The sequence below is a fragment of the Cupressus sempervirens genome, chromosome 4, assembly GCF_028749045.1.
Source record: "Cupressus sempervirens isolate cs-2001-9-10 chromosome 4, ASM2874904v1, whole genome shotgun sequence".
In the NCBI taxonomy this organism is placed as follows: domain Eukaryota; kingdom Viridiplantae; phylum Streptophyta; class Pinopsida; order Cupressales; family Cupressaceae; genus Cupressus; species Cupressus sempervirens.
Genome location: NC_143121.1, coordinates 89,268,505 through 89,340,593, shown reverse-complemented (window position 1 = coordinate 89,340,593; position 72,089 = coordinate 89,268,505). Strand labels below are relative to the sequence as shown.

At 35.3% G+C, this 72,089-nt stretch overlaps 1 protein-coding gene across 4 annotated transcripts; it reads right to left on the bottom strand.

Annotated features, from left to right (window-relative positions):
* Nucleotides 1-24,487: 24,487 nt before the first annotated feature.
* LOC149560050 (microtubule-associated protein 70-1-like) lies at nt 24,488-57,720 on the bottom strand. Of its 4 annotated transcripts, none has more exons than XM_089824436.1 (13): nt 56,809-57,671; nt 56,239-56,556; nt 55,702-56,127; nt 52,995-53,080; nt 52,845-52,910; nt 52,521-52,691; nt 52,240-52,410; nt 51,923-52,078; nt 51,646-51,792; nt 51,466-51,537; nt 50,813-51,370; nt 50,482-50,672; nt 24,488-25,280 (listed from the first exon to the last, which is right to left on the bottom strand). In XM_089824436.1, the coding sequence occupies exons 3-13, from the start codon at nt 55,958-55,960 to the stop codon at nt 25,262-25,264; spliced, it is 1,896 nt and encodes a 631-aa protein (XP_089680562.1). In that variant the 5' UTR covers nt 55,961-56,127; nt 56,239-56,556; nt 56,809-57,671; the 3' UTR covers nt 24,488-25,261. The 4 variants fall into 4 exon arrangements, with proteins under 4 accessions (XP_089680562.1, XP_089680563.1, XP_089680561.1 ...); XM_089824437.1 differs by having other exon boundaries at nt 57,316-57,671; XM_089824435.1 differs by having other exon boundaries at nt 56,239-57,720.
* Between the last annotated feature and the right edge of the window lie 14,369 nt (nt 57,721-72,089).

Here is a 72,089-nt window from a genome sequence, read left to right as displayed (position 1 = left end):
TCTTTGGATACTTCATAACACATTTCCTCAATAATGGGTTTAGGAAGCCATATTTTCTTTGATTTAGCTTTTTTAATAGTGGACCTTTATGGTCTCTTGAATTTCTTCTTTGCATTCACATATCGATTAGATGGGACATAGTGATCTTCATTTTTCAATGGATTCTTATGTTTATTCTCCCTTTCAAAAGACTTGGGATTTGTGGATGAATAAGGCTGATATGACTGGTTTAGATGGATAGATGGGTGGAAATTCATCAAGGATGAGTTTCTTTGTTGATCTTGAGGTATGATGGGAGAGCTAGGAGTGGAAAATGTAGGAGATGAAGGAACATAAGGTCCCAATATAGATGGAAGGTTTGAAGGCTTTAGTTTTGATGGATAAGGACCAAGGATAGACTTTGGATATGAAAATTGATAATGAAAAGGGATATCAACATCTTTAGAGTGAGAAATATAGTCAAATCCATTAATAAACTCATGAGTACCTTTGATAGTAACAACATTTTTAATAGGAGCACTTGAAGCTTGAGCACAATTTTGAAGTGGATATGGAGAAGTAGAACATGAGGGGGTGCTTTGATCTTGACAAGTAGGTTTGGATAACATAGGAAGAGAACTTTTATCATAATTTTTAGTAAGCTAAAGGGAAATGGAAGTGATATCTTCATCATTCTTGGGGGATGGAAAAGACATAGGATACATAGGGGTAAAATTTTGAAGGAGATGAGAGGATGCCTGATCTTGATCTTTCTTGACATTTATAGTTTTTTCTTTTTGAGTCCTCTTGACATGGACTCACTTCTAAGGACAAGGGATAATGAAAAGTAAATGGAATAGTGCTTGGATCTTTAGGCTTAGTATCATGGAAAAGGTTTGCAGCCAAGTGAAGGTTAGCTTGAGTTTCTTTTAGAGGTAGCCCTTGAGGGTACACATAGTCCATATGGAATGTACTAAGTTCTTTGTTTGATGGAGTCATGTTGGAAAGCTTTGAAGTGTTGGGAGGTGCATGAGTGTTGGAAGAAGTGGAGGTATCAAGGAAACCATCACTAGACATAGGTTCATTAATATGATCTTTCTCAAGAAAAGTATCCTCATCACATGAGTCATTAGAGGTATCAATAATTTTATTATCAATAAGATCTTGGATTTTATGTTTCAGCTCAATGCAGTATGAGGTACTATGTTCACTATGTCAATGATAAGCACAATAGATATCCAAGAATGGGTTTCCATATGAGCTAGACTTAGGTAACGTGATGAGATTGGTGCCAAGAAGTGTTTGAAAAGTGTCATCATAAGAATCTTCCAAGGGAGAAAAAGTTCTATCAAAAGTATGTCTGGATTCCTTTTGTTGTTTCTCAAGTGTATGGTATGCATCCATGTCTTCATCATTTTCTTGGTCAAAGATAGGTCCATCGTGATAGCTTGGAATAGGCTCAAAAAAGGTATCACTTTCTTTCTCTCTAAGGAGGTCTTTAGATCTAGAAGATGAAGACATTTTATGTCTTGGAGTAGAATATGTAGACCTTGAAGAAGATGAACCATGTGTATGTAAAGGTCTTAAAGGAGATACATTTAAGAATGAAATCTTCTCCTCTAATCTTTTCTCAAGTGTAGACTTCATTTCTATCATACACTTAGATAAATGAAGGTAAGAAAGATCATTTGTTTCTTCTAGTTCTTTGTATTGAACGTATAGATCTTGAAACTATTTAGTGGCATGGAGGATATCATGATCATCTAGATTTGGTTGAGGTTTGGTAGCACAAGGTTTGAATTCCATAGTGGTAGATAGATAATCAAGCATGAAGGAGACTAGAGGAAGCTAAGAAGGTGACACAAGATAACTTGATGTCCAAACTAGAGAGGTAGAGTGTTCACTTGTCAAATAGTAAAGACAGAGTAAAATGAATTGTCAAGAAAGTGTCCAAGAAACTTACAACACTAGTGACTCAAGTGAAGATCTAAGAAAGAAGCCAAATAGCCAAGTAGATAGAGCAAGCGGGGTGAAAAGTGAACAAATTTCCCCAACATAAGAGTGTAGTCAAGAAATCAAGGTAACCATTTCAGCAAAAAGATAATTAGCAAGTGGAGATAGACCATGAAGATAGAAAAACCAAGAGCGTTAAGACCAAAGAGACATTTTAATCATGTTCAAGCACTAGAGACATACAAAAGAAAAGTCAAATGATGAGACTCCTCTTAGCAAGAAACACAAGAAAATATGTGAACTTGATGTTTTGACTTGTTTGACAGAGTTTGACAATAGTTGATAACATAGAAAGTTTGATGTTCAAAAACAATTTCTTTCCAAGCAAGATACCACATGGAGTATTCTTCAAACAATCAAGCAAGGGACAAAGCAACCTTTCATGATAAAAGCATATGTGAGGTCTTAAAAGAAATCTCTAGAACTATCGTCATGTGTATGTTCAAAATATTTTCATAGGTCTAGCACATTTGACAACACACCAAACAATATCTACCTAAAAGTCGTAGTTCATTACTCAACAACTTGGCCCACGCTTGATGCTCTTTCGCCTCACACCAAGTGATTTCCCACAAGAGATATTAAATTTGTCATGGAAGTTTCATAAGCACAACCAAGGGAACACATATGGTGAGTTTAAATCTTGGGGTGATCTAGGTAGTCCACTAGGATCGATCCTTGCACCAAGAAGTTGAGCAGAAAAATAGGGTAGATACTAACATCGGGTGTTGAGAAGGGGCTTCCATTCATAATTTTCCTCTTGCACCTAATTAAGGGACACCCCACCTTGCGGTGGGTAACAAACCTTGTGGCCACAAGAGCACTTTAAGCATTCTTGCTTAGTGATCTCCTTATGATTGAAATTCCATAAGAGATCACACTAAGCGAAGAAAAATACTACATCTACCAAGGTTTTGTGTCCTTAATAGCCTTGAGTTTATAGTGGGTTGAAAGAGCCAAAAAAAAATTCATGTTCCCACTTGGGTTGTTCCTTTTAGGTTGTCCGAGAGTAGGCCCTCTAAAGGATTCTAACTACTACAAAATGGATGCACTCTCAAGGGTCAAGATTTTTGATTCACCTCAAGGGTGAAGAACATAGTGTCCTATCTTGATTGCTTCCCCCAAACATGCCAAGAAGATTCAATTAACCACTTGCCTTTGAAATCCAAAGGTGGGTCAAGATTTCTAATTCACTGTAAGGGTGAAGAGCATACTCTCCTATCACTAAAGAATCTCAATTGCAAGTTTAGTGTGCCTAAAAAATGAAAGAAACTAGTAGAATGCCACACATGGAATAAAATAAATACAAGAAAGTTTGATTTTTATGCATTGGGGCAGCCTTGCAAACAATTGTTAGTAGCCCTTGTGCATTTGAAACTTTGACATGCATTCTTTTTAGCAATGAAAATGAGAAACTTTCTACAAAGAAACCAAGGTTAGGGCACAATAACCAAGTAAGACCTACCAAAAAAAGTGGTTAGTTGCCTCAAAGATCCAAGTTATATTCCAACCAAGTGTATGCAAAGAAAGTGCAAGTTAATCACAAATGCTCTCATTTTTACTCTTTGCTTTTGACTTAGTCAACAAGATTGGACTTCTTTTCTATGATTTCAAATCCAAAAATAGAAATGAAAAGAAGAGACCCCTACTAAAAAATAGAGAGCTTTCCAAAAATGCAAAAAATTCAAAAAAATCTCTTCATTTGTGCCCTAGGGACCCATTTTGTCAAAATAGACAAATTTATCAAATCAAGTTTTTGAGGCCTAATATGAGTTCAAAAGTCAAAACACAAAGAACTAACCCCCTTTATAATTTAGACACCTTTCTAAAAATATAAGTTTTTCCAAAAAAAGTTGCTGATTTGTGACCAAAAATGACTTTATAATAAACAAAGAAAAATCTATAACTAATGCAAATCAAGTCAAAATGATTTGAAAATCAGACTGAGACATCTCAGACCCATAGTCAAGTTGAAAAAAAAAAAAAAAAATCAGAACCAAACTCCAAGTGCTTTAGGAGATGTGATCAAATTTTTAAAAACGTAGGGTTTTGACCTTCAAACCAATCTACATATGGGTTAGCCTTAAAACCAAAGTGAGAATTCTACAAAACCATTTGATTAGATCCAATATGCTACTATAAAAAATCAGAAATGAGAAATGAAAGCAAATGGAGAAACTTAATTCAAGCCCCACGGTGGGTGCCAAAAATGTGTGTATAAAATGCTTACACACTTCTATAAACCATTATTCATGAGAAAACCCATGGAAGAGCGAGTCTCAAGAGCTGGCTTATAGTTCTCTATCTATGACATGCAAAGGCTATAAGATGATGGCTCTCAAATGAATCAAACTATGCAACCCTTGCAAGGTGCACCATAAAATGAGAGATTCAAAGAGTAGAGGCAAGAGTGCCAATATCCAAGAATCTACAATAAAATGCAATGCAAATGCAAGCTATTCTAAATGAAATGCAAGATAACAAAGAGAACTAAGCTAAAGCATAAATGAAACTAAGCTAATAAAAAGTATGCCATAATATAAGTAGAATGAGAGCTAAGCTAAAATGCAAAAATGCAAGAATGCTCTGAGTCTTCAAAATCACCAAGAAAACCTATAGCATAACAATAGAATGAGAGACTAAAATTTTTTGAATGAGGAGAGAGCCCTCCCTTTTAAAGAAAAATGGATGGTAGAGATTAAGAGGCAAAAGAGGAATAATCAAGGGAGGAGAATACATCTTGAGTGATCCATGTGCACAAGCATCTCAACCAATCACAATTAATGGTTGACTTTTGAGAGCATTTGAAATGTGTGGAGGAGAATTAAAAGTTATTTTAAAAATAGAAGATTCCTCTCACATAGGAAATTGTGCATTCATGTGTAGACAAAAATGCCCTTTCTTTTATTTCTAAAATAGGAATAATGTTTTATGTGTGGACATTTGGGATAAGAGATGAGTGGGAAATTTTATTTAATTAAAAAGGGGACATGTACTTTTAATTAAATATGAACTTGGGATAAAGTGTTCATACCATAGGTTATAATCGAATAAATTAATTTTTGAGGATTTGATCAAAAATAACCATTAGATAAATTATGCAAAAATGTTAGAAAGGGGGTTCATAGTCTAGATGACCATTTTTAGTTGATTACATGACCCAAATAAGAGAATGTGCAATTAGCATTTAATTAAGAGATGTGGAGTGTAAAACTCCATAAAAATTATGAGATAAGGGGTGTTTTTATTTAATTTAAATGTAAAATAATCATTTTTCTTATAAAATAAAGTGTGTGACATTTATTTAATTATTTCTTTTAAAATAATAATTTTTGTACATAAAATTAAGTGAGGAGGGGTTTTATTTAATTAAAAGGGATCAAATTGCTTTAAATTAATAATAAAGAAATTAAGATGATCCAACCATTTATTTAAAATTAATTAAATAAATTAACTTCAATTTAATCAAGGAAGTTGATGTAAAATAATAATGATTAATCAAATAATTCAAATAAATTGAATAATTCAAATAATTTAATTTGATCAAAGGAAATGGTGATGTAAATATCGATTCAAGCTTGAGATAAATTATGAAACTGGGGCACATAGTCAAGGTGACCATTTTAGGGTGCCTACATTATTAACAATTTCTTCCTCATGCTAACAGTCCCATAATGATGTTAGGAATAAGGTGTCTCAACCTTGTATAATTCCTATTCTTATTATTTGTTTTGTAAAATGTATTTCTTGTAAATAATGTTGATGTGTTGACATCTTGAATTGTGTGTAAGGAGATCATGGCTAAAACGGTTATGATGGATTCCTATGACACGTAAGAGCTATGTTAGGAAGATTCAATGACAGGTGAAGACATGTGGCAACTAAGATACTTGAGTATTGTACACTCTACCCCAATAGTGGGGTTCGAGGCATCACCCCGAAAAAAAATTTGGGGTTCCTATTTTCTCAAAGAATGGTAAAACCCTAATACGGTTTACCTTTGGGAGTAGCCCTAAAGTGAAGTGCATGTTATAAGCATTTTTAGGGTTGCGAAGAGAAGTGATGCAAAAAAGGTGTATTGTTGGTACTGTGAGTTGCTACTGGAGTCTTTTGTTGTCGATGTTGAACTTGCATTGCAAGGGTATTGTAACCTTGTGTTGAAAATAATACATTGTGCAAGTTTTGAAGGGGTGGGGTTGTTTTACCGAAAGGTTTTTCCCCACCGGCAAATCTATGTTATGTGTTTCTTTCTTTGTCTATTTTCTGTATGTATGGTTGGATGCAATATTGTTGTTTACATGATATTGAATCTGTAAGTGTAGAAGATTTTAATAAGATTTGCATCATACTTTCCTTATGAGATTAGTGTAGGAAGCTGTTTCCGCACCTGAGTTTCCTTACAAATGAGATTTCCACTTTTATGGGGAGGTGACCTTACTGGTAGTATTAGTTAGATAGTTGTTCACTAACCAAGGAAGAATCATTCTTCTTCCTTGTTATGACTGTATTGGCTTTTGACTCTTGGTGTGTGTTAGTATTTATGTTGTTAGTGTGTTGTTAATGGTCTACTCTTGACCTTGCTATAGTCCTTCACTTTTAGTATCCAGATCCTCTAACATTGTATATTTTATTCCTTGATGCATATTTGTTTTTCTAGGTAAGGTTATCCCCCTTGCTAGACTACTAAACTTAACCAAATACAATAAATCCAAGAGTGCCTTATATTCTACAGTCTTAATGTGTACTCAAACTTCAAAAGAAAAGATAATTTAAAGGATTTATCACTGCATGCAATAAATAAAACACCTACTTTAAACCTTCTCTTGATAAATCACCATCAAAATACATAGACCACAAATCATTAACACCTTTTAATGTCTAAATCTCATGCACTTTTACATATTTCCAAGATCTTATGGTACAACTTAAAAGTTGTCACAATCAACATCCACAAAAATACCTAATCTAAAAATTGCATCCCTTCAATTAAAGTAGGAGATCTAATGTCTCTATATAATCTAATAGTCATGTCATTAATAGGGATTGTAGCATAGCATAGATCTCATTGTATTCTTCAACTAACCTACACCATCCATTTTCTTGATATTAACATTTCATGCTACAATGGGATATCAATGAAAATGGCATTCATGGTGTGTGTGTGTGTGTGTGTGTGTGTGTGTGTGTGTGTGTGTACATACATACATACATACATATACATATACATATACATGTGTGTGTGTGTGTGTGTGTGTGTGTGTGTGTGTGCGTGCATGTGTGTGTGTGTACATACATACATACATACATATACATATACATATACATGTGTGTGTGTGTGTGTGTGTGTGTGTGTGTGTGTGTTCTCTAGGAAAGATGTAATCATGAATTCAACATATTTCATAATACTTGTTGATCCCTAAGAGACTTAAGCCAAAGTAAGGAGAGTCTAAATCTCTACATATGGGTGACTTGATGTGTTATATAAAGAAACCTCTAGGATTTTTGAATTCAACTCTTCTTTTTTTTTCTTATGGTAAAAGGGAGAGACAGACAGAGAGACACACACAAAGAGAGAGAGAGAGAGAGAGAGAGAGAGAGAGAGAGAGAGAGAGAGAGAGAGAGAGAGAGAGAATAGATAATCTAAGGTCATTCGCCAAAGCTTTCACAACCTTTTCAACTTCCTTTTAGAGATATTGAGAATAAGGAACCCCGTATATAGGGCACAAAACATCATAGACTCATCATTTTTGGATAGAGAACAAGATGAAAAATCCAAATAGATGTATTATACAATATTCAAAATCTCTCTATTAGAAGCACTCTTTAAGACACAAAGGGTATTAGTCCTACTATCTTAGCATGCAAGAATTTTAGTGTGAATCTTGTTCATAAAGTATCATAGTATAGTTCTAGAGCATAATCATCATAGGTGGTTGAAAGAGTGTAAAATATGGTTCAGCATGCAATAATTTTGTAATGAATTATAAGTGCAAAATAATAAATGATAGTTGTGTCCCTCTAAAATGATGCAAAGCTTAAGATTATTCACAAAGCCATACCAAACATGCAGCAAAAGAAAATCTAAGTATATATCAATGTATGTTGTATATTAATCATATGAATACAAGCTAAGGTTTGAGAATGATAGTACAATAGTTATTTTTTGAATGTTCTAAGTGTGGTGATCAAAACTCCTAAGAATTTCCTCTAGGAAAGAAACCCTGACACTAACTCTACATTTTAATCTATTTGGAATTGTTTATTACAATGTTCCCTTAGGCTTATTTATGGAAAAATAACCTCAAACTAAATTTCATGAATGCAGTGTAAAAAGGGCCTCTACAAATTTGGCACATGCAGAAAAAGAGGTCCTCTAGAAAGGTTCCTTTAAGTGCAAACTAGAAAATTAGCACATCTTTTTAGTGGCCGAATATGCCTCAAAATGATTCATTGATGAAGAAGAAGCATTTTCCCTTGAAATATGTGGGTCCCATGATTTTTTTACCAACACACTCATAGTTTGGACACTTGTTGCATGGGCAAGAGCTTTTGGAGCTTCTTTTCTTAAGTTCACAACAAACTCGTGTAGTGATGACTCATGGCACACTAGAAAGATTTCTTGAAGATTTTTTTTTACCACCTCTAAGATTCAATTTATATTGACATGTGCTACATCATTATGTATGAGGAGGAGGAGGTGCACACTTATTAGAAATTGCACTAATTTGATACTTGGTTACTCGATTTCATGAGGTCATAACTTTTAGTTTACTTTTTGCGATTTAAAACAACATACACCATTGGAAATATCCTTGGATGGTCTAATTTTAATCCCTCAACATGATTCCTTTGGAAAGGTGTTAAGGGACACGTGATAGTTTTAAGTGATGCAAGGTACGTAGGAGGAAAGGAACCAATTCCAGTCTCCTAACATCTTGTCAAGAGTACAAATGGAAGAAAATAGATATTCAATAGCAAAGAACCAACTTAATTCATAAACAAATATTGATTGATTAGACAACTCGCACGATAAAATATTTATGTCAAGTTGTAAGGCCTTCCTAGTTGCACAACAAGTACAATGAATTACATCATTAGAGATCAAAGCTTGCTATCTTGAGACTTTCTTATGCTTCTCTATCTTCTTATACCGAAGAACTTACTTCCTTAAATCTAATCAAGGTTCTTATATAGCGAAAAAGACCACAAGTTGGCATGTTAGGCATTTAATTATAAAAGAGATGCTTTCTTGGAGGAGAAAACAAATAACTAACAAACTAACCAAAAGAGAATCTACACTCTTAAGAATAGGTCCACACATGATCCTAGAGACATTCCTCAACTGCACAAGATACCACGTCATCATATAAAATCGCACAAAAAGAAACTCCATGATATGTTGGATGAAACAAGCAGTGAAAAGTGAGCAAAGAAAGAGGCACAAAATGCCAAGCACAAAGAATATTAGATTTTGTGCACTTAGGGTAAGGATCAACAATGAGTCCAGATTTATATTCCAACCATGCACAACTTGAAACCATGAGCACCAACAACTACTACTCAAATAGCAATTGGTACAAGAAAAAAAAGCAATATTTTTGGTTGATGCAAGATTGCTCATGTACCTAATATGCTCCTACATTAGACATCTAGGGTAAATAAAGAACTAATGTCTACATCAGGAAACCTTGATGCTCTAACCTGAATCATAAAGATCCAATTCGACTTGTGTTATCCATGAATTGTCTTCAACTAGTTTATCCTTCCATTGAACATGGTATTCCATGTAGTATTTTCCTCTAGAGATCTTACTTTCTCTAATTTCCAAAACCTTCTTAATGATGTCAGTCTTCCTATTGGGATAGTCTACTTTATCTTTTAATTTGTCTTTTAATTCAAAATACTAAAAGATGTCTACAATATTGAATATTGGTGAAATATCCATCTTCTGAAAATTCAACTTTAAAAGCATTTCCATTATCAAATTTCTTCAAGATCTTACAATGACAAAATTTCTTCATCTTCAACTTAGTATAGCACCAATTCGAGATCTATTTTTCTTCAAGTGAACGATAACTTCATCTCCAACCTCAAAAGATTTATATTTTCTTCCTTAGTATGCCCTATTTTCATACTCTTGATTACTAGTCTCTAGATTCTTCTTTACTTCTTCATGCAAATTCTTTATGAAATCCACAAATTTCTCAACTTTAACACTCCGCTTTAGTTCAATTTTTAAATTCCTCAACTTAGTAGTTCCTTTAGGATGAATTACATTTACTATCCCAAAAAGTGTCTTCATAGAATTCATGTTTATAGAATTATTATAGGAAAACTTTGCTTGTTCCAAAACCAAGCCCCAATTAGTAGGCTTATCTCCAATCAAACATCTTGATAAGTTACCCAGACTCATATTCACAACTTTTTTTTGTCCATCTACTTGCAGATGAAATGTAGAACTAAACTTAAGCTCAGTATCCAACTTCTTCCAAAGAGTCCTCTAGAAATAACCACTAAACTTAGTATCCCTATCAGAAATAATTGTCTTTGGCAACCCATGCAACTTACCACTTCCTTTAAGAATAATTCATCCACATGTACTGCATAAGATGTTTACATAAAAGGTATAGAATGAGCCATTTTAGAAAATTTGTAAATCACTGCTAGAATAGAATCATTACCTCTCTGAGTTCTAGGTAAGTTGAGCACAAAGTCCATACTAATATGTTCCCAAGGTTTGTTTGGAACAATCAATGGTGAATACAAACCCAAATTCTGACTAGTTACTTTTATTGTTTGACAAATTATGCAACTCTTAACAATCTTTTGAACATCTTTGTATATTTAAGGCTAGTAATATCTGCCAAATCTCATCTTCACTATTATTTCAATTCCAAAATGTCTAGCAAGTCCATCATTATTTTCTTCTTCACGATGTTATACCTCATAGATCCTCTAGGTATGCACAATTGAATTCCCTTAAACATGTCTTCCTAAATGAAATACTAAGTCCACTTATCGTGTTCACTTGTCATGTGATTCTTACAAGCCTTCCAAGGTTCTCTAAAATTAGGATTAGTTTCATACAAATGTTTCAAATCATCAAAAACAAGCACCTCAACTCTCATTTCTATCGACAAATTCCTTCTTCTTCTCAAAGCATCAACTACTTTATTTGAGTGTCCACTTTTATGTTTCAACACAAGAAACATTTTGCAAATACTCTACACGCTTCATGTGTCTTTGATTCAATGTATTTTGACTTCTCAAATATTGTAAAGCTTTGTGACCAGTGTACAACACAAAATCCTTATGCATCAAATAATGTCTCCATTTCCTCAAAGCTTGAACAACATAGTAGAATTCTTTATCATAAATTGAACACCTTTTCTTAGCATCATTCAACCTCTCACTAAAGAAAGCTACAGGTCTTCTCTCTTGACTCAAAATAGCTCCAATGGCAGTTTCCAATAACATCACAATCAACTTGAAAAACCTTAGTAAAATCAGGCAAAGCAAGTGTATGTAAATATCGCCACCTTTTATTTCAATGTTTCAAAACTCTTATGTGCTCTATATGTCCATTTAAAATCCTATTTATCCCCTCTCATAGTTTTTTTCATGGAAATACATGTTGAACTAAAATTTTGAATGAACTTCCTATAGAAACTTTCCAATCCATGAAATGGTCTAACTTCCCCAACACTCTCTAGTGTAGGCCAATCAAGAATATCTTTTATCTTTTCAAGATCCATCAGGGAGAAATCACTAAACCAAGGTACACAATTTCTTCCTTCATGAATGAAAATTTCTTCGAACTAATCAGTAACTTCTCTTCCTTCAAATTTTGTAACACTTGTATAATATGCTCAAGGTGTTCTTCTTTACTCTTGTTGAATATCAGGATGTCATCAAGATATACAATTACAAACTTACCCAAGAATTTATTTCAAACCTCATTCATCAACCTCATAAAAGTAATAGGTGCATTAGTTAAACCAAAAGGCATAACCAACCATTCATACAAACCTTCATTTTTCTTGAAAGAATTTTTCCATTCATCTCCTTCTCTGATTCCAATCTGATGATACCCACTTTTCAGATCAATCTTTGTGAAATATCTTTCTCCACTCAAACAATGCATTATGTCATCCATCCTAGGAAATGGATATCTATACTTTGCTTTGATCTTGTTTATAGTTGTAGAATTAGTGCACATTTTCCATTCTCCATTCTTTTTTAGGTGCCAATACAATAGGTACAACAAAAGGACTCAAACTTTCTTCAATTAGACCCTTATCAAGCAATTCTTGCACTTGTCTATTCAATTCTTCATTTTTAGCAGGTGTTAGCCTATATGGTGCATTATTAAGCAAACTATCTCCAAATATCAAATCCATACAATGATTGATACTTCTTATAGGAGGCAAACCATCAAGTACATTTATGGAAATAATATCTTGAAATTCAGTCGACAAGGGTTCAATCTTAAGTGCATGCTCAAGTTCATCTTGTTTCTCAATCTTTCTCAGAATCAAGGAAAAATAAACATTTTGTTCTTTCACATCCTTAACAAATTGATTTCCTTCAACCAAACATAATCTTATTGTGGTACAATGATTCTCACAAGGTTTCTCTACCAAAGGCAACAATGCTTGTTTCTTCTCATCAACCCAAATACTATATTGATCTAATCTACTATCGTGCAAATCTTGTCTATCATACTACCAAGGTCTACCCAACAAAATATGACAACAATCCATAGGCATAATATCACACAAAACCTGATTTCCTTCAACCAAACATACTCTCATTATGGTACAATGATTCTCACAAGGTTTCTCTACCAAAGGCAACAATGTTTGTTTCTTCCCATCAACCCAAATACTATATTGATTTAATCTACTATCATGCAAATCTTGTCTATCATACTACCAAGGTCTACCCAACAAAATATGACAACAATCCATAGGCACAATATCAAACAAAACCTCATCATAATAATTTCCAATCTTGAATTTTACAAGGCATTGTTCACTTAGTAGCAACTTATGTTCCTTTTGGATCCAACCAACATCATAAGGCTTAGGATATCTCAATCTCTGCAACTACAACTTTTTATTTATCTCTTCTAATGCTAAATTATCTAAACTACCATTGTCTATCACCACTTTGCAACGTTTTCCTGCAACCTTACATCTAGTCTTGAATAAGCTTTTTCTCAAAATAGGTTCTTCATCAATTTTCTCATTCCACAAGATTCTTCTTATCATTAGGTTCTCACACTGCTCAAGCTCATTGGGTGATTCAACAACTTCTTCACATGCTAAAACATTTAAGTTGCCACCTCCAATCTTCTTGCTAGAATTAGTACATTCAAAGGCCTTATTTCCTTCTTCTCCATACTTGAAACAAGTTCCCTTAAACCAAGATCTCTCTTTTATTTTACCATTATTATTATCCCTAGAGTAACCAATATAGTTACCTCTAGTGTAATTATCTCTCTTACCAACAAGTTCCTCTTTTTGTTTTGTTTTATCTTTTTTTTAAATTGTATTGTCGGGTTTGTTAATTTCTCCATAGGTTCTACCTAAGCTTCTTTGAAATATGCTACATCTTCCTCTTTGTCTTTGGTCATGTTTCTTTGCCAACAATTCATCAACTTTTAAGGCATAGTTATATGTTTCTTCCACACTATCCAACTTAAAAAAGTTAATCTCATCCTAAATTGATGTCCTCAAACCATTCAGGTATCTAGGCACTTTCTCAACCTCATCATCCACATGTCCAGATCTGATGTCCAATTTGTAAAATTCCTCAATATATTCTTTCACAGTCATATCCTTTTATCTCAATTTTTGTATTATTCTCGACAAATTAACTTGGTAATCTATAGAAGGGAACTTCTTCTTCATCTTTGACCATGTCTTGATCTTTTCTTTTCCTCCTTTTTGTCTTTCAATCTACAAATGATCCCACCAAAGTGAAGCGTGACCCTTCAATTTGGTGACTTGTATCTTTACCTTTCTATTCTCATGGGTACTTTCATTATCAAAGAATTTATCCATTTTTGAGATCCAATCCGACACTATGTTGGTCTCAAGCCTTCCATCATAACAAGCAACTTCAACAGCAAGTCAAGATTTTTCTCTAGACAAAACTCTCAAAAGCCTATCCTCATCTTATTCCACTTTAGGTTGAAGATTAGGATTACATACTACTTCTTCATAATCACTAACATCCTCAAGATGTACACTTCTTCTCTAGGTTGTCTCAAAAACTTCAAGTCTTACTACAATATGCCTCAACATATCGATAATAGCATTATCTATATTTCCTCTACCTTGAACCATCTTGTCAATAGTTCCTACAAGAATTGTAACCTTCTACAAGTTATAGGACATAATCCATATCTATCACCCTACAACCAATCCAGTTAAGGTTCTCCATGATCCCAAAATCACAAGGAAAGAAAACTTGGATCTGATACCACTTGTCGCAAGGTAGGTAGGAGGAAAGAAACCAATTCTAGTCTCCTAACACCATGTCAAGATGTTCAGGAGCATCCTATTATAGCTAAAAATCCTGCATGTTGGAGTGGTTTGACCTTGAGGTTGGAGAGCTCAGTCGAAGAAGAGGTGTCCTCGGTCATCATTGAGTTATGTTGGCTGAGGAACTTAATCACTAAAGGAGCTTGGTGTATACTAATACTCGGCATATACTATGTTGCTTGGTTTTTACTCCATTGCTCGGCTTATGCTATGTTACTCAACATCTATTGTCACTCAACAATACTTGGTGATTTTGGTGATGCTCGATAGTATGGCGCATCAAATGGAGTTCTTGCAGATTGGATTGGCCAACTTGGTGTATTTAATGCATGTCAAGTGTGATCATGACATGGACCAATCCTAGGGATGTGTGAGGATCTATTTGGATTTTGGTGATCTATCCTATGTATATTTAAAGATTGATGTAAACCAGTTAAGGTCATTTATGTTTATTGTGTTCTAATTGCATCAAGTCGATTTACGGTTGGAGTGTTTATGTATTATAAGGGTTTATTTAATTTGTAACTTGCTAGGTTGACCTATGGCTTAGTTGGGTATAAGTAGGGGTTCTCTTGGAGTCTTGAATCAATATCATTCAGCATGGAGAAGATGGAATAACTAAGAGGAGTAAAGTTTGAGAAAAGCTAGTAGCTAAGTGTGAGCTTGGGAAACAAGAAGGTTGCTTGGTGGCTTGCAAGCACAAGTTGAGATTCTTCTTGGAGTTCTCTACCAGATTGTAGGTCTAGGCTAGCAAGTGATTAGATCTTATGAGATCTTGCAAAATTGTTATTGTAATTATTAATGTATATGGTTGTAACTCGAAAGGCCTTACAACCAAGCATGTTGAATAAAAATATTATGATTCTATTGTGAGAATTGGCATTATTGTGGATCTAAATCTTTGTATTATTATTTATATTTATTTTTGTGGTTATTGTTGGGAGCTAGGACATCTCCATTGGGGATTCTCCTTCCCTACATTGCATCAAGTGGCATTAGAGGGAAGGTTAGATCTAGTTGATATTGTGGATTTGTTTCTTTGGGTTTGTGAGAATCTTGGAAGATACCTCCAAGAAGATTGGACCCTAAGGCGATTGATGATCTCTATGATGTTGTGGAGAATAGGATTTCAAAGAAGGATAGATCATATTTCAAAACTGAGATGGAGTTAATGAAGAATGAGATCATGAGAGCTATTTCTAGTGTACATAGAAATGTGGATACTAAAGATGATTATAAGGAAGTTGTTGAAAACTTTGAGATTATTGGATGTAGTGGTGAAGATAAAATTGATCACATGGAGAGATCTATGGAAGATAGAGTTGGTCGGTTGGATAGATCTAACGCTCAGCTCAAGCTGAAGCACAAGATGGATGTTTCTAGTTTTTCAGGTACTTTGAATCCTAAAGACCTGATTGGTTGGATTGGTGAGATGGAAGACTACTTTGAGTTAGAGGATATTGGTGATCTACTTAGAGTGAGGTTGGCACAAACTAATTTGAAAGGACATGTTGCTCTTTGGTGGAAAGAACTAGAAAGAGATGGAGAAGAAGGTGACATGAAGATAACTTGGTGGAGATTGATGGTGACAAAATTGAAGGCTAAGTTCATTCCTATGGAGTATGAACTTGAATTGTTTAAGAGACAATAAAATCTAAAGTAGAAGGATATGTCTGTGAAAGATTATACCAAGCAGTTTTACAAGTTGATTATTTGGTCTGGGCATAGAGAGTTTTCTAAGGAAAAGATGGCTCAATACATTAATGGTTTGAGATTTAATATTCAAGATGAGGTTGGTATCTGAAGATTGATTCATTTGAGGATGCTTATCAGTATGCCCTAAAGGCAGAAGATAAGTTGAAAAGAAGACATCAACGTAGATCCCGAGGAAAAAAGAAATAGGATCACTTGGAAAAGAATAAATCAAGAGCAAAAGATGAACCAAAACTTGTTGAGTTGAGGAAGAGGACAAGTAAGGTTACCTTTAAGGGTACTTGTTTTAGTTGTGGTGAAGGACATAGAGCTTATGAATGTTCCTAGAAGTTTGGTGATAGAAGAGTTGTTGTTGTGAATAAGGCTAAAGACTCAGTTAATGAACCTAAGAGGGAAGGAGAGAACTTGTCAGCTCGGCGAGTATTGTTTGGTGAAAGGGTATTGGAACCTTGTCAAAGGAGTAATTTGTTCAGGACTCGTTGTAAGTCTATTGGTAAAATTTGCAATGTAAATGTGGATGGCGGCAGTACTAATAACCTAGTTACTGAGCAAATGGTTTAGAAACTTGGTTTGAAGAGTGGGATATCCTTGTCCTTACAAGATCAGTTGGTTAGAAGATAAGCATGCTTCAAAAGTAAAGGAGCAGTGTCTTATTTATTTTCAGATTGGACAGTTTGTTGAACAAGTGTTGTGTGATATTGTGGACATGAGTAGTTGTCACATATTGCTTGGTAGACCTTGGTAGTATGATTGCAAGGCTACACATGATTGTGTCAAGAATGTATTTACAGTTGAGAAAGGTGGCAAGAATTTTTTATTGATTCCTTTGCAGAATGAACAACTTTGTAGGAGGAAGTTGAGCTTTGGGAGTCAAGTTGAGTTGAAGGATTCTAAGAGGGTTAGAGAATGTCGTGGAAAAAAGACTTGTGCTACATCGATAAAGGATGTGCAAAAGAAAAGCAATCATGTGATTGTTGCTAGAAAGGATTGGCACAAGTGGAATAAAGGGAAGATTGTACAAGTTGATAACTTGGAGGATATGTATACGAAGAACTAGTTTAGGATTTATGTATTGAATCTCGCAAGATGTTCTTCTAGGTGTTAAGAACATCTTTTCACACCTAGGGTATCTGATGTACGAGCATCCTAAGGTAGTTGGCAATCCTACATGTTGGAGTGGTTTGACCTTGAGGTTGGAGAGCTCAATTGAAGAAGAGGTGTGCTAGGTCATCATTGAGTTTTCGTGTTGGCCAAGGAGCTTGGTCACTAAAGGAGCTCATTTTATACTATATTGCTTATCTTATGCTATGTTATTAGGCATGTATTGTTGCTCGTGGATGCTTGGTGATTTTGCTAATGCTTGGCAATATGGCGCATTGAATGGAGTTCTTGCAGATTGGATCGTCCAACTTGGTGCATTTAATGTGTGTGGAGTGTGATCATGACTGGAGTAATCCTAAGGATGTGTGGCGACCTATTTAGGTCTTGGTGATCTTTCCTATGTGTATTTGTAAGACGACTAAGGTAATTTATGTTTATTATGTTCTAATTGCATTAGGTTGACTTGTGGTTAGAGTGTTTTTTAATATAAGGGTTTATTTAATTTGTAACTTGCTAGGCCGACATGTGGCTCAGTTGGGTATAAGTAGTGGGTCTTGTAGAGTCTTGAATCATTATCATTCAGCATGGAGAAGATGGAGTAGCTGAGAGGAGCGAAGTTTGAGTAGAGCTAGTAGCTAAGTTTGGGCTTGAGAAAAAAGAAGGTTGCTTGGTGGCTTGCGAGCACAAGTTGAGATTCTTCTTGGAGTTCTCTACTAGATTGTGGGTTTGGGCTAGCTAATGGTTGGATCTTGCGAGATATTGCAGAGTTGTTATTGTAATTACTAATGTATTTGACCATAACTCAGAAGGCCTTACAACCAGGCATGTTGAATGAAAATCTTATGATTTTATTGTGAGAATTGGCATTATTTTGGATCTAAATCTTTGTGTTATTGTTTATATTTTGTTGTGTGGTTATTGTTGGGGGCTAAGACATCTCCATTAGGGATTCTCCTTCCTTGTACTACGTCACAAGAGTACACATAGAAGAAAACACACATTCAGCAGCAAAGAGCCAACTTTATTCATGAACACATACTAACTGATTAAACAACTCGCATGATAAAATATTAATGTCATGTTGTTAGGCCTTACTGGTTGCAGCTAATACAATGAATTGCATCATTAGAGCTCAAAGCTCACAATCTTGAGACTTTCTTTTGCTTCTATATCTTCTTCTACCTACTTACTTACCTAAATCTAATCCAAGTTCTAATATAGCCAACAAGACCACAAGTCAGATGGTTGAGCATTTAACTAAACAATTGGTCCTTCTTTAGAGGAGAAAACGAATAACGAGCACAATGACCTAAAGAGAATTTGCACTCTAAAGGATAGGTCCACGCATAATCCAAGAGACATTCCTCAACTACGCAAGATGCCACATCATCATAGGCAATTGCACAGCAATAAACTCTATGGTACACTGGATGAAACAAGCAATGAAAAGTGAGGGGAGAAAGAGGAATTAAACTCCAAGAAAAAAGAACATTAGATTCCATGCACTTAGGGTAAGGATCAACAATGGGTCCAGATTAAGATTCCAACCTCGCAAAACTTGAAACCACGAGCAACAACGACTACTCCTCGAACAACAAACTGGTATAGAAAACAAGCAATATTTTTTGTTGATGCAGGTTGCCCATTGACCTAAGATGCTCTTGCATCATTAAGTTTTGTTCCAAAGGCTTCCAAAATGCAAATTACTAAGACAAAAAATTACTAAACATTTTTTTTCATTTTTTTTCATTTTTGCTCACTTTGTTGCTTATCACCACTTCAAACTTCTTTAGACTACTCATACAGTTGTGATATATAACATCTACAATACCTATGACAAGAACCTCTTTTGCATCAATGAAGAAATACCTACAACATGCCTTGTTTATGTGCTTGTCCAACTGTTTCATGATAGCTCAAGGCATAATTTTAGTGTAAGCACCTAAATTTTAGGTGCAACTTTTAACCTACATATCATTCATGAGCAAAGTAACATAGAATGGATCTATTTGAGATGGATAGTTAAAGGAGTTCCCAAATAGACTTCTAGGAATTTCATGTAATTCCTCTTCAACATCATTCACCTATTCTTTATCCATATCCAAATAATGACCAATTTTCTAACATCTACAATACCTATAACAAACACCTCTTTTGCATTTGTGAAAAAACACCTACAAAATGCCTTTGTTTATGTGTGTTCGACTGCTTCACAATAACTAAAGTCATAATATTAGTGTAAGAACTTCAATCTAACATGCAACTTTTAACCAACATATCATTCATGAACAATGTAACATAGAAAGGATGTATTTAAGATGGACAATTAAAGGAGTTCCCAAATAGATTTCTAAGATTTCATATAATTCCTCTTCAACATCATTCACCTATTCTTTACACATATCCAACTGATGAGCACTTTTCTAACCTATTGCACTTGTTAGTACATAAATAAAAGTCAATGTGTTATCCCTATGCTCTTCGATCCTCATCATTCCTAGCACTTGCACTGAAATTTTAACTTGAGGTAAAACTTGTCTTATCAAATGGAACATAATTTTGCACATGAATAAGAATACGATTTATGCCTAGACAACGACATTTTTCACCTTTAACATAATCCTAGGTAGCCTTAGCACTTCTTCCAAATTGTTCATTTGTGATTGTTGATGAATCACTCACTTCATCTTCGCTATAATACGTTTGTATCTTCTAAATTCTGGAAGTCTTGCCCTTCTCTGCTCTAGGTTTGGTTGCAACGCCATTTTGAAATTGATTCATAAAAAGACTTGCAAAGTTTCCCTAGTCGTCATTTTCAGTCTTACAACTACAACCAATCTATTGAAAATAATCACAAACAAAAGAAACTTATGCAATCCTACGGTCCAGCTTAAACAATGTCAAGCCTTGTATATGTTAGGCTCTCACCTAGCGCTCTAACATGGGTTTATTATATTGACCTAGGAAGATCTTCCTACCTCCAAACAACAATACAGGATATTATCTTCCAAATTCTTAGAACAAGGGAAAACAAGATGACTCCCCAGGAGAGAGTTCATCCTTATGGGGGAAAAGAGCAATTAAACAATAAGATTAAAGAGGACCTTCTGTAATACAAGTGAAGTTGAGTTAGAAGAAGGAGACCATATCGGTATAGGGGGCTCCCCAATAGAGAGTACAAAGGAAACATCGGAAGCTAAGGAAGCGTCATCATTCTAAAAGGGGTTATTGGACAAAGAATCAAATGCATGAATAATCAAGTGATCTTCATTAACACTCGCCCATCACATAATATGCCCTTCAATGAGAGTAAGAGAGACAGCGAGGGATGGGGGGAGGGGGTGATTCATAACTAGATGAAAAAAGGACAAGCAACACCGACATCTAAAATTGAGACCGTCGTAATCAAGAGTGAGCTCAGGGATTTTCCAACGATGAAAAATAGATTCCTATAAAGAGACCTATAGATGTTGCATATATATTTGAGATAAGATGTATTTGTGATTTAAATAAATGTTATTTATGTTTTACTATAATGAGCACATCGTAGATAAATTAATGATTGCCCCAATTATTTTATTACATATGATCAAAATATTATTCTAGGTTCCCAATAGAACTATAATAAATAGTTTTAAATTTTATATTGTGATCTACAGTATAATAAAATCAAAAATAGAGTGAGTCCAAGGCATTTCAAAAACCATGAAAAATATATCCCTATAAAGAAACCTAGAGATGTCAATGTCTACTAAAATGCTTGTTGCATATATTTCAAAATAAGATCTATTTGTGATTTAATTTAATGTTATTCGTGTTCTAATATAATGAGCACTTCATTGTTAAATTCGTGATTGTCCCAATTACTCACATGAACCATAATGTTTAGAATTTGTTTGGTATTACTAAAACCACGTCATTATTTTATTTTATATGATCAAAACAATTCTAGGTTACCAATGGAGAATCATAATAAATAATTTAAAATTTTGAATTGTGAACTATAAGATTATCAAATCAAAGTGAAAATTTGTCATTGAAATTCAGGCATTCTTTTGGTATCCATTGTCAATGAGGGCATCCAATTGTTACTTCGTCAAGCACTTCGGGTCAAAGAGGCACTTGCATATCTTGGAAATGAGAATAGTTACAACACAGACAAATTATCGTTCGATCAGTATCCTTCACATGCACAAGATTAATTCCTTAGCATGCATGAGATTAATTGTATCTAGATAAACTAAACGTTTTCATGATTCTAAGCGAATGGGGTCTAGGAAAATGAGCTAGCCAATAGCCTTAATGAATAATTGTTATGATATGAGGATTAAAATCTTTATGATATTATAGGAATGTATAGATTATAATATTAAAAAAACTATGACCTTCAAAACAAAAGGAATGCATATCCACAATACTCGTATTTACTTCTAAAAGGTCATTAATTGTGACTACCGTGATTATGGGATAAATGTAGCGCGAAAATTAGAATTAACGAGAAACATTGCTAATTCTAAGAAGCAAAATCAACATGATATTGACAGACAGATTAGACAATACTCTTGCAGAACCACATGCTCCTAATTCACATTATATGCGATATATAAGTGGCTCATGATGGAAAGATACGAGTAAATGAGATGCCACGCTATATCTATGACTGTCTTAAACAATTTAAACTTCCAGTTTGATCTTTACAAGAAATACTCAATAACAAGCTTTAGTGAATTATTAATTTTTTAACTTATTTGTGACAATTACAAATAAGAAATGCTTTAAACTGAACCTACTTGACCTAGGATTCTGGTGAACCAACAAGGTAAGTCCATCGTAGGGCAGAACAGACAGGCATTCATCTTATTGATGTAAAAGATTACCTCACAAAATATCTAAAAACCTAAAACATAGGTCAAGAAAATTGACGATTGGCAAGCATGCTCAATTATTAAAGGAAACAAAAAAAAATTGGAAAACATCCAAATAGTGTTCCAAACCCACAACCTCTTAAACACCTTTCACAGTCTGAGCTAGAATTGTAATATAACACATCCCTAGCAAACCACTCTCGTTAACCCACAGCCACATTTCATTCGCAAAATTATAACTTCACTCAAAAAATTAGAAGAAAAGCTACACACTACTTCCACATATTGGACGGCAAGAAGAAACAGCCGCAGGGATTGTTTTAGGGAAACAAAATAATACTGAGTCTTTATGTCATTGCCCAAACCCAAAATATCATTAAAAATAATATGATATGAAACATCAAGAAATTCATTAATGCGGAACATTAAAAACAATATAAGCATTTGATTGTACAATGCGTTTCGATTCAATATGAGCAACATCTATCAGCACTAATCATTGACAGGTAAAAATTTACATACATCGTATCATGATATCTGCAATTTAACGATAAGACTAATCATTGACAGGTAAAAATCTACATACATTGCATATTGGTACCTGTAATTTAACGATAAAGACCAATTTTGTTATGAAATTAAAGGTGATGTACTCAGTGCAATAGCTACTTGGTACTGTGAGCAGAGTGGGATTAATCATGGAGGAAACTCCGTAATTAAGTATGTTCCAACTGGAATAGTATTGGGATGGGTTCCTGAGAAGTCCTTCCTGGTGCTTCACCTCTGTGAGCATCACCTAAATCCAATGAGTGCTAAGTGTGTTCCAATAATTCTCATGAGACATGGATTTGTATAAATCACTACTCATGAAACACAATGAGTTTGACTCAAACTACAAGTTATAGCAATATCACAATTTGACTTGCTGTGGAAAATATCTCATACTTATCGTCATACAAGTTATCCAAATATTACTCTAATCCCCAGGCCCTCCAATCTACATAAAACATGTTCCATATTACACCATTGCAAAAGGCCATATTAATAAGTTGTCAACCCATGTCATTCCTCATCTTTAGACCCAGATAATCACTAATGCACATCGACTATTTGCCCCAAAAAATGGTGCAAGTCGTGTTTGCCGCCAAAAAATGGAAATCTAAGTATGTCTAGTACTGGACTCCAAACTAAGAATGCTCTATGCCAGGATAACCCTGTCTTTAGTTGGATGGCAGCAAGCGCAAATGCACAGACACCAAGGTTGTGAGAATGCGTGTATCAGATCTATATTAGGTTAACATATCTTAAGTTTGCCATTAAATTTAGATATGCGGTTGGGGATGATGCCAAAAATCACCCATATTTTGAATGGATGCTTCAAAGTCGTGAGAAAAACTCTAGTAAAATCGCTCTAATGATGTGTCCCTATAATAATAAAACGCATTAGAAACAATAAATAGAAATGGTCTTAAAGAGAGTGTCCCCATGAAAGCCAGAAGAAAGCACAACCCAGACACAGCTGCCTCTTTATTTGTTGTGAAAAATTACCAATGGACCTGCTAGTTCATGGATGGGTCATGGCATCTTCAGTCTTACTATCTTCTTGAAAAAATCAGATGGCTATAGAAAAGTTGCAGCGCAAACCACAATCAAAATGGTTTTCAACCCTTTCTTATTGACTAACATTAAAATAAGTAGTTTCAACCAATTTGAAGGTCAAACCAAATGCTTTTGCTGTTCTTCGCCCTAACTTATTGAAATGTACATTAATTTGAGAAATGAAATTAATTTTTACAAGTATAAACAAGAACAATAAATGAAAATCTTGTCAGTAAAGGAATAGAGGTCACTGATCAGTCACATAAAAGCTTATTATCAGCGCTTTTGTGGAAATCTCCATAAACAAATTGGGATCCATATTAATTTTCACTAACTTATATACAACCATCATTTCCTTGTTGCCTTGGAGTAAACACTTACACATGATATAATTTATATTTGTACAAGCTCAAGTTCTGATACACAAACAATAAGTTTTAAAATATAATACTCAATTCTGGGAGTTGTGCAATTTAAAACAACGAAACTTCATTCAAAAGCAATTGTAAGCTTCATCCAGGCTTTATGTGCCACTTATTCAAAATAAAAACATCATTGCATTTTTATAATTTATCTTCATTGTGCATCCATTTTTTCCAACGAGTGCCAGTGTCTAGACTCTATCTGTCATACCATCACAAATCCAGGACACAACTCATGGTAAAATTATATTTTCAAAGCACGGATAAGATCTCATTTTCAAATTATGAGTAAATATATCCCAGATGAATGAATATGCCTCTGGTTGACATTCAAGTCTGGAGAATAAACAAATTAAAATTCAAAGTAATCTGCCCATTTGGTGTGCACTGCACACTAGTTAGGAGATGCAAGAATTACATGGGAAAGAAAATCTATAGATTTGGTTAGGAACACTTAACAGTGTATCAAAATCAGACTATATCCTATAGACAAATCGATATTCACAGTATCTAGAAGACCCCACACTGCCCTGATATGCAAAATCTGAACCTGGTCCTGGTTCAATCCAAGTTAAATGTCGCGAACATAATACATAGTCTACAGACTAGTCAATAATGACAAGTAGACAACATAGCACAAAAGATAAACCCAAAAAAAGAACAATCTCAAACTTCCACCTCTAGTAAACAACAGCAATCGGCTTTGTATTCATCTGAGATTGGAGCTCATACCATCAACTTGTTCTTGACATAATGCACAATCTATGACAACTTGATACTTGCCAGGAGTGTCATGGTTATCTCATTGTAGGTTAGCAGATACATACAAATATAGCTGATTGCAGACTCGAGAGACTTTCACTTTCTTGCTTTCAATACTGAAACGTATAGCTTTTTAAGTGGCCAAACCTTCAGTAATGACCTTCCATAATTCATTCAGCTTCCAAAATGAATGTGCATAGCATAGGTATTGCAACATTAAGTACAGTGCGCTTTCATTCTCAACCACAGAGCATGTTCAAATATTGCGTGTGCTTCTGCAAGACCAGAATAGTACATGGTAAGATATAATACCACCATATATTAAAATCATGATTAGCCTTGAAAGGGAATGACAAGGTGAAATCAAAAGACTTCAATTAATCCTATACACCAGACCTTGAGAGTAACTTTCAAATATACAGCTTGCTTCTAAGATCTAGCAATATACATCAAAAACATATGGGAGAATCGCAGTCCATGGTATTCCCAAAGCCAGAATATTTAACACATGAAAAGCTTCCCATGTCACATTTTTGCGCTCATTTGCTTTAGCTCATTTGTGTTTCTCTCTCTATGTGGTAATATTTGGTACACTAAATCTTCCTTACAATTGGCCTATCAAACAGCTAGTTGAGAAATGTAAAACCAACAATCTTAATAAAGAGTTCAAAACTTTAAAGGGTGCCTTTTACTAAAGGGAAGGGGTTTTAAATCAAAATATTCCAGTGTCTAACTTCTACAAAAATAACTTCTCAAAGCTGGAGGAAACAAAGACATACAAAGTGCATGTACTTGAAATCAGTTATAGAATTTTCAAATTACAAAAAAATCTAAATTTGCGACAAGAGGTGATGTACAACACGATGAAAAATGCATTATGTTAGACAGGGCAGCATTTCTATATTTTATTTTTCTTAAAAGTAAACTACAACTCTCTTCGTTTTCCTTGTGTTTAATCAATGGCTTGTGAAATAACTTGTCAAAGCTGGAGGAAACAAGGAGATACAAAACATGCACATAATTTTCAAAATATAGAAGAGCCAAGTACTTAAAATTTATTACAGAACTTTCAAATAAAAACCATACAGTGAAACAAGGTATAAGATAGGCTCTTTATATTTATTTTTTTAAAGTGGACTGCAACTCTGCTTTGTTGTCCTTCTATTTGAAATCAACAACTTGTGAGCCCATTGATGAGGTCAAAAGCTATGACCAGTACTGAGAGTCAAACATTTTCTTAAAAAAACATCTTCCAAACATCATGTAGCCTCATGCAGTCTTAGCAAACATGTAGAACCCAAAACAAGCTTAGTAAAATATATGGTGTGAATGCTATGAAAATGCGACTCAAAATAATGAAAAAACTGGAATGCAAGACCCAAACTCGCAATCCACACAATCACGAAATGATGTCTAAGATCTATGGTCAAATCAAATGATAAGCAATAATACCAACACAAAGACCTTACGAGACTATTGCTGCATAAGAATTTGCCAAAATGCTTCAGAATATGGGTTGCTCTTCAAACTAGCATAACTGTGACTGCACAATGAAGGATAAATGCTACTAATAATTTTACTACAGCTATAGGAAAGATAAGGGGGCCGAGATGTTAGTTATATGTTTGATCAATTATGGAGATTAAATGGCAAGACCAATGGTTGAGAAAAAAAGAGAGGGTAAGCAATATAATGCACATGGATTAAATATGTGCAAAGATAAGGAAAAGTGCAAATTCACAGACAAATAAATAATATGTATTTAAGGTGAGAAAATAAATAAATGTTTTGAACTTATTTTAATTTTGGAAAAGAGTGTCTGCTAATTGAAATAAACAATTTGAACATTATTTAATTATGGAGGATTATGGAGGATGAGATCCATAATGCACATGATTTACAAGGCTGAAGGATTGGATGTAAATACATGAAAAACAAAAACAAACATTAAAATAATTAATTAGGACTTTCATATGCAGAATAGGATGAAAAAAATTAATTAAAAGACTAGGTAGAGTGAATTATGGAGGGTAAAATCCAAAATAAGGATAAGATGAGGTGTAAATACATGAAGGAAACTAATAAATCATTTGACTTTCATATGCAAAACAGGATTCACCAATTTATTTATACAAGGTGTAAATACATACAGAAATTAATTTTTAAAAATTAACTAATTAATTATTAATTTATTTGACTTTCATATGCAAAATAGGATTAATCAATTTAAATAAAAGGTTGTGTAAAGTGAATTGGATCCATTTGATGTCAAAATTCAGACTTGAGCTTAGGATAGTGATCTTGAGGTTATAAACTATTATTTTTGTTATCATTTATGCGAACCCCTCGAATGAAACCTTCTCACTTCTCCCCTTATATCTTCCAATCCAAGGGAAAGTCAGACCTCATCATATCTGCCATTTGCAATGGTCACAGCCTTCCACAATTACCACCCTTCTCAAGAGTCACAGCCTTAATCATTTCTGCCCCCCTGCGCGAGTCACATGTGACCTTTCACAGCTGTCAGCCTTCGAAAGTGTCCCGACTCACAACCCTGTTTCTGCCCTTCAAAAGAGAATTACCATCCTTCAAAAGAGTCACAACCCTTCATCATTGCTACCCCTTGGAAGAGTCATTTCTTATTTTCTACCCCTCCCTTTCTTCTTTCATTAATTTTTCCTTAATTCCTTCATCCATATCCCCCTTTCAAATGAACACTTCTCCCTTTTATATCTTATGTTAACGAGAGTCACAACTTTTCACTACATGCCCCTTGACCTTTCAATAAAATTAAATAACATGTAATTATGTTATATTATTTTTTAATTTTATATTATTTATTATTAAATCCTATTTCAGAAAGGGGTCATCACAAGCATAGTGATTTTCTATCATGGATGCCTTATATTTCATATGTGCAAACAATGACTTATAGAGTGGTGGTGGAACAAAGGATACAAAACACCTAAATTACAATTTGCAATGATCGTGTGAGAGGAATTGGAGTTGTCTTTTAGTTCAATATTTAAGGAGGAACCAACTGTGGTTGAGTAAGGCAGAGAACCTAGTGTACATTCAATGATCATGGTGCTTTCTCAATTGTGGTTGAAGAAGGCTGAAAACCTAGTCTACAATCAATGTTCACGGTGCTTTCTCAATTGCGGTTGAACAAGGCAGAAAACATTGTCTGCATTGAATGATCACAGCACTCTCTCTCTCATGTAAATTCTAGGTACAAGGAGATGGATTGAGACCAACTTCTACTTAATGGAACAACCAAAACCTTGGAGGATGAAATGGTTGATGCAAGTGGCCTCAATATGATTTGCCCAGTTAATAACTTTCAAAGGAACTTGGGCTTGAGGGTGATGGGCATAGTAACATGGAGACGCATCCCCCCCTTTTTGCACCATGTCCCGGAGATGGGGATGCACAGGGAACTTGGGACTCCGACCCCTCATCTTCAATGGTGCAGATTCGGCCACCTTTGTTAGAGGATGGGGGGATGCCCTAGTGTTGACTATTTGCCGATTCGACTATTTATGTTCAATGTTCGATGTTCCAATGCAATGCAATGTTCAAGTATTTACTCTTTTACATATTTATATCTTATATTACAATAAACTAACATTTTAAGTACCATATCGTCGTATATACTAAGGCCCCTCTATTCCCCTCGTCTCAAAAACTTGCCCCCCTGTTCCACCATCCCCCTGTCAGATGAGTATCTGGTCTATCATAGTTGGAGACCTTGAAATTGGCAACATTATCAATGTAGAATGTAAAACTCATTCATTGGATGACATAATATGATATTTTAGATTTGTGATTTTGTCTTTTGTATGTATATCAACATTTGAATACGTAGCATGAACTTGAGTCAGGAATCTCAAAAGGTAACACTACATTTAATTAGGATTTGTGTGTTTATATTTGAATGTTCGATGTTTTGAACTTTAACAGTTAATTAGTGACGATATTATGTCAGGATTGTCAAAGCAATATCGAACACCTTCCCACTTTTGAACTTGACATCTATTCAAAAGTCTTATTGATAATTTATTTATTTCACAATTTTTTACTTCATAATTTTAACAAATTATATATGTATATGTATGGGTGCATGCATGCATGTATGAAGTATACAAATATTGTAATGTATAGAAAAAGGGTTCAATAGCTTATACATGCAAACTAGGGAACTAGACCTATTTTCATTTTAATTATGTTGGAGTGATCCACTTGGTTCAAAAGATTGATCACAAAGTAAATTCAGCAATCCTTGTGGGCAGTGGAAAATGATACTGAAATTGTGTACGATATGGGACGGTGCAAAAAGTGGAAAATGGAAGTTTCAGCATATATAGTGATACAGAAATCATATATGCAAATGACAAAACAGATCTGGAAATAATAAGCAGAGACAAAACTGTCTGAAAATTGAGCTGGAATCAAGCAGACCATTTGCCCAAAGCAACCTAAACCTGGGAACACAGCATGAGGACAAAACTGGTAGACCTGGGATCAAAAAGCTGCTCAGATGTTCTCCTGACAGTTGTTTGGAACTATTTCGGTCAAGATGATTGCAACCCTACATTTTTGGATCTGCGAAGGGCTGATCTGTAGCTCTATATCTCCAGTTGGAATCCAAAGCCATGTCTTTGAATCTTGACACGTGCACCTAGAAAGAAGGGAACTTATTGAGTTGATGAGGGTTTACCTAGGTCAACCATGGCTTTGGACTTAACCATGATACAGAATTGAACTTGAATTGAAATGGAAGCATGATGTAATGTAGCAGAGGATAGATCTAGAAGGAAGTATTTGAACCTTATACCTTGTTGATGCAATGCATTTTGGATGTAATAACAAGTGTTGGTGCAATAACATGACTTGACAAGACCTGCCAAGAAAATCTATCATAAACACAGATTTGCAAGGAGGTTGTTGTTGCTTTGCCCTGATGCTAGATTAGAAGACTCTGGCGGGAAGAAATGCCGCCTTAAGTGCTTGATCTTGATGGTAGATTAGGATGTTATGCAAATGTGGGGGGGCACAAAAGAAGTTTACCTCCACCCACAAATAGCTATTTGATTATTTGAATTGGGGCCCCTCTTATCGATGCAAGTTACCCAAAGTGACCCTGTCTTGGGTCAAGGTCACCCCTAGCAACCCTAACCTAGGGCAAGGATTGCCCATGTGGCTTTGATCTCCCAACTCAACTGAAGTCAAGGACTAGAGGTCTAGAATGCTACGTAGATGTCTGATTTTGGGCAAGTGTAAGCAAGATTCAACACGATCAAGCATAGGTCAGAAATGATAAAATGTGGCAAATAAGGGTATTGGCTAAACCCTAAACTAAAATGTAACTGCTACCAAGGGAGGACATGGAGTTTTGAAAAGAAAAGAAAAAAGTGTCCCCCTTGGTAACACTTATGTTTTAGTTTAGGATTTAGCCGTTGCCAAATTGTATAGGGATGTGTGTGTGCGCACTCCCAATGCAAGCATTACAACCGTACCAATACCAATACCAATCTCCAGGAAGTTCAGCTTAAGATACATGGCTAGATGTTTTGAATTAGTGTCCCAATGCAACTATTACAAACATATCAGTACCAATACCAATCTCTAAGAAAGCTCAGTCTAAGATACATTGCTAGATGTTTTGAATTACACCAAGCACAAGAGTACCAAATAATTACATGCATGGCAAATTTAACGGAACTCAAACAATGGGGGCAGCTGAAGTTCCCAAGTATCATTTTAGGCAAATGATGAAGATGCCTATAATAATATTTACTTTACAATTGAGCAATTGCTATTTATTACATACACATGCAAGCAAAAAAATAGTGAAAATCAAATTTTAGATGAACAGTCAAAACCATAGAAGCATAGATAGTTTGGTGAATAAATTGGCAGCCCAAAGTAGGATTGTTTGAAAAAATAGAGAAAAAATGGGGAAAGTTCTGAATTTGCAGAAAAAGGGACAAAACAGTCAATAACTACTTTTTTTTTAAATTACAGGACCTTTCCATAGCATAGATGGTAAAGGGCTTATATAAATGATTCAAAGCACTTGCACAACCTCCTAATATATTTTTGACTTGGAGGACTCAAATTTTAATATTGATTTTGTTTGTATAAATTTCAATCAAGCCATGATTTGAAGTAGCATCAAAATATGATATGGGCTTTCTTATTCTTCAAATTAGAATGACGCTTTCTTTGCAAAACATTGTAAATAAAAGAAAATCTTCATATTCATATAAGTAGAATCCGTTTACTAGAGTCCTCTAAGTTTCTTTTATTATATATACTCAGAAAACAATTATATGCAGGCATGATATACACTTCTGTAAAGTGATGTATACACATGTATAAAGTGCAAAAACTTTATATATGTTGAACAGACTGAATTGCATGAGTTATTTAATTTAGTTTTGATTAGCGTTTTAAATATCCAGAAAATTGACTAATCAAAAGAACTTATGTCATAATTGACAAGCTTAAAATGATTATAATGCTTATTGGAGGGTTCTTTGTTTTCTCCAAAATAAATAAGGCAAAACTTTGTTACCCTGTTCCTTTAGATCATATTGCAACAAATAAATAAGGCAGCTTTGTTACAGTCTTCTTTTGTTTCATATTGTAACAATTTTAATATTTAAAATTTATCCAAACAAATCAATGTTAAAAAACTTAGCATCAATCAAGCCATACAATGTATTGAATGTAGAAAGATAGGAAAATAAAAACTGTTATGGCCTATTTCCCGTGCTACTTCCCAACCCTGCAATTATTTTTGAGGCAGTGCAAGGCAGGAGAATCCCCAAAGGAGATGTCCTAGCCCCCAGCAAATAACCACACAGCGGAAACAAAACAACAATACAAGATCTGATACCAAATCACAGCTCTTTATTTAAAAAATAATTGTTTACATGAAATATGCCCGGCTGTAAGGCCTTCCAAGTTAGGGCCAGCTACAACAACAATTACAAAAAACAGTTCTGCAAGATACCTCAAGATACAACTCAATCCTAGCTAGCCCAGATCTGTAACATAACAGAAATCTGGTAGAAACCTCCAAGATCTCAACTTGTGCTCGCAAGCCACCAAGCAACCTCCTTGTTTCTAAACCGCAGCCACTAGCTCTTCTCACAAATGCGCAACTCCACCACAATCCTGCTGTAAACTGCTTCACATTCGGCGCTCTGTCCACAGACTCGGGAAAACTCGCCCTTCAGCTACTCCACGCTGCACTCAGGATCCACTCCCTCTGAATGAATTTATCACTCCATGAATGGATGACCTAACACTCCACAAGACCCCCAACTTATACCCAACTAAGCCACAAGTTGGCCTAGCAATTACAAAATTAAATAAACCCATGTATTAAATGCAAAATTTAAGCCACAAGTTGGCTCACAACAAACATTAAATACAAAATGTTAACCCTTGCGTTAACTTGAAGTTAACACACGATAACTACACAAAATACTAGAACAAGCCCCAAGTTTGCAACCAAGATTAAATGCACATAGGTGAGATAACCAAGACCACAAATAGGTCCACACGATCAATCCACGACACAATCACACGCTACATGCATTAAATGCACCAAGAACTCCAATTGGCACCAACAGACCACCGAGTGAGAGCAAACTCCCAAGCATCGCCGAGCTCCCACAAGCATTGTCGAGTTCCAACACATGTTGAGCACAACAGACCATGTCGAGCTTCCAGAGCATGTTGAGCACCACTCCTTCGACCGAGTATCAGTCCAAGCACCTTCCAAAGCAACTACCGAGCCTCCTCCCATGAACTCCAAAGTAGTCACTGAGAAAACTCAAGATGCTCTTGCATCAAGTTTTGCCATTTTTTTGGCCATTTTGGGGGAATATTAATATGATTTTAATGAACTTTAAATGCAAAAAGATAATTGAAAATCAAGGGAACGATTTTTTCATGAATCAAAAGATTTTTCAAAGAGAAGATTGGCAACAATTTTTTACAAAAAATGTTGCCATTTTGGAGGGTTATTAATATGATTTTAATGAACTTTAAATGCAAAAAGATAATTGAAAATCAGGTCAACGAATTTTTCATGTATCAAAAGATTTTTTTAATTAAAGATTGGCCAACTCTAGGATTTAGTATTAAACAGGTATATTCAAGATTTTTTGCAGATTTATGCTTCTATGGGGACTTAAAATAACTATGACAAGTAGATGTCAAAAAATAGGTGTATGTTTTTAAATCAGTAGTCAACAACTATAACAAGTTGATATCAAAAAAATAGGTGTAGTGCAAGTTTAGCAATAAAAGTTAGACGAAAAGGATAGGTTCACAGTAAGGAGTATTTAATATCATTGTTAGAATCTTTTCTCATAGCAAAGAAATAGAAAGAAAATAGGTTCAAGGAGGGGCCAATTAAAAGACCAAGAACAAGCCTATGCATTAAATAATGTGTTGTGCCATTTACTATGATCACTATTTCTATTTTAAAAGTATTAGATATAATGACTGCTCATCAAAGCAATCTTGAGATGACTTCTACATGCACACATCAAATCCCATAACAATTAAAACTTTGTGCAAGACAAACCTTCAATTACTTAAACAAATATAAAATATTAGGTGTAATGGCTCATCCCCATTGCTAATGATGATAAGATAAAGAGAAATCATTTATTGCATATATTACATACATGAAATAATGATAAAGATGACAATGCATACAAAATACACAGTAAAACAAATCTCTATTCACTCAAGTTTATTATGAAAAAGAAAACCAAAGATGGTTAGCCAAGGATTCCACTTCATCCAACTATACCATGCTACCATCTTTGACAATACACTTCATATTTAAAGCACCCAACAATTGCCGAGAGGAACACAACTGTCAATCAGCTAACACTAACAACTACAATTTCCCTTTGGAGATGCTAGTCTGCATATCTATAATCTTTCACATCCTTTTCTCTCTCATCCTGATGATGGATTGCAAAGTGTCATCCGAAATGTTGATGATAAAAAAAAACATACACAATCAAATCCAAAAACAAATTTATGCAAACTTAATATAGACAATTTAATCATCGTTGAATATCCAGTGTTTTAGAACATGGCAATAGGTATTGCACACTAACTACATCATCCACCCAAGTGAAAAAGTTGTCTTCCAAACAAGTATACATCAACTAATAATTGGAAAGATTATTGACAAGAGTGTAGACAAACTCAAAAGTTGTAGACATGGGGATCAAAAGGCCCCCTTGTTAGGATCTAGGACCAACCAATCTCTTCATCGTACTATGTACTTCTCTTTAGGTGATGCCAAAATCAAATCATAATTTTGTACCATTGGAAGGTGCCTGTATTATAAGAGATCCCACCAATAGTTGTCAAGGATGAATGATCGTATGGTGCCCAAAAATTAACTAAAGACTCATTTGTACAACATGGAATGCTTGTACTACAAGAGATCCCACCAATAGTTGTCAAGGATAAATGATCATATGATGCCCAAAGATTAACTAAGACCAGTGCATACAACATAGAAGTGCATGCACTACAAGAAATTCCACCAATAGTTGTCAAGGATAAATGATCATATGTTGCCCAAACACAAACTAAAGACTAGTTCATACAACATGGAAGAGTCCATATGCTAGACTTGTCATACACATGCAAAAGATCTCATACTTGTACGATACTAAACAATCTACCAAGAATTTTTTGTGCGACACTAAATAAGTCGTCATGAAGTTGCCATACAGTAGGCAACAAAGGTTGTACGGAATTGTCAACTAGTTGTTTTTGTACGGTGCCATATTGCTTAAAATCCCAAAATAAAAGTGTAATGTCCCTCTTTAACCTCGCCAATAAAAAATATAAATATATTTGTTGATTTTTTTTGCCTCTTTTTTGCATTTAATAAATTAAAACAATGCATACATGATGTGTGGGAAGTTTGGATGATTAACGTGAAAAAATAAACATATATGTTAAAAAAGAAGAGGAATACAAAGACAAAAAATGTGGCAACGTGGCCTAGGAGACAAGATGGCGTGTGCATTACTTGAGTGTAGGTATAAGGGAGTCAGGGAATCATTTCAGAGGAGGAACAAAGAATTTTATGGTGGACAGTTTAATTCTTTTGGAAGCCAGATGACTACATGAATGGCATCTTGCCAAACGTTTATCCCAATCTTCGATGTTGGAAGACATACCCAGGTCAGTGCAGTAGGTACTACAAGAGCACAAGCAGATATTAGAAAAGGGAAGTAAACTACAAACGCAGACACAGAGGGATCTATTATTGACAAACGGGAAGAAATTTAAGACACTACATGCTAGAGTAACGATGCATAGTCATAAGGGTGTCTCTACAATTCAAGAAATATTCTTTCAATTATGCAATCAATTTGATTTTCTTGTAGAGGATGCACGGCAGTTGGGTGACCTTTTGTGGGAGAAGAAATTGCATGTAGTACGGACTCAAATCCTGTGTTTTTCAGAGGCATACGAATAAACAGATATCCCTAGTGATAAAGAAATATTGCTCAAGAAACTATTGAGAAAGATTCGATTAATGAAGAGATTGAATGACAAGAGCTTTGGTCTTTGATAACAATCGTCTTTGGCAAGATGTCACAAAATCGAATGGCTTAACAAATAGAACACTTACAGCAGTTCTAGCTATAAAGGACAAACTGATTCGACTGGGGTCCATTGAGTGGGTAAAAGAAATACAAACCTAGGATAGCTAACTAGAGCGATTATAAGGAGCTAAGAGAGCAAATGCAACAAAACTCTCATTGATTTCAATGGCTATCTATGAGTAGTCATTGTTTCAAATGACCATGCATGATCTTGTGAGCATGGGCTTCGTAAGGCTCCAACTAATGCAATTGATTAGGAGAGCAAACCAACGATGGGATTGAACGCAGGAAACATCTACAGGTTAGTGCTAACTTTTGAAAACTCAAAGTTCAATTCAATATCACTATGTCTTGCTATTCATATGAGTTGTACTAGAAGTAAAAGAGGTTTAAATGTTTTTAACTATAACATTGTGGAAAAATCAAACTGTAGTTTCTTAATAGCTTTTCAAAATGCTATTTGTTATATTGTGTAGCACGGATATTTAGTCTAATCTCTTTTAAGGGGTCATTGTTCAGTTTTTTATTGTTGAAAAAATATATTTCAAGGGGGGATCTCTTTATAGAAAGTCTATATGATCAATAACGTAAGTGAAGTTTTCAATTTGTGCAATGCAAGTCAGTAGTTGATGGAGATGTCATATGGTATCAATAAGTTGCACTATCCATATGAAATGTTACAAGCATCATACGAAAGAAAAACTAAGATATTGTACAAGAGACAAACCAAGGTGCTTTAGACAGCTAAAGAGTCATACAAGATAATTAGACTAGTATCGTACATGTCAAATGGAGCATTGTTTCGGCATACAGAATCAAGTTTGTGTCGACTATACATTGTATGAGGTTAGCAAACATATAGAGGACTGTAGAATCAATATAAGTTGGTTGTATTGACTCTTCCTCTACTTCATATAAAATTGGTACAACAATGATTTTGCATTCTCTACATCGTGTTGCCAAGTTCTTGATGAGATTAAATCTTGCCAAGACTACCTTCGATTGCTTCTACCAAATACAAACATACCCTCGCCAAGAGTGGAATTTATAAATTTGCCAAGAGTGTGAATCAAACACTGGTCTCTGAAGAGTCTTCATCATTTTTTGATTTCTAATCACATCCATTTTGATTCCTTCTTTCTTTTCCTTTGAATTTCCAATGAAATGGATTTCTCTTGACGAACCCTTATATGCCCCATACCATATATTTTGCTTTGCATACTATCAATGCATCATCCATAACTTCATACGCTTTAATCACTTGCTCTTAAAAGTTGTGGCTTTAAGGAAATTACATATTGATAGGAATACCTCATAGTACTCCATTAACCAATCAAATAGTCCATTCAAGGAACTTGACTCATTATCACAGCAATCTTCCAACCTGACCACCCCTTTATCAATCAATTCAATGCCTTCTTTCGTCCATCAACAACTCTTCATCTTCAAACTCTGATTTGGAAGGATGCCATCTCCTTATTTGTCGCCTAATTTCTCAGATTGATAACGTACTTCTTCCCTTTACTCTCGATTGAGAATTTACTTTGCTTCAAATTGTGGGTTGTGTTGGCAATGATCAATCGACCTCTCCCAAGAAGCACATCATATGCCTTCTTTCCAATGGGATAACTACAAAATCCAAGGAAAAGTGTTGTGTGCCATTTGTTACCTTTTGTGCCATCAATGTCCATAATGGCTTAATTCCATGTTGTTTAGCACCTATCAAATGGAAGGTTAGTAGCTAGAGTTTTGGTTTCCCAAAGCACTAGGTTTTCTTTCGCATAACTTGACTCCTGAGCATTTGTCAATTTGTCATTGTTGTAGGACTTTGATTGTTATTGATTTATCATTGATTGTTATCTTTCGATCTCTTGTCATCATATGTCTTCCTCTTCGCCTCAAGATGTCATGTTTTCACTCTCAAGGTCCATTGCCCAGTTGTAAATATCAACACACGAGGACATAGGTATAACTTTCATCTTCTTGTGCACAAGGGAATAAGCCCTTCAATTAGCCACCTCTTCTTCAACTAGTCATCTAGCTAATTCTCCAACTTGACAAACAATACCTAGAGCCTACGATTGTGTGATGAAGGATGCTTCCCTTACTTACCCATACACTTACAACACAACAAAGAAATAAACAAAAAAATGCACGAACAAGAACACTTGCTCTCTATTATCTTCAATGAAATGACTTGCAATATTCAAAAAGAAACATGCTACAGCCACATGGGAATTTTCATTACAATAATCTACAAGCCAAAGCCACCATATGCACCATCACAACTGCCCTATTAATCCCTACTTGTCTTCTTTAAATTGACAAGTTTAACCGCCCTGGAAGGTTCTAAAAATTGTAACTCCCTATTTTTAAGTTGACCATCTTTATACTATTTTCCCCTAAGATGGAAACGAGTTTCAACACCCATTGTTGTATTTGAAGCGATTTGCTTTTTCCTCCTAAAGTAGCACAACTTTTGGAGGCCATGTCATGTAAACTGAGTACCCGATTGGCTATTATAACCACTTTTTGGAAACCTCTCAAACTGCTCTACAACTTGGAAAGCAAAGCATCGTCCTAGGCAAAGTTCAACCCTCTTTTCAAAGCCAATAAGGCCTTCAAAACTGAATTAAAAGTTTTTGTACAACCTCACTAAAACAAAATTCAAAATCTTCTAAAAAAGACTTGATCTTGCCATGAAACTTTGTCGACGTGCTCATATATCCAAAATGAACCTCCAGGTAAGTAATTGGAACAAATTGTGCTCAAATGAAAAACTTACTAAAAATAGTAAACTAGCATAAACTATTAACACTACCCAAAATAGCCCTTACAAAAACTAGACGATAGTTTTTTTGGGTGATGCAAGATTGCTCTTACACCCTAAATGCACTTGCGGCAAAGTGTAAGGTCATACAATCTCATTCTTCCCTTGTTTGGCATTATAAATTTTGGCAATGATCTTATTGTCGTCCCATACCAATTTAAACTCTACCTTAAACGCACTCTCCATTGTTAACCAATCAGCTCTCATACCTTGTAGTGTTGTAAACAATCTCATCTAATAGTTCATGTCCCCATAACTGCTTGTCATATAGATAGTCTCCAAGATTTTGTGGTTCTTTGTGAACTTCAACAATTTTGGTTGATCCACATTTGGACTTGTCAAGGGAGTCATCATCTTTATCACCTACTTGCTACTATTGCGACCGCTATGCTCTACAACTTTCCCTACACTTAGGAACATGTACATCCTCTACATATCCAACCTCCAATTTAGCCAATCAACTCAAGTACTTTCCCCTCCATATGGGGGGTCTTTAGATCGAATCCTCCAATCTTAGGTGTAATGACATACTAAGCATAAACAAATAAATTTGAAACCAAAACAAATACAATGAACACAATAATATTTTTTTTAATACAACTAAATACAAGTACAAATACATAGATTGAACCACTCTCAATCTAAAAACCTCAAAATGAAAGATGATATCATCCAAATATGTTTCCATTAATATGTTAATACATATAGAGTTTAGTACAATAATGAAAAACAACATCTTTCTTAATCACTAATGTCCAACATAGGGACCCTAGATGTTGTTTTAAGAAGTAACTATGCTGTCGCAAAGATGTTACTACTTTTTTCAAGTTTCCACATAACTGTTTGACAAAATGTCACGATTGATATTACTAACAGCAAATTACTAAATTTCAAATTTTCATATGATCTCTTAATACTGATGATACGTAGTTCGAACACAAAATATTTCCACGACATCGACTGTTGACAATCATAACGAACTTGCAATAACACTACGTTGACAACTACCAATACAGCTTAATTCGAGTTTCATGCTAACTATTTTTGACAACTGTTTGATCAAATGTTTGTTCTCAAATTAATATAGTTGTTTGACAGTTAAACTACGTTTTAGGTTTCAACTAACTCAAATGCCATAAAAGCCACGAAATATCATTCTCACTGGGTTCGGATTTTACTGAAGCCAACACCCACAATATAATCACATTACCACAATACAGAACACATCCAGGCGCAACACAATAATCCGTAAATTCCAACATCCTCACACCCAATTCTAAATACAAACAAAACAACGAATTTCCCAAGCTTTGCATATACTTTAATGTTTGATGTCGATGTTAACCATATATCAACTAATACACATACCGAAAACTTAAACACCCTGAACTCGGCTCTATGGAAGCCACAACCTCATAACATTACACATTTCCACAACATGAAACCAACACTCTACTGCAAACTATGTTTTCAAATACCCACATTCGAGTATGGAAATATGCACAACTCGATAGCTTCATTGTCGAACTCTGCATAGGCCCACACTTGGGTGTTGATATAAATCTTCATACAAACCAAATTTTAACATTCATAAACTACAATTCCAGACACAACAGAATTAAGATAGGGTTTAAGAGAGGCCCCCTACCTCAAAAACTCAGTAGATGGAAAAACACTCAACTCAAAGGTCTGAAATACAGCTCGACTCCAAAGCCCCAAACTGGCCACAATCTCCACAATGAAGGATAGCAACAGAATCCAAATATCCAACCACAATATAACTCCCAATGAGTTTTCCCTTTGCTCGATTTCATATGCAAGAATTTCCTTCCAACTGAAACCCCTCATATTGCCAAAACTCCAGCAACAACACGTGTAAATCAAAACAGAGGAAAATGGCTCAATTTCTGGCCATGCACAGCAACAATCTCATTCACACCAAACTGGCCGACCAAGGCCTTTAATGCAATAAAAGCCACATAAAGATGAAATGAATAAACCCGCATCTCTCAAAATGTCGTGCATACGGTTATCTCATAGCCACCGCCACAATATTGGCCATGTTTAAAAACAACAACGAACATATTACCTTAAGCATAATGTATGCGAAACCCTTTAGGGTTTTAGGTTAATAAAACTTTGTTTTTGCAAATATGATATGCTAAACACATCCATAATAACCACCGCGGGTTTTTTAAACCCCATTTTAAATTAGCAATTGATTTAAAAAATAAACTTAATGTATATATATATATAGACCCTTTAACATAACAACATATATATATATATAACATGCCAAAAGAACATTAGGAAAATACCTAAAACAAGAACTCATAACTTAAACATCAGACATTAATTCTAAATACATCATAAGTTTGTCAGATTCATAAATGTCTCTATCAAAAGCTTAAAATAGAGTAATTCTAAAACAGAAAGGTTTTATCCAACAACAGTCACATGTCCCAAAGACATTAATAAATCCAAGTTCTACAGAAATAGAAACATAATCATCCGAAAAGAACTTATAACCACAAAGTCTTAAAATGCAGTAAAACTGAAGTAGTGGGCAGGCATGACACCAATCTTAGGTTTTCTTAATATAGATAGATTCTCAATGCGATTAAATATGGTAGTGGAATATGTTTTGTCATGTAAATTTATGGCATTTTTTTCCCAAACTCCCTTTCAGAGTTGTTTAGTGCAAGTTTCCTTCTCAACTGTGACTTTGGATGATGGTTTGGATTTTACTTCACTCTCGAAAAGGGCTCTAATTGAGAAATCTTTCCACTAGAGTTTCCTCAATTTTTTCCTCTAGCCTTCTTTGTTCTCTTTGTCCTACAATCCTTGACGATTGCCCCTTCCATAGTTCTTTAGCGTAAGTTTCCCTCTCTTCTTAATTGTGACTTAGGATGATGCTTTGGCTTTTACTTCACTCTCAAGAAGGGCTCTAATGGGGAAATCTTTCGACTAGAGTTCCTAAAACTTTTCTCCCCTTTGTTCTCTTTGTTCTACAATCCTTGGAGCGTGCCTAGTCACTTGACCACGTTGTGGCCTCATCTCAACTTTATTGGGATCCAAGGGCATGAATCATGCAGATTTGACCCGATTTCTTTAAGGCAACAGAACCAAATGTTTACAACTATATCTAATGAATTACATACAAGATCTAATAATAGAGATGGTAGTGCATACCAAGATATAGAAGTAAAATACGTTTGTATTCTCTTGTAAGTTTATTACAGAGAAGAACACGGATAGTAGGCCAAGAATTCTAGTTCATCTCACTATACCATACTACGTTCTTCAACAATACACAACATAATTAAAGCAATTGTTGATAGCCAAGAGGAACACAATTGTCAACAAACAAACACTTACAACAACCCAAAAGCAACAATAAACTTAATACAAGCAATTAATACATTGATAGATAACAAATATAGATAACACTTACAACAACCCAAAAGCAACAATAAACTTAATACAAGCAATTAATACATTGATAGATAACAAATATGATTAGACATAACAATAGGCAATATACGCTAACTACACAAATCAAATGAAAAATTCACATGCTCAAAACCCTTTTTCAATGGATAAATAGGGTAAAGAAAAAGCCCAAGACAGATTACACTGATTTTACCTTTGTACCAACAATTGCATAAATGCTTAAAAGTGGATTCACTCGTTTTATAAGTATTACACTAATATACAAGAAAAATTGTCATTACCATAAGCACAACCCATGAAGATCATCTTCAAATGGCTTCAAAGACATCAGTGAAATCCAACAAAAAAGTAGATATCTAATGAAAGATATATTTTTAAACCCCTAGTTAATTTACACAAATATTTAAGCTTACCAAAATTAAGTTGATCCCACACTGATAAAAATTGCGAGTTGTATGTGATTTGTATGTGATGAGCATTGTGGATGAGAGTGACTTAATTTTTAAATGGTCCAAAAAAAGAACCTTCATGTGGAATGAGTCTAAAGAGTGCAAAGTGCAAAGCAGTCGATTATAATTTCATTGTTTCATCCCCTACTGATAAACGCTTGAAGGTCAATATTTTATCGACTACAAATAAATGCTTAAAGGTAACATAATTGAGGATAGATCTACCAACCTACCTAAGGAGAGACATCATTAGTATGTTGACTCTTCAAGGTCTCTTCGAATGACTTCATTGGACACAAATCAAATCATGAAATCTCAAAAATCCAAATAACCATTTCATTATTACAACACTACCTTTTTCAAACATTTTCAATTCATCAAAAAAAGAAACAATTAAAGAAGTGAATCATTCAATTGTGATAAGCTAAAGCAATTATACTCATAGCATAGCCTTCAATTCAGATTTCCTTTATGCTAGTCTTAAATAATAAGTATTATACCAAATCAAATTCTAAGTGCAAAATATCTCAAATGACAAGGCTTGAGTAAAGCCCAGAGGTGAATTTGATATTATAATTACCTTTGTCCAAGCCATCTAATCCCTTAATTAGGTTAAAGCAAGGACAATCTATCAATCAATAAAACCAAAGATAAGTTATTCAAATTGGACCTCCACTTATGTAATCGTGCACATCCAACATACGGGACATATAATGTAGCCCTTTGATATCTCATATTTTTAAGCACTCCCCTATCTTCAATTGCAAGGAGGTGCATTTCAAGAAATGTATGCCTTTCAGAAGAGTTTTTTAGAGAAAAAAGAAAAATCTTTGTACTCGCAAGATTCTATTGTGTTTTGCTTGCATATTCATGTTCATATCCATAAACATTGTCCATAGAAATTCACTTTAAATAAAGCTACGAGAAGCATGCATATATTTAAAAAATTGCCCTATTCACTTTTGAATATTGGAATAAACAATATTTCAATTTAATGCACATTAACCACCGAGTGTTGAATAATTGTAATGCCAAACTCCATGCACAAAAGAAAATCACTTTATATATAAATCTCTATTACTATTCTTGAACCCAATGTTGCCAAGAGATAGGTGATGGGGATAATACAAGAGATAGGTTCAAATTCTATTATGTTGCTTTTTTAAAATGGTAGAGATACTTAACTATATAAGGATTATAAGTCTTTGAGTTTACATGTAACTCTAAATAATAAAATAATAAACAAGCTAGAGGCCTTACTTAATTAGCAAGTGCTTCTTGTGGAAGGCATGAGGTCAGGAGGTAAAGCGTACACCCCCTGTTATGATTAAACCACGAACAAAAATAACAATTACATGCATATATAAACAATATCAGAAAATAATAGATCACACAGAAAAGAACACAAGACACCAAGATTTAACGTGGTTCACCCAATCCCTGGGCTACATACACCAAACAGCACATCTGATACTATTACGATCCAGTGACTACAATGTGATTACAATTTGTAATCCCTTACAGCTCAATATCACCGCAAGAACTAATTTTCGCATCACAACACTGAAACAATCCCTAACCCTAAGCCCTTTTATACAAGTATGTTTACCACTTTAGGGACATAATTAATAATTACATGTCGGCCCAAAGAATTTATGAAGTATGTAAAGTACTTTCCTGATCAGTCACCACAATCTAACACGGCCCACATGTACTCGAGGGAATTTTGTGCCAAAGTAAGCAATCACATTAAAAAGTTTGGCCGACGAATTGCAATTTATAGGAGGGGCTATCCAATTCCTACAATCTAAAAACTAAAGATAAAAAATAAAAATAAAAATTGGAGCTTGATTTTTTTGAGCAAACAAACTACAAGAATTAGAATCAATCAAAATTAAAAAAAACAAACTAAATAAATTACATTTAAAATATATACACCAAATATGGAGCTTTTAAGTATCCAATGCACATGTTCAACACGAGAAGAAAAATAAATTTTAAAATGGAAATAAGAGCATGGCCTGCTTTGATTCTTATCCTTCTCTGCTACTCCATTACACTGCCTAGCTCCTCCATTACATGTTGCAAAATGCATATGCTACTTCAATGCTCGACTCTATCACTTCAGCTTCTGCAAGACCTACTAACTAAATATGAGCTATTGTTGAAAAAACTAAAGACATCAAAACATTTTTTACCCACGTCCAACGTGAAGGAGCCCAAGAAAATCTACCTCCATTGCTACAGTAAACCATAAAAACTATTAATATCATGTAATACTTGATTGAATCCTTATCTTGAGTAGTTGAACAAACACAATTCCAACCTACAACAGATAGTTGAATGAAAGCATTATCAACCCATAACATATGTTGCGCCTAATATTTCCTAACTAGGCAACTTTCATCAAAGAATTGTGCTTTCTTCTAGAAAACAGGATCCCTACAATAGGAGCATCTAAAATTATTGGTTATTTAAAGTTTTCATTTCATTTACATGCAAAAATAATTGCTCTTTAACTAGAATTGTTTAGTATACATCCTCGAATTTAAAGTGGTCACCTATGCAAGGTTTGGGTTCAAATTTGTATTTGGCAAGAATGAAATTCAATTGATAAGTTCAACAAAGACAAAATATGTAGAAAAATAAAATCATGGTTCTATTCACCTTATATAATTTCTATTTTTCTATATAAGTAACATATCTGCAAAATTATTGTTTTAAATAAATTTTAAATTATAATTTAACTGTTAAATTATTGATTTTAAATTTAAACAATACTATTTGTTTCCTTACATTTAGATATTTTAATTTCAATTTGTTAATATTCATCCTTACATGATGTTAAAAATAAATTAATCGCTTAAAATATAAAATCTTAATTTTTCATGTTTGAATATAAACTTTAAAAAAAATTAAAATATTAAATACTAATATTTAACAAAATGAAAAAGAACTTTAATGTAAAATAAAATAGCATTTTATTTTATAAATGTCCATTATCAAAATTTAAAATGCATATTTAAAATATTATAAAAGAGAGAAAGAACCTAAATGAATGAAAAGCTAAAATAATGTGAAGAGATTTCTACAATCCATTATTTAGAGCAATACAATTGTTTCTGGGTTTGATTGTGCAATATTTTGTATCAGCGTTTCAATCATACTTTGTAATACATAATTTTTGCTAAAATAACGTGAAAAGATTTCAACAGTGCATTGCACTCTACAATGAAGGATCATTAAGTGTGATATGAATCATTGATGCACACAATCAAATCCAAAAAAACTAAGTTAATTGCTCTAACCTAAAATAAGCCTATAAAATTTGAATTTCTATGTGAGCCTACCTATAAGTTTTGACATGAGTTTGGCATTTTTTTCAAGTCGACAAATAGCAAAAGTAGCAAAAAAATTTGCAAGGCGACATGTGAAAATGGAGTCTGAAGTCGACATCATCATGCCTACCTATGTAAAAATGTATAAATTATCCACTACAAAAGAAATGAATTGTAATCTAACCAAGAAAATTATTTGCTCACTCCTCAATACTCAACTACATCAGTTACCTTTTTTTAAGGCAGAGGCAACTTTCAATTATTTTAATTAGTTTTTCAAATGTTTTCAAGTTTTTGAACTTCAAACATGATATTTGGCGAGCTCTATGATTGTAGACCAACATGTAAAAATTTCTTACCAGAAGTAAGCTCTTTTGAATATACTTTACAATGGACTAAATTTCAAATAGTACAATAAAAGCCCACCAATAAAAGCTAGTATCAATAAAAAGCCTACCATGAAAAACTACTTAAGAAAACTCTACAACTGCAATTAAAATATTCAAAAACTACCCTTACCACATTGCGTAATTGAATCCTCGTATTGAGTAATTGAACAAATCTAGGCCCTAGACTAGAGATATTAGTTGAAGCTCTACATATTCAAGGCATTGGTAACCTATAATATAAGATGCACTTTTGTTTCCTAGCTAAGCAACTTGCATAAGTAAATTGTACCTTTTTCTATAGAGAGAAGGCTGGCAAAATGGTCTACTACTCTCTTTGGTAGGTTGACGTTTAGTTTTCATGGGGCTTTGAAAGGAAACCCAGGAATCAACAATATTGGCAGCATTTTAAGAGACGACAAGTAAAGGATGATCTAGGCTATAGAAGACATTTACAAATGACCATCCCTCCATTGAAATAAGAAGAGACTAACTTGGATACTAGCTTGATTTTAATTATTAATATAGTACTAACTAGTGTTTGCAATATTTCAAGAGACAACAAACAAAACACATTTACAAATAACCACCCTTCATTAATATATGAAGAGACTAACTTAGATACTAGCTTGATTTTAATAATTAATATGACTTTTCATGTCATTGTTGAACTACCTCCCATATTAACCTACATTTAAATATATGAAGAGACTATAACTTAGATACTAACTTGACTTTAATAATTCATATATGACTTTTCATGTCATTGTTGAACTACCTTTGAATATAACATATAATAGATTATAACATTTGACGCTTCAAAACAACACCAAGAATCAACTATTTGTTGTCTACCTCTAAGCAATAATATAATAACCTTATCTAGTAGATGGAGCACAAGGTGAACTTCATTGAGCTATTCTTTATACTTATAGTTCTCAATTGTTCGAGATCTACTGCAAATGGTCCTCTTCTCTGGTTGTCATCCTCCAAATCAACAACCATAAGAAGATACTCGTACACAATAACACCAGATATGTTAACTAGGGAAACCCTTGATCAGAGGGAAAACTCCAGTGGGGATGGTACCCACAAAATGATGTACTAATATAAATGTTCCTTGTTAGAGGATGGACTCTGTTAGGAGCCAATGAAATACATTCAATACATATCATTCCCTATTAAGAGACTTTGAATCCCTGTTAGAACATTCCAACCCTATTAGGAGTTGTAGAAGGCAGAGGGACCCATTGTCCAAACAGCTTCAAGTGCAAGACCACTAAACTCATTGTCCAAGTGATCTTTGTATCATTCCTTATAGAATAATAGAAATGTATAGCTCATTTTCTTCTCTAGTTATACAAGTTAAGATAATATCCATCAACACATTGGATATAACAAGATTTTGGGAGTATGGGAGGAATGCTCTCTTTTTAAAATTGAATAGCGTTCCCCATTTTGTGCATATAAAAATATGAAAATGATAATTTTTTAGGAAACAAAATTAAAATGCTAAAGCCCCTTGAAAGCTTAAAGTGAAACAATTGACCAAGTCAAGCACATTATTCATAATTTCTAAAATTTCAGCTGCTTTCAATTTATTTGATTAATTTTTTACACCTTCAAAACTATGTCTCTATGTCCTCCTATCCTATAAAACTTGGAGAAACACATATTAAGGATGCAGCAAGTTGATTGATTGATGCTTGTTAATGAGACATATACAACAGCGAACAAGAGAATGAAACAATACGCATATTATTGCAAACCTAATTGTTGCTATAGGTACTTCTCTAAAAGAAGAAACATTCTCATCAGAGATATTATCATTTTGTTCAATTGGTTGCTGCATGAGATGAAAAAACTTTCTCTAAGTATCTCAAATTTATGAAACATATAACATGCCACTAATAGATTTCAATAAAGGCAACAAGAAAATATTGAATCTCCATAAGCAATTAGTTGTGCAAGCGTACCTGTGTGTAATGTCCCTATTGAGGATATTCCTAATTTCTTAGTCTATAAACGATATTAATAACAAAAAGATGACATTAGGAATATAAAGAATGGTAATATTCAAATCCATACAACATAGTATATTCCTCCCAACCAATCACATCGTGAATTCCTTGGAAATGTTTGCAAATGGCAATTATCAAGGCTGCTGATCCTTGACGTGCCAAGAGCATGGAAGGTGAAACTTGGAACTGATTGAATTAATGAAATCAATGGGTACATATAGCAAATTTCCAGAGCTTCAAATGAAGCTAAAGTCTTTTTCAGAAGACTAAATTAAAATAATAAATAAAACACCAAAACAATCATAAATAAAAGATTCTGCAAAGCTCGCTAAAAACAGCAAAAGATACTAAAATATTAACAGAATCTAAAATATTCTAATAGAAGGTGGGCCACCCTTCCACCTCTCCGTCCACTTTGGAGAAGACCACAAGCGTGGAAGGCTGGTCATCCTTCCAACTGTTCAACTTGGTAAGAGCATGAAAGGTGTTCAACTTGGTAAGAGCATGAAAGCGGGGGGTCATCCTCTATTCTCAAATGTTTGTAACAAATTATTTTCTGCTGCATTCTGGTTTTTACCATATGAATTTATTCTTCAACTGAGGGTATAAACTCTTTTGAATTGCTTATGAACGATGAGTTTGAATGTTTGATGTTCAAATGATTGATGCATTAATGATTGAATTGATTGTTTCATTCCTTAAGAGACATGTGATGATTGATTCTTGATTTCAGGATGAATTGATGATTGATTCTTGATTTCAGGATGAATTGATGATTGACAATGATTTAACTGCTTGCTTTTGTCCACGTTGTTGATTTTAACTTTGCTGATTGATAGATTGCTTGATTTCTTGATAAATTGATGAGTGGTGATGCATTAATGTTTTGCTTGGATAGAGTCTCTTTGACTAACTTAGATACCTTATTGGTCAAAGAGTTGCCGCCTATTACAAGAACCGAGTCTTCACCACCCTTCACTGCTGCCTTTGAGATTAATTATTTATATCTGGCTTATTCCTCCTTCTGCATTTATGATTTATTAATTCCTTGCATGATGACAACCTCCCAGGGAAATGATCTCCCTCTTATATCATATTCTTAAGGAAGGCACAACATTTTATGACTTCAGCCCTTTAAACAAGTCACAACTATTCATCCTTAATTGCTGGCTTTTGAGAATAATCATTTAAATTCCTAATTTATTGACTGCTTCTTTGCCAATTGATGATCAGTAGATGTCCTCGAATGAAATGATCTCCCTGTTACATTTCATGTCTGAGGGAGCTATAACTCGTCATTTTGCCCCTTTTGACCTTTCATTAATAATTAAATATTAATTATACCACATTTTATTTATTTTTTTCATATTTTCATTCATTATTATAGTTTTTAATTAAATCCCATTCCAAAAAGGGAGTGTGGGAGTGTGGGAGGACATGTGTGGATCAAATTTTTTTTAAGCATTAGAAATAGAACTCCCACTTGACCAACAAAATTATTTAGAATGTTATAAACTCCTTGCTATAAATATAGATCAAATGTGATCCTTCAAAAATTAGCAAGTAAGGAACAAGAACTACACATAGCAATATCACAAGAAAGGAACAAGATCACAATCTTTACTGTTTGAGCATAAATCTATAAATGCTCCTGTAACCAACAAATTGCCATTTGCATAAACATGTTTGTGTTTATTCCTTTGAAATTTAGCAGTACTCAGTCATCCAAATAATCATTTATAAATAACCATATTTTCCTTGGGAAAGTCCTCTCAGTTTTCCTCAATAATTGCACCGAGATTTTTATAATAAATCACCTTAGTACATGAACTGTACACTTTTGTATAATATGGCTTAGCTCTCTTCACTGAAAATAACAAGATTCATCTCCATTTCTTGCAATGCTTTCCAAACTAAACATCTAGTTATACATTGGTATTTTTTTTTAAATTATGAACCCAAATGCAGAAACCCATAACAAAACCCCGTGTTTTCTAGCAACTTATAATTAAAATTATAAATAAAAGTTTACTACTTTCAATTATTAATTTTGGATTTCAAATTGTAGGGAAAAGGCAAGCACTTCCTTGAGGCTGAACAGTGACAGGTTCTAAAAATAAGGAGTTGACAGAAATAACTTGTTTTAAAAACATACATATAGCTTTCATTGTATATAACAGAGGATAAAGTGTTTTATAAACATCATATTCTTAATGGTAATAAAGGTCTACTCACAAAACCAGTGTCGTCTCTGGACAAGAATATACAAAATTGAAATTATTAACTACCAAATTATAGAGCAAAAATCAGAAAATGACAGAATCAGTACCGTCCAGAAGAAAGTAGATGAGCACTACTCATAGATCCTTTGGTATTGCTTAGACGTCTTGCTCTTTGCTCATGTTCTTTGTCCACCCTCATTGAAGCAACTTCTTTCTCCATGGCAGCTACTTCTCGTCGCATTTTCTTTGCTTCAACTTCCATTGCTTTTGTTAAGGTATCCACTTTTTTTGCCAGCATCTGAAATGTACTTTAGAGCTTATATCAGTAATGTAACATGAAACATGCAACATGCACCATATCAATCAAAATGCAAATATTAAAATAGTGTTGAATGTCAGCCAAGTTAAGTTGTAACCAATTAGAATGAGCAAATGTACCTCTATTGCATCATCCTTGTCTTTTAGACTTTGATCCTTTTCATGGCCAGCTTTTCTCAAAGCTATGACTTCTTTTTGTAGCATGTCATACAACACACCTGAAACAGAATCATCTGCACCAACTTCTGTAAATTCAGACACCTTATTATCTGAATTCTCTTTACCAGAATCATGGGATTCAGGACTTCTAGGTACACCATTGCTTTTCTTATTTGAATGATTCTCATTAAATCCATTTGTAAATGACTTGTTTCTGTCCAATGAACGACCCCCATCAAATGATCTACCACCATCAAATGACCTGGATGCTCCTTTTGCATTCTTTAAGACTGTACTTGCATTGCTAGATATTGAAGGCCTGGTTTGAGAAAGTGATGTTCTCCTTGAACCCAAACCATTTGACATAATCTTTGATGCAATCTCTGCACCACCTATTGATTGCCGACGAGAACGACCATTGCTACTGCTTCGTCCCTCAGAGGAGCATGGTCGAGTAACAACATTTGGTGATCCCCTTAGTCCCTCTTCAACAACCTTTAGTCGTAATTGAAATTTCTCCTGTGATACCAGCATGTTAAGTTGTATGCAATAACCACCATAATGACCAAAGTAAAGATAAAAAATAGTTACAAGCAAAGTAAAAGTTTTCCTACTTTGAGTTGTGCTTCACTTTTTGCAGTCCGTTCTGCAACAGCTAATTTATCACGAAGCTGCTGCATTTCACCCTGGAAATAAATCCAATAATCTGTCATCTGTCAAAGATATTGATCTTTTGAAAACTTGGCCCAAAATTAAGACTACCTGAAGTTCTGTGAGATAATGCCACATGATACCTGTAGGAAGCGCCGTTCATCAAGCCACTGTTTCACAGGCATGACTTTGTCATTTCCATCCTTCCACTCATTTGCCACAACACACGCCACTCTATTTGCTGCCGTCTTGGCACGGGCCAACTCTCGTTCAAGTGTTTTCTTGCTTTCCTAAAAAGGAACACCATCTATTAGTTTGAATATGAATCTAAAACAATATATATAAATTGACACTAGGTATATCATTTGAATATAAAAAGGACGGTGTGTGCACTATGAACCAAAAAGCATAGTTGTATACCATCAATTCGTGCACTTGCCGCTGATAATAGCGCACAGCATTTGCAACAGCACCCCCTGAAAGTACAGCCTCCTCTAATTCACGAACTGTTTGACCTAGCTTCTCAACTTCTGCAACCTTTTGGCGATGCATTTTGTCCAAGATTTTGTTTTCTTCCTATCACATGATTGAGCCCAGATGTCAAAAAAGGTTGAATGAAGGCTTCACAGTAAAATCATCAGATATTTCTAATCAAATGAGAAACACACTAAAACCACAACCCCCAGTAACTTGCTATTAAAGTAAATACAGTTCCAGGTTGGTAAGCAAATGGCCACCTGACAAATTTCAATCTGTTTCATCAATTCTTGATTCCTATTTTGTAAATCATCAACCATCGATGCTTTTGCCAAAGCAAACTGCACAGTTCTCTCTGCTTCAAGCAATGCTGCTTCTTTAGACTTTGTAAGCCGATCCAAAGCCCTGTTGTCATCTTGCAACTTTGTAATCTGCCAAAATTATTGAAAATTAGAAGCAGTCGAGGATCAAAGTAACACATAAAAAACTAATTACTTAAAAAAAGAACTAAAGAAAAATTATTAACCAGCTAATCATATACCTCTTGGCGTGCAAGTTTCAATTCTGCTTCAAGAGGAGCAAGAATTTCTTCAATAGGGGGCATATCTTCATCCTTTTGAGCAGCATGTACTCTTCGAAGAGTTGCTTCAGCTGCAAATTGAGCTGCTAATGCTGCTTTCTTCTCATCATTGATTTTCTTAATTTCAAGGTTCTACAAAATTTGAATGTCAGAGATCATTCATCATGATCTTTTCGAAAATGGTAAGGATTCAAAAGAATTTATGGGTTCAAGGAAAGATTCATAAAGTATAAAATAAATTCAAATCCAAGGAGCATGAAATGATCACAATGAATATAACAATACCTTGCTTTCAAGAGATGCCTCGCACACCTTAAGCTTCTCATCCTGTTTTCTTAGTTCCTCAGTGAGCTGGGAAACAATAATGTCAAGAGGTTATTATGTTGGAAGAACTCTGGGGCACTTAATAAACGTTAAAAGTACCTAAATGACTACCTCTTCAACTGCCTTTTCTTTCATTCGCTCTGTCAATTTTAAAGCCTTAATTTCAGCTTGTGCTTCCCCCAATTCACGATCCTTATCTAAAAAAGCATGCAAGCAGAAGTCTGTAAGCATATGCAAACCAGAACACACAGAGAACATAATAAAGATATACAACAGGCAGCTAATATCCTTAAAAACTACAAAGCACAATCATCAATATACAGACCTTTGTGAAAAGCATATTGTTTCTACAGGTGGGAAGGCAGGAGAGACACATAAAAATGTCTACGAAATAAGTTGTAACTTTAGTTCTGCAGATTGCTTCTAGAGTTATCAAAGTGACTTACCCTTTCACAAATAACTATTATTGATTTAAATGCATTGTAACTTTAGTTCTGCAGATTGCTTCTAGAGTTATCAAAGTGACTTACACTTTCACAAATTAAATTTTATTGATTTAAATGCATTGTAACACATCCAAATTCTTTGCTACATGATTATCCACTGAGAAACAACATATAGTCAAACCAACACTGATCTACTAGCTAAGTATCATTTGCTTATATATTTGTATGATCCATTTTTCCATTATCAGACCCATTGTTTTCTATCAGAGATACTTAAGAAAAAGGCCCAATTACATCTTCTGCCCCTCGGTGACTTCTATGCATTGAGTCTGCTCTAAACAGCAGTATATTGCAACATATGCCATTTTAACAAATTGTTAAAAACAAACCAACTCCATGAAGCTGGTTATATTATATATACATACTCCTTAAAAACCTTCACCAGCTCAATTTAAAAAATTTAAAGGAAAAGATTTTTAAAAGAAGAATGCTCTTGAAACTTTTTTTAAAAAAGCATTTCTTACCAACAGTATTTTTGCTCTTCAGATGTATATTACTGATACATCCTAAGCATTGAAATTTATGGGAAAGGAAACTCATCTAATACATATACAAATTCTACAAAGTTTTATCTAGCATTGATGTGGACCTACAAAGCACAATCTTAAAAACAGAGCAAACTATTTGGAAGAATTCTTGAAAATCATGAACTAAATTGCACAAGGATAGCAAAATGACACACTCAATAATCACATAAGCATTTTTTAATTTCCACTCACAAAAAGAACAAGCACTTATAGGACTTCAACAGTAGAATCAGGTAAATATTCATAAGCAATCGGTCAAAAAAATTAATGTATTCAAACTTAAAAATAATTTGGTCAAAAAAGAACATATCCAAACTTCCATGGTAAGCATTTTGCATTTCAGAAGACTTAAAGAATTGACTTGCCTTAATCATATCATGAAAATTACCAATAGCCAATAGGAACATAATTTAAAAAGTCACATGCATAACAAAGAAGAATTTGAGAATTTTAAATGTAAAGTGGTCTTAGCACTTCGTGACAAATGTTAAGAAAGAAGGGCAAATGTCAACTTCAAACATAATTTGACATGTCCTACATGTTGTGTCCAGACAAAAGATCTACAAATATTTATTATTTCCCTGTAAACCTTTCTAGTGTCAAAACACCATTATAGAGAAAATATTGTAATAAGTATTCCACTTCTCTGAACAGTTTAACAGAATTTGATAGTAGAAAATTCAGCTTACCAATACAAAAAATTACTAAACAAGGAAAACCCTAAGTGTTCAAATTTCATACTTCGGTAAGCATAGCAAATTCTACAGTAACATATTGAGATTTTGAATTTTTTCATCACAAAACAATGAAAAACTAATTGCTGTTATCTATAAGAAGCTATTGCACTTTGAACTATAGAGAAAACTCGTACGTTTTAGAAACATTTAGGAAAATATTTGACATAAACCATGCCTAACAAAAAAATGGCAATAGCTGGAATACAGACAGGCACATTTCATATCAGCGCCCTTCCAACTGAGAAAAGCAATACATTCTATACATACCATAAGCCTTGTATATCATGTCAGGTTAGGACAATCAAACTTTCTATCATTCAAAAGAACTAAATTGTCACAGAAACGGCCATCCTGTTGGAAACTGAGAATAATTTTTTGGTATTATTATAAGCAAAGGAAGTAATCTATAGCTTTGTCAGAAAATAAGCCAAAATTGCAAGCTCAAGCTTGTGGTTGTGAAAGTGTATGCACATTGACAGAATAAGTCATTTTGACAAGGAAAAATTCAAAATATTTTGCCTGCATGACAAAGGGTAAAAAACGATCTTATGCACCATAATCCATGAAAGTACTTTAAAAAAAAGGAAGAACAAACAGTCAATTTTTTCAATAACTGCACAATGATTTACTATTTATTGATCTTTCTTCAAATCAGAATAAAACGTAATCTTAATAGTGTTTATGCAGAACATGTTTCATAGCGATAGTATAGCAAAGGAAAATGGCAAAAAGGACCACACTACTTTAGGAAATCAAAATATATAATCCAAAAGCACAACATGTGCTTCATTTCACAAAATGGAAAAAAATAAAGATTTCGTGCCACAAGCTTTTGTCAAACCAGAAGACAGAATAGCATCTAAAATAATTTTTTATATAGTTTCCTTGAGGAACCAAAACATACAATCCAAAAATACAACTTATTCTTCATTTAATAAAATTGAAACACTAAAGAATTGATTCCACAAACTCTTGCCAAAACAGCAAAAAGAATTTTAAATAAATTCCACTCTTTTTTGGATTACCCCGGAGAGGCAAAGAAACTTACCCCGCACGTCATTCTCAAGTCGGTTAAGTTCAACCTTGACTGGATCAGAACCATGTAAGAGATGAATGATGTCCTCCCCTTCCATATTTGGGGACCTCATCAAATTTTTCTTCTTACTACCTTTTCCCTCACCTTTAAACGAGGCTGAAGGTGTAAGCAAAGATCCCAAGGAATCATGTTCCACTCCCCACTGATCAATATTCCCATTGGCAGTGCCCCATAAATCCTCTTCCTCAGTGTAGCTGTGGAAGTCAGCCATTAAGCTTATTCCAAGATCCCAACCCCTCAATCACAGAATTGTCCCCTCGAACTTAATCTCATCAAACCCCGACTATTTCCCTGCAACTATTGCTATATCACTGAAACCCCACTGAATTAAAGCGCAGTACTCACCCTAATTCTGCTCTAGCTCATACTCATCAATTCCTGTGCGATCAGAAGAAAACTTCAGTATGAGTATAGAATTAAATTTCCCGTTGTGAGCATTGAACAGTTGAAATTCATTTATTCAATAATTTTCAGAAAATTTAGAAATACCAATTGTGAGCCATGTCAGCTATGCATAACAACATTGTCCGCTGCAAAAGAACTGGAAAAATCCAGACTAGCACTTTCAAAATACTTATCGAATCGTCAAACCAGAATATGCAATTTCAGTATTTTGCGAGCGGATCGGGTGCAAAATTTCAACTACAGCGTTCAGAGCCTTGTTCAGCCAAATAAAGTTCCCAGAAACTACTGCCACATAGAAGAAGCTCACGACATTCACACTGCGAAGAATATCAATGACGGCACTTTATCCTGTCGAATGAGCACCGAAACTCGACTTTTCACGTTTCAAATCCTCACACGCGTCTGCAAAGGTCCAAAAAAACAATGTCAGCCATAAAAGAGCTCAAAATGTCCAAATCTGTCCATTTGCCAATCTTGAAAATCTGGCAGTCACACGTTCACTCCGACACGAGAACTGAAAAGCAACATAACTCGCAGTTAAGCTCAAAATCAACAGTTATCAAAAAATCGCCTGCATTGACAGCTGATTCCTCTTTCCTCCGTAAAACAACTTCGAGAGCAATAAACTTCACAGCTCAAACCCTAGAGACCCACCTTTTGTCTCACAGGCGCAACTTCTCACACCTCAAGCTCAAAATCCAGAGTCCTCGTCCTTCGAGCTTCCCTCCACAGAAAGTCTCGGCTGCATTAATCTCCACCCTTCCAAACCCTCAATCACCTGTGTAAATCATCAACGAACAAGCTCCGCCTCGAAAAACGTTCAAAACATTGAAAAATCGCCCGGCTCCACCCTTGAAACCCTCAAAGAAGCCACCTCTTCTTCAAAAACATCAAACTCGCAGAACATGCTCAAAACCACCACTACTCACACTCCAATCTCAGAAATCTCCCATCTTCACCCTCAAACCCTTCAACACTCACTCACTGCAACACTTCAAATATCATCACCACATCTCAGAAGCGCCATTTCCGCCAAGCTCAAGCCCGCCATTTTCGCGTACTCCATACATATCCAACCCCGTACGGCTCACATTTCCTCAAATTTAACCTCGTCTGTACAGATTTGACGGCTAGATTTCCGAAAACAGGAAGCAAAAATACCTGATTTTAGCAGATCTTGTGAAGTCATACAGCTTTGTTTGCTTCCTCCTGTCCTCTGTCTGCATCCATCGCTACATATGTCGAATTATCAATGCTGTTAAGCTTGCTTAAATTTTATTTAACGTATAACGGTGACGGGCCAAAGGCTTATTTATGTCAGAGACGCGTGCTTGGTAAGTTGGGCCGGCCGAGCTTTTTCCTTCTGGTTTTACGACTCACTCGGAATAAGATAATTTGAATATGATTTGAAAACGTTTAATTTCACCGGATTCGAGCAACGTATCAAATGCAATTTTTTTTACCGCATGGTATCCTATGCTCTTTTTCGCGAGGAAAAAACAACAATAAGCTCGCCTAATTTTGTTTTTAAATTTTTTCATTTTAAGAAGCGGAGTCTCTAAGAGTCTCTTTCCAGCGGTGGGTGAGATGTTAAAAATGATGTTTACTGACTGTCTTTAGACTTCGTACGGGCTTCCATTACAAAGACTCTAGGCCAAACTCCTCAAATATTGGATTTGATTGGACTGAGTAAATTGTGTATATCTAGGGGGGGCTCCTTTTCAAGGCTTTAGTAGTTAAGATGGTGGATGGGTTATGTTTGTGGGAGGTTTTGTCTATAAACCCTGTTTCATATTGTTAAAAATTGTCTCATGTTGTAGTGTTTTCTAAATATGGTTGGTAGTTTTGTGTGTATGTGAAGGGAACAATTTACTTCGATATTTTGTTTTATGTCAAAAATTAATCTTTCATATTTTATTATGATGTTTTGATTATTGTTTACTATTAGTAGTCTATTGATCTCTTTTTGTTGTAATTTTATTTTCAGCAATCTTTTGATTTTATTTTCATGTAATCTTTCATTTTACGATCGTCTTCCATTGTAATCTCATCTTTTGTCGTCTTTCAATTGCTTTCTAGTATAATCTTATCTTTAGTCATATTTCAATTGCCTTTGAGTGTAATCTTATCTTTAGTCATCTTCCAATTGTGTTCCATTGCAATCTTATCCTTGGTCGTATTTATATTGCCTCCCATCGTAATCTTATCTTTATGCATCGATCCAATAGAAAAAATAAAGCTCTCCTAATGTGTTTTATGTTGCAATGGATGAAATGCATTATCTCGCGCTATTTTAAATGTCAATGTCGATAAAAAGTCATCAATTAAAATATTTTGGTTATACTCGATAATGATTATAATAGAACATTTAATGTGGTCAGTAGTTTGCTTTGATTTGATCTAATGTGTGGCAAGGGGAACATTTGATTCTATTCTAGTATATTTGTTTAAACTTTGTTATAGCTCCTACAATTTTGTGATGACTATAAATGGTGCAGGAGCACCTAGGCCAACTCCTAGTCCTAGTTCCACATTTTTGTTTTTTGGCTTATACTGACCTTAGCCAAGTTAGTTGGATGTGTTTGGACCTTAGAAGCTCATGTGTGTTTTCTCCTAGATGGATTTGACTAGGCTCAATCCATTCTAGATATTTTTGGTTACCTTGTGTTTTGGTTGTTAGGAAGCAAGATCAGGGTTATTGAAATGTCCCTTTACTGATTTTTATTGATATTTCCAGCCTCAAATCAGAACTTTAAAATCAAACAACCAATATTACAAAGATCTGCCAATTTCCCAATAAAGCCCAAATCGGGTATGTCCAAATTAGTGCCAAAAACTTCACAACTTCACAAATTATTAATAAATCTGAAAATGGACATTTTTACAGAAATTTCAGCAGCATAACAGCCTAAAAAATGACATTTCCAGATTTGTATAGCCTTTACACAACAGCTCACAAATGTAGGGCAAAACTATGCTCAATCGGGCTCCCGAAATTAACACAAAAATGCTCGGAAACACCACAAAACACTCATAAACTATCTCAGAAGTTTAATCACAACCCAATACATATATTCAGCTCTATTTTAACATCATAACGTCTAAAATATAGCAGCAAACCAAACTGATATGAAACACTCAACTGAAAACCCAAACTCAAATAAAAAACAACCTCGAAAACACCCAAATTGGCACTATCCAGCACAAAGGCAAACTCTGTATGAGCATGCACATGGAATGGCTTCAAACTCCCGTCCTTGGCCTTCCTGGAAACCTGCAAACTCCCATTCTTGGGTCTCCTTCTCCACAGGTTTGGCAGCCTCTGAAGAACAACAAGAAAATTAGCAAGAATCAAGATGTAGAATGAGCCCAAAATGCCTCCAAACCCCTTTTAAAGAGGGCATAACCCTAACTCACGTCCAAGAGGGGTTAATAAAATATAATTTAATAATAATTTTTATTTATTAGTCCATTGGTTTCCAAAGATTAACCCCTTTTTCTGAAATTTCATCTTTTTGGAGCCTGCTTGCCTTAGCAAAGTTTTTTTTTTTTTTTTTAATTATTTGAATAGGGGACATGACAGTTATGGGTCTTATACCCTAGAAGTCTGAGGAAAGTTTGATTTTGAGTGTAATTTGTCCTCTATGGTGTTTTTACATTTTTTTGCATAGGTTGGAGGGCATACATTGTCATTTGATGCAAAGGTGGGAAAGATGTCAATTGTTGCAAAAGTTGTCAGTTAGGCAAAATTGGTCCAAATTAGGCAAGTTGATGTTGTGAAGGTCAGATCAGGCTTAGACATCATAAAGAGACCATAATTTAGGCCTATTTGGAAGTTTCCAAGGGTTAGATGCAAAAGTTGCTAGGAGTTGCAAAAAAGTTGTCAACAATTTTGAAAAGTTGCATGACAAGATTTGACAAGAAAGTTGCATAACGCAAGGATGGGGTTGATAGTTATGGTAATTGTCTAAAACCTCTAAGAAAAAACCACGAAGGAGACCCATTCCAAGGGTTGGAAGATGTAATAAGTGGAGTTTGAAAACTAAAAGCCACGAATTATTGTTCCAGATTTAATAGTTTTTTGTGTTTTTGGTTCCATGAGTGCTTTAATGGATTGAAGGGCTTCTGTTTTCATTTGATCCTTGGATTTCATATTCTTACAATACATTTTGGTTTAGATTTCAAGTTTTGAAGAGTTTATTTATTCATAGTTAGAAGATCTTTTGTGAATAGATAGTTTGTTGGTCCTATTTTGGTAATTTTGCAGAAAATGGCTCCCCCACGAACCCTCACCGTGGAATCATCATGGTCTTGAGGGATATGGAGGTGGAGTCTCTATACAATATATATAGCAAAGGAGGAGTCTAGGCAAACTAGTTTGTTATTTTTCAAGTAATGCCCTAGGCAAGCTTTCAATGCTTGGCTACGCTATCACGATGCTAGCAAGTTGATTTTGATGGATTGAATGTGTCAGAAAGTTCAATCTAAGAGTTGAAGAAGGAGGAGGGATGTATGAGGAAGGCATGTGTGTGAGGAGAAGTTTCCAAGACAAGATTTTCCAATTGTTTTATTAGACCCTAGCAAGTGTTCACATGAGATGTTTGAAACCCTTATTTCTAGGCATAAAAGTAGTAAGGTGGTGTATAGACAAGTTGAGAACCTCAAACCCACAAAATCTTGCAAATTTTTCCAAAAGGGTATCCATATTGGAAATTATTTTTCCACCTTGTTAAGGGGAATTTGGAGTTATAGTCCAAAAACTGAGTTTGGAGGCCTAATTTAACTAAGTCTAATTAGGATAGATTTGAATGAGATATGCTTTTTGGATTTGATTGTGTAGAGTTTGTTATCATAAACATTTCAGATCATACTACATGATCCATCATCAGGATGCAGGAGAAGAACATAAAATGATGTTCTTCATTTTATGTTCTTCTCCTGCATCCTGATGATGGATCATGTAGTATGATCTGGAACGTTGATGATAAAAAACTCTACACAATCAAATCCAGAAAGCATATCTCATTCTCATGGATTGTGGAAATCTAATAGATCTTATAGGATAGATTTGTCAAATTTGAAGGAAGCGATAGGGAAACCTATGAATTTTGAGTCCAGGAGGTTACAGGAAGTCTAAAATCCCTAGGAATTAATCCCTCTGTAATGGGCACCCCTGGATGTCCCAAAAAACTAAACCAAATTGCTGAAAGGAATTATGTCAAACAGTTTGCATTCAACTTCTTCAAACCCCTTATAACTCCGAAAATCAAACGTTTATTTGTTTGTTGTGTTTCGTGCATGGAATTGGTATCATACAACATAAACAAGAAAGAAACTACAATAATATGCAAAGTGGAAATGAACGGCTGCTAATAAAATGTTATTTTCAGAATTCATAAAACCAAATACATGGCAGATTTATCAACTCACTAATTACTTCAGCAATATTGTCATAATACTCCAGCCCATGCTTATGAACTTGCTGCTACAATACTTTGTCCTCCAATCAGTCCACTACCTTCATAATACCATTCCCTCCAAGCGGCATAAGCGTCGGACAAGTAGTGAAGAAGATATGAGCAAAATATCAAATCTGCCTGTAGCCGGAAATGCAACTAAACTGCCTGATAATGAAGCCAATAAGAAAGAATTCCAAAGGCCAAACCCCAAGGGAATGACGTCTAGAATGTTACAAGAGAGGATAGACGTCCTCAAATGCCAAGAACAAAGCTACAACTCACACACCAATTTCTTCTCATATTCAACCTGTCCAATGAAGCCACAAATGCTTCCTTTTATTCTATTACCACAGGTCCGCTCAACTCATATGGGTAATGTGGGATAAAAGATGTGTAATATAAAACATATATTAAAATACCCCTTATGTCTCGCTTGGTTACACATCACCATAAAATAAATATTAAAGTAACACTTTAATATTTTACAATTAAATTAGACGTTACTTTAATTAAACTTCAGGCATTAAAATGTATTAGCAATTGGACTCCCAATAATGTGAGTGATAGCTCATCGGAAAGCTCTCACCGAGGAGTATCGAATCCAATCACCAAAATTGACCTGCACTGTGTCCTGCCGACTTACTAAAAATAGTAAGTATGCCTGAAACTGAGTAAATCAACTTCGTTTTGGCCCAAACTGGAAATGACTAGGCCAAAACACTCCAAGATCCCATTAAACCCTTCGTTAGCCCTTGGGACCATGTAGAACAAGGCTAACACACACACACACTTGGTCAACTGCTAAAATGGGGACATTACAGTCCGCCCCCCTTGAAATTGCTTGTCCTCAAGCAATCTCAGTCCAGCCTGCTGAATAACTTGCTCACTCTCCCATGTAGAATCTTCCTCCGGCAGGTCTTTCCATCTGACCAAATACTCCTTCACTATCCTGTTTCTAAGCTTCCTCTCTCTGGTATCCAGAATAGCCTCAGGTACTAACACAAGCTTCCCCTCCTCATCCAAAGGGGGCAAATCTGCAAAAGGCACTACACTCTGACCAATGGCTTTATTAAGCCTAGACACATGAAACACATTGTGCACTCGATTGCCCTCTAGAAGCTCAAGCTCATAGGCGACTTTGCCCACTTTGCGAATCACCCTGTAGGGACCATAAAATCTAGGTTTCAACTTTTCAGCTCCGCTCTTCTTGAGCGATGACTGTCTATATGATTGTAGCCTCAAGTAAACCATATCCCCTACCTCGAAGCTACGCTCTATTCGGTGCTGATCAGCATACAATTTCTATTGATTCTAGGCCTGTTGTACATTCTCTTTTAGCACTTTCAGGATGTCCTGACTATCCTGCAATAAGTTTTTGGCTTTGGGCACTCTACTGTCCCCCAAAACTAAATCCATGAAGCTAGGTGCTTCATAACCATAGAGTGCCATGAAAGGAGTCATCTTGATGGACATATAATAAGTGGTGTTATAACAATACTCTCCCATATGCAACCATCTGATCCAAGCCTTTTGTTGTGTAGTTACATAGTTCCTCAAATATCCTTCCACCCATTTATTCACAATCTCTGTTTGCCCATCTGTTTGTGGATGATAACTAGTGCTAGGTGTAAGATCTGTACCACACAACCTAAACAACTCTTGCCAAAAAATACTCATAAACTTACTATCCCGGTTGCTGACAATGAATCTGGGCAACCCATGTAACCTAAATATCTCTTTAAAGAAAAGATATGCCACCTGTGTTGCTGTGTAAGTGGACGGAATAGCAAAGAAGTGAGCAAACTTTGTCAAGCGGTCCACCACCACATAGATGCAATCCCTTCCCTGCACTCGTGGTAAACCAGTGATGAAGTCCATCGAAATACTTTTCCATTTCCTATCAAGAATGGGCAAGGGCTGTAATAAACCTGCAGGAAATGTGTGCTCTCCCTTATTCTGTTGACAAACCACACACTCCCTGACATACCTCTGAACATCATCCTTGAGCCCTTTCCATGAAAATCGCTCTCGGATCTGCCTGTAGGTCTTGAAGATCCCCGGATGTCCAGCTATGGGTGCATCATGAAATGCCTTCAGTATCACCTCTCTCAAATGTGATGACGGAATCAAATAAACCCTGTCCTGAACTCTGATCAATCCATCTATCACCTCATAGCGATCATCCTGTATGGTACCTGAAATCAATCCAGAAGCCCAAGCATCTCTGACATACTCTGCTATAATCCGATCTCTCCAATCTCCTGAAATCTCTGCCAGAGCACATAAGTGAGGTCTCCGAGATAAGGCATCAGCCACCACATTTTTCTTACCTTTGACAAACTCTATGTCAAAGTCATAAGCCTACAATTTAGTCACCCATTTTTGTTGCCGGTCATTAAGATCACGCTGGCTCATGAAGTATTTAATACTGTTGTGATCAGTCTTGATCACAAAAAGTCCACCTACCAAATATGATCAAAATTTGGCCAATGCATGCATTATGGCCAACATCTCCCAGTCATAGACAGAATAACTTTTCTCAACTCCTCGGAGCTTCCTACTCTCAAATGCAATGGGATGCTTCTCCTACATCAATACTGCTCCAATCCCATCACCTGATGCATCACAATGAAGCTCAAAAGGCTTCGTGAAATTCGGTAGAGCTAGAACTGGACATGAAGACATTACCTGCTTGAAATGCTCAAAACACCTCTGTGCTGCCCCTGTCCACACGAAGGCTCCTTTCCTGATAAGATCTGTCAAGGGTGTAGCAATCTGTGAGAATCCCTTAACAAACCTCCTATAAAAACCACATAAACCAAAGAATCCCTTAAGCTGTGTAAGGTTTGTGGGAGTAGGCCACTCTACAATAGCTCTAATCTTTTCGGGATCAACCCGAATGCCATCTGCACTAATGATATGCCCCAGGTAAAGGAGCTCAGTCATGCCAAACTCACATTTAGATTCCTTGGCATAAAATGACTCTCTCTCCAAAATAGATAACACCTCCTCTAGATGATGTAAGTGCTCCTCCCAGGTCTTACTGAAGACTAAGATGTCATCAAAGAAGATCAAGACAAATCTCCTCAGCTGCTTCCTGAATACCTGGTTCATACAACTTTGAAATGTAGCAGGTGCATTGGTTAGACCAAATGGCATAACCATGAACTCAAAGTGGCCATAGTGACATCGGAAGGCTGTTTTCTCAATGTCCTTTGCTCTCATCCTGATCTGATGGTATCCAAATCGCAAATCAATTTTGGTGAAGAAGCATGCCCCATGCAACTCATCAATCAGCTCATCAATCCTAGGAATGGGATACCTGTTTTTAATTATTTTCTTATTCAGTGCCCTGTAATCAATGCACATGCGCATCGTCCCATCCTTCTTCTTTACCAATACTACTGCTGAAGCAAAGGGGCTCTTACTGGGCCTGATATGCCGCATCTCCAACAAATCCTTAATCGCCTTCTCTATCTCATCCTTGTGTTTCTTAGGATGACGATAGGGAGTAATCATAACTGGTTTGGCTCCCTCCTCGAGCTCAATAACATGTTCCATCCCTCTGTCAGTAGGAACCCCATGAGGAATATCGCTAAATACTTTAGCGTGTCTATCAAGTATCTTCTGGACATCTAGTGGATGACTCTTTTCTTGTGGCTCTGGTGAAGTTGGCATAATGTGGCACTCTGCTGCCCACTCTATGTCATCATGATGAAAAAGTCTCTGCATTCTCCTCAAGGACACTACTCTGCAACCTCCATCTGAAAGCCCTCTAAGTACCACAGTTCTGCCCTCATGCTAGAATCTCATCTCCAATTTCACTAGATTGAGTGTGAACTCAACTAGTGAAGCCATCCATGTCATGTCGAGGATGACATCATAATCTCCCATGTCCACAACATAGAACTCATCCTCCAACTCATAGCCATCTCCAAACCTGATGCGAAGATTAGATATCTTCCGAGTGCATAATAACTTATCATCGTTAGCCACCATGACTCTAAACCCATCATGCTCCTCTGTTTGTAACCCTCTCCTGGCTACCAACTGTGCATCTATGAAGTTATGTGTAGCCCCAATGTCAATAAGAGATATCACTTTCTGCCCCTGGATAGTACCCCTGACCTTAAATGTGATTTCCTTTTGGGCCCCTGTCAAGCGTGCCAACGATCTATCATCCTTAGGAATGTTGCTCTCCTCTATAATGTTACCCTCATCTAAATCGGAGTGCTGATCCTCCCCTTCTGACTCTGACTCTTCTGCTGAAAAATACTCCATTTGATTTTCCTTAGCCTTGAGAGAACATTTATGAGATAAGTCCCAAGGCTCTCTACAATGGAAGCACAGCTTCTTCTTTCGAAGTTCATTCAAAGTTTCATTGTCTAGTCCTTTTGATCCTTCTTTGGGTTTGCTATACTCTTTCTGAAACGATTTTTTGTCTTTGTCCTTGCGGTAGGAAGAATCTGTTGAATGGTTTTTTCCTTTGTATACTGAAGGGGCTAAATCTCATGCCTTTTTAGTTGCTTCAGCTAACACGAGTGGATCATGTCCCTTCACCCAACCTCGTAATGGATCGGCAAGACCATCACAAAATAACACCACCAATCTCCTAGGAGAGATATCAGTAACAAGTACAGACAAGCACTGAAACTCGACAATGTAAGCATCCACAGAACCTGACTGTTTTAACTGTGCTAGCTCCTTGAAATGTAACTCAGGATCCTTAGTGTCAAATCTCCCAATCAATGTTTCAGTGAATTCCTCATAGGATGTAATCTGATTATGCCCCAAAGTCACCATGCCATGATGCCACCATTCATGTGCAATGCCATCCAAGTGCATAGCCGCATACTTGATAGCCTCCTCCTCAGGCATAGGATTTAGCTGCAAGTATATATCTACCTTTTGCACCCAAGCTCGTGCAGTCATCTTCCCTAAAGCATCATAATAAGGTAAAGAAAGTTTTCCAACTTTCTTCCTCAGCTCAAAGTTTTGATTCCTCCCTCCTGCTTTAGGCATGTGTCTCATCTTCAAGTCCATATAATCTCTAAGAGAAATATCTGCCTGAAACTCTGGTCCACTAGCCTCCCAGTCCCTCCTGAACTGATCCTGTAACTCGGTAATTTGCGGTTCGTTTACTGGTTGAACCAGATCTTTGGGTGGGAAAGTGGGTAGAAGAGGTCTCGAGCTCGTAGTCCGTGCTGGGCATGCAACGTGTCTAAAGTTATCAGCCTCATTCCCATTGTTGTCGTGTCCATTATTACCATTAATGTTATTCTGAGGACCATTGTTGTTGCCTTGGCCTTCATGGTTATTGTTTCCCTCGTTGTTATTGTTTCTGTTGTTGGCATCACCTGGATTAGTATTGACACCCATCTGTCTAGCCATGAGCTGCAACATCATGTCCATTCGCCTATTCTGCTCCTGCTGCATACGCTGCCCCTGCTCTAATGTATCCAGTAACTACCAGAATAGTACCTCCCCTTGATCTGGACCAGCATTTCTGCCTCCGCCTAATCCTGTATTCCTGTCATCTCGATCACCCATATTATTGTCCTGATCACATAATATCTCCTCTGTGTCTGTATGGTTGGATTCAATGTCCCCCTGTACGGATGTACTAGACTGTTTGCTTTGCAAGTCTGAAATCCTATTTTGTCTTGCTCTGGTATCGCAGAAATTATAAGACCCCTGTCGCATGCTCAAACATAAATGCTTAGCCTGTGGTTTTTATTTATTTCTGATTTTTGTGTTTTGACATTTCGTCAAACACTTTTTCCCTCTATCCGGCTGTTCCAAATTCCCTATAAGACCTCCACAGGATGACAGGACTTATAGCTCTGATACCACTGTAATGGGCACCCCTGGATGTCCCAAAAAACTAAACCAAATTGCTTAAAGGAATTATGTCAAACAGTTTGCATTCAACTTCTTAAAACCCCTTATAACTCCAAAAATCAAACGTTTATTTGTTTGTTGTGTTTCGTGCATGGAATTGGTATCATACAACATAAACAAGAAAGAAACTACAATAATATGCAAAGTGGAAATGAACGACTGCTAATAAAATGTTATTTTCAGAATTCATAAAACCAAATACATGGCAGATTTATCAACTCACTAATTACTTCAGCAATATTGTCATAATACTCCAGCCCATGCTTATGGATTTGCTGCTACAATACTTTGTCCTCCAATTAGTCCACTACCTTCATAATACCATTCCCTCCAAGCGGCATAAGCGTCAGACAAGTAGTGAAGAAGATATGAGCAAAATATCAAATCTGCCTGTAGCCGGAAATGCAACTAAACTGCCTGATAATGAAGCCAATAAGAAAGAATTCCAAAGGCCAAAACCCAAGGGAATGACGTCTAGAATGTTACAAGAGAGGATAGACGTCCTCAAATGCCAAGAACAAAGCTGCAACTCACACACCAATTTCTTCTCATATTCAACCTGTCTAATGAAGCCACAAATGCTTCCTTTTATTCTATTCCCACGGGTTCGCTCAACTCACATGGGCAATGTGGGATAAAAGATGTGTAATATAAAACATATATTAAAATACCTCTTATGTCTCCCTTGGGTACACATCACCATAAAATAAATATTAAAGTAACACTTTAATATTTTACAATTAAATTAGACGTTACTTTAATAAAACTTCAGGCATTAAAATGTATTAGCAATCGGACTCTAAATAATGCGAGTGATAGCTCATCGAAAAGCTCTCACCGAGGAGTATCGAATCCAATCACCAAAATTGACCTGCACTGTGTCCTGCCGACTTACTAAAAATAGTAAGTATGCCTGAAACTGAGTAAATCAACTTTGTTTTGGCCCAAACTGGAAATGACTAGGCCAAAACACTCCAAGATCCCATTAAACCCTTCGTTAGCCCTCGGGACCATGTAGAACAAGGCTAACACACACACACTTGGTCAACTGCTAAAATGGGGACATTACACCCTCGCTCCAAGTTGAAGGTACAAAGACCATGTTTGTTGAATTTGAGAATTTCATGAGTGAGTTGGAATGTCTCTATGATGGATGCAAGTTGTAAAAACATTGGTGTGGCTGGATAGGGAAGATTGGAGGCTAGGATAGCAATCCTCTTGAGGTTAGGGTGACAAAGAGGAACCCTAGTAGGCCAGAAGAGAAGCCTAGGTGAGTCCTTGGTGAAGAAAGGGCTTGAAGAAATCCAGTATACATCAATAAAATACAAGCTCTTATAGAAAATATATATGGGATTGCTTAATAGATGTATAAAAAGAAGTTCATTTATGTAATTTTAGCTTTAGAGAAATATATTGAACTTATATGAACAAATTCTAGCCTCTTATGGTTTGATGAGGTTTGCATGTTTTGAAGTATCATACACTTGATTAATTTTTTGGCTTTTCAAGGCACCATTTTTTACTATCTTGCTTAGAGCGGGGTGGGGGTAATGTAAGAGTTACAAATAATGTTAGAGTTACAAATAATGTTACCTTATTTGAAGGCTTTTGATGTTGTTTTCAATAGTTTTGTTATTCATCTTGGATTTTAGTTATTGGCTTTTTAGTTCAAGGCTTATATGTTTGATTATGTCTTGCATGGAAGAGAATTCAAAGTGAAGAAAGGGCTTGGAGGAATCCAATATACGTCAATAAAATACAAGCTCTTATAGAAATCTATGGAATTGCTTAATAGATGCATAAAAAGTGGTTCGTTTATGTAATTTTAGCTTTAGAGAAATATATTGAACTTATATGAACAAATTCTAGCCTCTTATGGTTTGATGAGGTTTGCATGTTTTGAAGTATCGTACACTTGATTAATTTTTTGGCTATTTAGGGCACCATTTTTTACTATCTTGCTTTGTGAGAAAGAGGGGGGGTAATGTAGGAGTTGCAAATAATATTACCTTATTTGAAGGCTTTTGATGTTGTTTTCAATATTTGTGTTATTCATCTTGGATTTAGTTATTGACTTTTTAGTTCAAGACTTATATGTTTGATTATGTCTTGCATGGAAGAGAATTCAAAGCTGTTACTACTTAGTTGCCTCTAATTTTAAATTCCTTTGATTTTAATTGATTGAGTTCAATGAAAATATTTTTGCTTCATAAATTCATGGTAAAGTTGGCCCAATTATTTTGGAATATGGCTCTAAAGTTGGATTTTTTCATAAATGCCCAAATTTTTCAATGACAATTTGTTGTCACACGAAAGAGGAATGTGTCCCTTGTATAGATGTCCCCTTATGTATAGTTATTCAAAAGATTGGTATTTAGTCAAGCCAAGAAAGAATTGAACTAGATTAACATTTGCATTCCACCTAGGTAGTACATCCCTAGCTTAAATTTGGGCTTGGCCCTTTAGTAAAATGGTGGGGCTTTTTCTTGTAGTACCTACAACCAAGGTTCAAGTCCCCATGAGGTCATTCTCTTATTCAATTCTCAATGGAGAGTTGATACCCTTGATCCTTTGTGAAATAGTGGGACTTATTGCTTGTAGTGCTTACAACTAAGGTTCAAAAACATTTTAAAGGCTTGGCCCTATGGTGAATTGCATGCAATGCCTACAACTAATGTTCAAGTCCCCACAAGTTCGTTCTCTACCATGGTTCTTAATAGAGAATTGTTACCCTTGACCCTTGGTGAAATGGTGGGTCTTATTAACTGTAGTTCTTGCAACCAAAATTCATAAATATTTTTATGAATGAAATTTTAGTGACTACAGCAATGGTTAGAAGGTGCTTAGGCAAGAAGAAGCCAATTTTAAAAATACGTGGGTCTAGCATATAGAGATCATATTCTTGCAAGATGAATGGATGACAGAAGATGGTGTAGGAGTTGATGAAATCTAGCTCCACAGTCACCAAGATCACCTACATGCAAATAGCTTGTTGAAGAGAAACCGAAGGAGCAAGAGCTTGAAGCAAACAATGCAATAGAAAATATTTTACAATAGGAAAAATGAAATTGCTATGTGAATGGATGATTTTACAATGAGAGAGAGACCACTTATAAAGGCCTCAAGGAAGCTTGTAGAACAAGCTGGAAGGAGGTAGAAGATAAGATTGACAACTAAACACTCTTCCACAAAAAAGTGGAACATGCTAGAAGGGAACAAACTCCCATGTTGTCAACAACTAACCACTACAACTATTAAATACTAAATATTAAATAAATGCATTAACCTAAGTAAGCTTAAGTAAATAGAATAAATAATTAATAATTAATTATTTATTTATTCTAACACCCCCCCTTAAGTACAACCTAGGGAAATTCCTTAAGCTCAAAAAACTAAGATGAAATGTTGAATGGGTCCCGGCAACAAGGCCATGTTAGGTACCCATGTACAATGCAACAAAAGATGCAACCTCTGAAAACGGGGAAAGAGAGAAAACCACATGGGAAAAACCCTCCCCTAAAAAGAGGTAAGTACAAACATGCCGAAAAATAAAGGAAGGAAGGAAGGAAGGCCTCAACAAGACCCCCCAAGGACAACTTCCATCATAAATATTTCAAGAGACTCTCTCAAAACCATAAGTACAACCAACCCCCCCATGAGAATAGACACCAAAGCCCCCCTAGAATGATGAAGCTCCTATAGAAATTATTGAACCAATGCAACTCCAATGTGGAAGAAGCAAGGGTACATAACAAGGGAATCCCTGAATGAGAGGCAAAACTAGAAAGCCTAGTTGATGCCTAGAGGAGAATGTATGAGGAACTGGAGAGGGAATCCCCAAGGCAGGTGTGATGACACTGTCATGAATGTCCACTATAGTATCTGCAACAATTATACCTGGAGTCTCAATGAGTGAAGCTGGAAAATTAGGTAAAGCAGAAGAAGAATCTTGTAGAGGAGAAAATCCCTAAACTGGATGTGGTGTAGCAGCCAAAATAGGGATCTTAGGAACAATACAAAGGTTCAAGTATCCTGACTGCACCACATGATGCTCCTGCAAAAGAGTTGTAGTGTGCTCCAACAATGGAGATGGTGGACCAAAGTGCGAGAAGGTGTAGAGGAGAGTGGAAGGATCAACTGCCCCTGTAGCACGATCTCGAATGAAGACTGAATTAGTAGTGAACTCAACTGTCTTCCCTGATCCACTACGTGTAATATGAGAAATTGAGAGAAGGTTGACAGACAAAGATGGAACATACAATACATCATTGAATATACCATCTTGGATGTGAACTGAACCTTTCCCGCAGACTGGTAGTGCAGTGTTATTCCCCATGAGAATATGAGGAATAGGAGAAGCCTCAAGAGTAGAGAAGACACCTTGAGAAGATGTCATATGGTGAGAAGCACCTGAATCCAGTATCCAAGGAGCCTGTGAAGGAGATGTAATGGTAGCTTGTAATGCATGACCCTTTTCAAGATCCGATGTAGATGGCAAAGATGTGGAAGAAGACTGAAAGGAAGATCCATGTTAGGTAGAAGAGGATGGAGAATAAATGGTGTTCTTCTGAAGAA

Coding starts and splice junctions, on each gene's coding strand:
- LOC149560050 (XM_089824435.1), bottom strand. CDS start 55,960: ATGGCTGACTTCCACAGCTACACTGAGGAAGAGGATTTATGGGGCACT. Junction 52,692..52,844: donor AGGCATCTCTTGAAAGCAAG/GTATTGTTATAT, acceptor CAAATTTTGTAG/AACCTTGAAATTAAGAAAAT. Junction 52,079..52,239: donor AACAGATTGAAATTTGTCAG/GTGGCCATTTGC, acceptor ATCATGTGATAG/GAAGAAAACAAAATCTTGGA.